Source organism: Carica papaya, chromosome 7 (genome assembly GCF_054855325.1).
Source record: "Carica papaya isolate Zhongbai chromosome 7, ASM5485532v1, whole genome shotgun sequence".
Lineage (NCBI taxonomy): Eukaryota > Viridiplantae > Streptophyta > Magnoliopsida > Brassicales > Caricaceae > Carica > Carica papaya.
Window position 1 is genome coordinate 17,112,408 of NC_142315.1, and position 72,089 is coordinate 17,184,496.

At 36.5% G+C, this 72,089-nt stretch overlaps 1 protein-coding gene, 2 long non-coding RNA genes and 1 other non-coding gene across 13 annotated transcripts; 3 read left to right on the forward strand and 1 right to left on the reverse strand.

The window, feature by feature from the left end:
- Nucleotides 1-7,566: 7,566 nt before the first annotated feature.
- On the forward strand, nt 7,567-9,475 carry LOC110826367 (uncharacterized). Its single transcript, XR_002542038.2, has 2 exons — nt 7,567-8,165; nt 8,829-9,475. It is a non-coding gene; the product is annotated as an uncharacterized LOC110826367 (long non-coding RNA).
- A 14,731-nt stretch (nt 9,476-24,206) lies between these two features.
- LOC148253017 (small nucleolar RNA R71) lies at nt 24,207-24,313 on the forward strand. Its single transcript, XR_015813764.1, has one exon. It is a non-coding gene; the product is annotated as a small nucleolar RNA R71 (small nucleolar RNA).
- Nucleotides 24,314-28,333: 4,020 nt separating this feature from the next.
- Nucleotides 28,334-31,131, forward strand: LOC148253018 (uncharacterized). Its single transcript, XR_015813626.1, has 2 exons — nt 28,334-29,324; nt 30,952-31,131. It is a non-coding gene; the product is annotated as an uncharacterized LOC148253018 (long non-coding RNA).
- A 1,176-nt stretch (nt 31,132-32,307) lies between these two features.
- LOC110826368 (2-oxoglutarate (2OG) and Fe(II)-dependent oxygenase superfamily protein) lies at nt 32,308-36,214 on the reverse strand. 10 transcript variants are annotated; one of them, XM_088207902.1, is made up of 11 exons: nt 35,946-36,214; nt 35,613-35,808; nt 35,369-35,470; nt 35,222-35,273; nt 34,814-34,935; nt 34,618-34,718; nt 34,459-34,517; nt 34,084-34,140; nt 33,728-33,773; nt 33,026-33,105; nt 32,308-32,868 (listed from the first exon to the last, which is right to left on the reverse strand). In XM_088207902.1, the coding sequence occupies exons 1-11, from the start codon at nt 36,114-36,116 to the stop codon at nt 32,793-32,795; spliced, it is 1,062 nt and encodes a 353-aa protein (XP_088064028.1). In that variant the 5' UTR covers nt 36,117-36,214; the 3' UTR covers nt 32,308-32,792. The 10 variants fall into 10 exon arrangements, 9 of the variants coding, with proteins under 9 accessions (XP_088064028.1, XP_021912684.1, XP_021912683.1 ...); XM_022056992.2 differs by having other exon boundaries at nt 32,308-32,857; nt 35,369-35,467; nt 35,946-36,213; XM_022056991.2 differs by having other exon boundaries at nt 32,308-32,857; nt 35,946-36,213.
- Nucleotides 36,215-72,089: the final 35,875 nt, after the last annotated feature.

The following is a 72,089-nucleotide window of genomic DNA, read 5'->3' on the forward strand; positions in this document are numbered from 1 at the left end:
GGTAGAGTTTTCTCGAGGAAAAACTCCCAAATTCTCTCAAATTCCCTCACTTTTCTTAGGTAGGCACCCTTTTCTCTCTTTTTCTTTTATTCTCTCTCTCTCTTCTTTCTCTCTCTAACTTTGTTCTCCTTTAATACATAATGCATTTTCCATCTCCCCACCCCTATTTATACGGGAAAGAAGTCCAAAGGGTAAGCCAAGAGGGGTTTAGGTGATAAATTGTGAGGTTGCCACCTCAATTCCTCAAGCATATCTATTTTTCTCTCTTTTTCCTTTTCCTTCACCCTTAATTGATTTTAGAGTTTTCCATCCTTATCCAAATGCCAAAAACATTCTTATCTTCCTTTTTAGGAGCTTTCGTACCAATTTTGGGCTCTATTAAAGTTATTTTGGACCGCCTTAGGCCAACCTAAACCCATAAGGCTTACAAGCTAAACATGTAAAAATGGGCCTTCGGGTCGGTCAGATAAGTTATAGAATCTAGATGGATTCAGAAATGGTTGCATTGAGCATGTATTATATAGATGAACATGATATGAAATTTGTTGTGAGCATGAAATAATTAAGTGAAAAGAATAAAAAAAATATATTTGACTGTTATCTCTGAGGGATTTCTATTTCTTCCTCCTTTAAAAAAGTGTTGGTGAATCGCTTCTTGTGATGACCGGCGGTCCCTCTGCCAATAGAAGATATACATTAGATACATATAGGGCCATAGTGGTGAAGTACGATGTGGTTATAGTTTATATGAGAAATGAACATGGCCTTAAAATGAGTTAGTGATTTCAATGGTAACCGGGGATCTCTTTTGCCCTCATTGGATATATATTGTAACAGCTTTGTGTAAAGGTTAATAAAAGACATAATAAAACCTAAATATGGTGTAAAATACTAATCATGATTTGTATGATGGTTCTTCTATTTGTAAAGTGTCGTGCTTATGTTACTGATATCTTTGTGGTGATTTGTATGATTGATTCTTCTGTTTATTGAGTATGCCATTAGTCTAATTATATGTGACATAACATGCCTGCATAAATGTTGAGTAATGGTGTTCTTAGCATGGTTGTATAATTGTTTCACTGGATTTCTAAATAAAGACAAGGGTTTTCTAATTGATTAAATGACTCCATCCCGCGACAATTCTCCAAGGTAAGAGGTATAAACAGTATTGTTCGTGTTGTTTACTTTTTAAACTTTTCTCATGTGATTTTAAATACTGTTTCCCTTACTAAGTTTACATAGAACTCACCCCTAATCCATGCCTTCTAGGTGTTAAGAGAGTTGAGGGTTTGCTCCCTAAGTCACCCTTTAGAGTTTGACTAGATCCATTCACAGATCCTTGGTAATTTTTAGGATATAACTTGAGTGTAATAGTTATTCTGCACTTTGACGTAAAATCCCTCGAGGACTCTACTTTGTATTTTATACTTATGGTTACCACCTTATGGCCTTGTTGTAAGAATTAAACCTTAGATTGTTTTGTAAAAGGTTTTCTATTTTCACTTTAATGTCAAATTTTTGTTTAACACTCGTAATTTCTTAAGTAGTTGGCTCCCTTCTACCCATTAAGTATTTGTGATGTCACACTCATCGAAAGAATTACCAAAAACTGTCAAGTTATCCATGAATACCTCTATAATGCTCTCCACAAAATCAAAAAATATGTTTACCATACATCTTTAGAATGTTGTCGAGCCGTTTCAAAGACCGAAGGCATCCTCTTTTAGGTGAAAGTTGTCTCCTCTTGGTCTTTGAGCGAAAGTAGGATTTGATAAAAACTTGAATAGCCATAAAGACAGAAATAGTGAGTTTAACCAGCTAAACGTTCAAGTGTTTGATCAATAAATTAAAGAACAAAATGATCTTATCTAGTTAATACATTTAATTTCTTGTAATCTATACAAACCTGCCATCAATTTTGAACTCTAGTGGACACCAATTCATCGTCATAATTCTCAATCAGTGTTATACTTATTTTTTTAGTATCGCCTATACCAGGCTTACCCACTTACTTTCTGAAATTGAAAAAAATGACAGGAGCATCAAGGAGTTTTAAAATTTCCTTCTTCAGTACTTCCATCATGGGTGGGTTCAAACGTTGTTGTGCTTGTCTACTAGGCTTGTTGTCCTCCACCATCAATATTATGTGCATGCACATGGATGGTAATATTCCTTTAATGTCAGTTGTAGTCCAACCAAGAGCTTCCTTATGCTCTCTAAGAACCAACAAGTCTTTTTCTATTCTGTTTAATTTTTTAAAATTAACACTAAAAAGGTTTTTTCTTCCCCGAAGAATACATACTTCAAATATTTACGTAATGGCTTCAGCTCCAATTTTGGTGCCGACAAAAGAAAAAGTGGAAGTTTCATGTGAGAAATAGAAAGACTAACATATGGTGCATTGCTCATTTAGGGTTTAAGTGCCTTCAATTCAAACACCATTTCTTGTAGGTTATCTTCAACAATAAAATCCTTTTTTAAAGTTGTTAAGCTATCTATATTAAAATTGTTACAAAGCACAATATTTAGCTTATCACCATAGCATAAATCAAAATATTTTTGACTTAGAGAATCTACAATATCCACACCATAAACATGAGACACATCACTATGATATTTCAAAGTATCATAAACATTAAATTTTATAATTTCTCCATCAAACTCCACAGTGAGTGTACCATCTTACTCATCTATCTTTGTCTTAGTTGTACTAAGGAAAGCCCATCCTAGCAAAGATCAGAGGAATTAGATGATTTATCATCTTCTATATCTAACACATAAAAATTAGTAGGGAAAATGAGATTATCAAGTTGGACTAACACATCCTTGAAAACTCCTTTAAGATAAACTATTGATCTATTGACTAACTGAATTACGACACCTTTTTCTTTTAAGGGAGTAGTATTCAATTTTGAATAAATAGATAAAGGCATGACATTTATTAATGCTCCTAAATCACACATGGCTTTCTTTATACCTAAAGTACCTATTTTGCAAGAAATAACAAACATACCTTGGTCTTTGCATTTAGGAGAAAGTTTTCTATGAATTATAGCTTAAAAATTTTCTCTCCACATTTACCTTTTCATTGCAGCTCAGCTTTTTCTGGTAAGGTACGGGTGGGGGAAAAAATTTCAGCTATAATTCAGAGGAAACTATCCCTCAAGTGCAAAAGCCAAGGTATGTTTTCTATTTCTTGCAAAATAGGCACTTTATACATAAAAAAATCCATGTGTTATTCATGAGTATCAACAAATGTCATGCCATTGTCTATTTATTCAAATTGGTGTTATAATTCAGCTAGCTGATAGGTCGATCGTTTATCCTGAATGATTCCTAGAGAATATGTTAGTCCAAGTTGATAGTCTCCTTTTCCTTACTGAGTTTTATGTGCTTGACATGTAAGATGATAAATCATCTAATTCCTCTGATATTTTGTTAGGAAGACCTTTCCTTAGCATGGCCAAGATAAAGATAGATGTGCAAGACAATACACTCACTATGGAGTTCGATGGAGAAATTATAAAATTTAATATTAATGATGATATGAAGTATCCTAATGATGTGTCATGTGTGTATGGTGTTCATACTGTAGATTCTCTAAGTCAAAAATAATTTGATTTAAGCCATGATAATAAGCTGAACATTGTGCTTTGTAATAATTTTAATGTGGATAACTTAAAGACTTTAGAAGAGGATTTTGTTGCTAAAGATAATCTACAAGATATGGTGTTCGAATTGGAGACACTTGAACATCAATGGAGTAATGCATTGTGTGTTAGTCTTCCCATTTCTCACACAAAACTTTTACCTTCTATTTTGCAAGCACAAAAAGTGGAGGTCAAACCACTGCCTGGACATTTGGAATATGTGCTCTTGGGAGAAGCAAAAACCCCTCGAGGATGATGTCTAACAAACTAAATAGACTAAAAGAACTCATACTGGTTAGAGTTTTTAAAAATTGACAATGTCTAGCCTAGGACAGTAAATAAGGGCATTAAATGGGAGACAACCTATTCCTTATTTTGTGCTCTTATCTTAGTTTTATTTTATTTTATTTATTTATTTTATTGCCTTCTTCCTTTTTATTTTGATTAGATTTTTTTTTTGATAACTTGTAGTTCATTAATGGAGTAATGCATGTAAGTTTTTATTAGGTTTTAATTTGGGACATCTGGATAAACCTTACTCAAGGCTTATGCCACAGGTCTCTTAATAACCGCATAATCATCAGCTACTAACCATAATAATCCACCATATCTTTGGTAATAACATTGCACAAATTCACAAGAGGGAGGAATGATTAACTAGCCTAGAGACTTTAGGACTTTACCTGACAAAGAAACTGAACAAAATAGAGGACTTGACCCAAACAGTAGGGAGAGCTTTGGGAGTTACTTCTCAACCTAAGAAAAAATTATGACTTTTGATTTTGCCCCATCTCTAAGACAAGTAACTAGCGGAGTTCACCTATCCCTTCACTTTTTATTGCTCATTATTAATAACACATTATGGACAATATATGATTTAAGTGTGGGGGGAGGGACACTCTGTATTTTTGGGTAGTTCTTTTAGCATTTTGTTTTGTTATTTCTCTTGAATTCCTCTTTCTCTATGATACTTGTCATTGTTTATTTTTACTTTGCCTAGTTTTTATCAAACCATGAACATGCTTTCAAAAAGTTTTAGCTCCAACTTTCACAACTATCTCAATTTTTTTAAAACAATCCAAATGTGAGATTTTGAAAATTGAATTGCAATTACAACCATCTTCTATGAATTGTAGATTGACTGATCGAATGGTCTAAGACACAAACGGGAGAGAAATACAAGACACCCTAAATAAGCCAGATCGGATGACCTTTGTTGTGTCATATGGATCCGAACGAATAGCCCAGATTAAAGGAAGAGAAGTATTTAACCCTCCTTTTAGCCAACCTCCCAAACCCTAGCTATAAGGTCGACCAGAGAAGAAAAAGAGCAAAGGGCGCTAACGGGAGCTTAGACGCCGGAGAGCGACAATGCTGATGTGTCGGAAGTTGAAACTAACACTTGTAAGCACAATTTTCTTCCTATTTCTTCATCCCCAAGCCTTTTTAAGTAATTTGACCTTAGATCAACCCAAGAACACTATAAGCTAATGAGGAGTGATTCACGCCTACGATCGAAAGCTGAACCTGATTTTGGTAAGCCGTCTGCCTTCCTTTGCTCCTATTCCTTCCATAGCCATTAATATCGTGTTATTTTCTTTGTTTAGCAAAGAAATGAGAGAAAAGAAGAGAAAATAGGCGTAGGTCGAGTGAAGGTCGTTGCAACCGGTGGTTACAGGGAATAGTGCCGCCACCGTCCGATTGGGGTAAGGATGCCCAAAACCCTTCTCTCTGTAACAATGAACCGAAGGTCAACAAAAGAAAAATAATAATAATAAATAAATAAATATAATAAATATATAATAATAATAATAATAGTATTAATAAAATAATAAAAATAGTTGGGATAGTAATAAAAATATGGTGGTATATATATAGGTGTATGTACAGATACACTTGACTATGTCGTGTGTTGTTAAATTAAATCTTCAAGGTTACCAATGGAGCTAACAAAATACGGATTGTCATTCTAATTTATTTTTTCCTTTTCTTGCGAAAATATTGACCTATTTTTTATTTGTTTTGTCTTGGTTTATATAATTTTACTTTACTATAAGATGTTGCATATTCTATTTCATTTTACACACTCTACTTCATTTTGTGTCACCTGAGGCTAATTGAATTTACCTTATTTTGTCGTGTTGTATTTTAAGATGTTTTATTTCCATTATATATGTTTTAACCTATCCAATAATTATCTCTCCTTCGATGCACACGCAATTATGGGTTATGTATTCTGGCATTAATATTTTTGTTTATGCATGCATTGCATCTCAATAATTAAAAATGAAAGTTGGTATGGTTTTGTTTTGGAATATGCATAAGGCGGAACAGGTTGTTGATGAAAATAAAATCGAGCAATGAGGTAAATAAAATCGTCACTAGATATTAGGAGGGGGAGTATATAGGGTAATCCCTATCATGGATATGATCCTCAGTCGTACAGGATTAAGAAGTCCCATACTTGATGGGTTAGGAGGTTGTGAATGGCGCTCATACCGAACGGGGTATGAGATGGCCAATATAAGCGGCACTCATATCAAACAGGATATGGAGTGGTCGGTTCAAATGGCACCCATTCCCAGACGAGATGTGGGATGACCGATAGTTGTGAAAGAAATGCAGGTATCCACGAGTAAAAGGAACCCCTATGGGGTCCATAGATATCGATGGACGAAAATAATACTAAAAGATAGGTAAGGGAATGGTAAACAATTAATGGCATTTTATTATATTCCTAAACATATCTAAATATTGTGCATGAAAGTTGTCTAACGAGAAAGTATGTGATAAATTATTTTTCATAAAAAAAGAAAGGGTGAGACTACACCAGTATGATTTTTAATACAAAGTAACTGTTCTATTCATCGTTTTATATTTTCTATATCTCTTTGGTTACTGTGTCGACGGTAAAGTTTTTGACTTTCTTATTGAGTTAGTGTTGTTCACCCCCATTCTTATTACAATTACAAATCAGGACGATCAAGACCAGATCCAGAACAGTGACTGAATAGATTAGAACATCATCCTTATCCGCCCTATTGTATTCGAATTGACGTTAATCATTATTGCAGTAGTTATATTTCGTTTTAAGTTCTAAACATTTCAGTAACCTCTATTTGAGTATTCTAAGTAAACGTGTAAGAAATGTAACTTTTAAACATTTAATTCTTCTGTTAAATGAAAATTTTTAGTATTATTTATATTACAATTACTAGATTAACGCTCAAAATTTCTGATAGAGATTTAAGCTTTTATACTATTTATTTAATTTATAATTTTTTCAACTACGTAAATTTATAAATTAATTTTTAAACAATTTAATAGTAAAACTATTAATTTAGAAAAATTATGTAGTATTACGAAAATAGTGGGTGAGATGGGTTAGGTAAGAGGTGAGTTATATGTCTCTTCTATACTTCCCTCACTACCTGATTAGGTGAAATTTTCCTGCACACTTGATATATCACTTGAGATGAGGGTTTTTCACCCGACTTTCATCCCTGATTATCACAAGTAAGGTGATAGAGAACAACAAATATTCATCTTATACTTTTGGAACTGGTTGTCCATACTAATTTTTTAACTTTAAAAATAAATTATTTATTTATTAAAAGTAATGTAGTTGGTCTGAAATGAATCCCTATCATCAGCCAACAATTTCTTCGAAAGTAGAACTCTGTATCAAAATATTCTCATCCCGTGATTACTTCACCCAACATCTTAAAAAAAATTCAATAAATCTGCTAAACATTTCTGAACTTAATAAGATAATAACTATTTTTAATATTGAACTACTATAAAACCATTTAACATGTCAGTATTGAGGACTAACAAAATTGACTAGTTTATCTATTTATTGTTATATTCATAGCTATTAGAATAATAGATAGTTTTGTAATTAATACAAATGTTGGCGGTTATTTTTGTAATTATGTTCTCTGTATGAATACTGCAACATTTCTCATCAATATACAGAATCATTTTCACTCCCAAATTTCTTCTGCGCAACTTCTCTCTCCAGAACGCTCCTTGTGCGTTCTGCAATTTTTCCACCAAAGCTCATCAAATTCGTTTCATTTATCTTCAACTCTGAGTTTTAAACTCTAATATGGTATCAGAGCTTCAACATTTCGTTGATTGGGTTGGTTTTGTCTTCAACAAAATAAGCCCTAGATTCTCATGTCTTGTTTCAACTTTCGATTATTCGAGAGTCAATTGTGGATGCAGTTTCAAGCAATCTAAGTGTGCTGAAGTTGAAGGAGTTGCTTGCGAATCCATTCTTTATTCATCCGATAGTGAGTTCTTTTCTGCTCACTTAATCGCGATTAACAGATTCTCATTATGTTGATTCTTCAGTAAGGTTTAACAAACGGTGTAATGATTCGGAAGCATTACATCTGTCATTTACCAAAGATCAGCAACAACAACCGATAGTCTTAACTATTAATACAGCCGTAGTTTCAGCCCCATACATTAATACCTTGTCAACCAAATTTCAATCTGAACCAGGTAACATCTTTCATTACTGTTCTCGTGCAGCGATGTGAGAGTTGGATAGTTGGATTATTGATTCTGGGGCGACTGACCATATCGTTAATAATCTTGAAATGTTCTCCTCATATCAACCAGCACATAATTTGTTCATAAAGCTGCCTAATTCACAAACTGTTACACTTACACATATAGGAAATGTGTATGTTTGTCGATCACTTACTCTAGAAAATGCTTTTGTTTGTGCCAAATTTTGCTTTCAATCTCATATCAGTTAGTCGTTTACTTCAAAATCCAAATTACTACTTGACTTTCTAAAATAATTGTTGCCTTATTCAGGACACACAAAGGATGATTGATTTAGTTAGAAAGCGACATGAATTATATTATCTTGATGCTAAAAAGACCAAAAAAATTTGACCTGTTGATTCTGCTGTAAAATTTGTAAAATCAGTTTCCTTTACTTGTTCTTGTGTTGTTAATAATTTAAATTTGTGGCATTTTTATCTTGGTCATCCTTCTACGCAAGACTACAAATACTCCGTCAAATTGACAATTTTATTACTCCTTGTTCAAATCTTGTGTGTGATGTTTGTCATTATGCAAGACAACGAAACCATTTTTTCCCATAAGTAATCTGTAAGTGTAAACTGCTTTGATCTAATTCATGTTGATATTTAGGTTCCCTTTTCAGTTGCTTCCATCTATGGTCATCATTACTTCCTTACTATTGTTGATGACAAAAGTAGATACGTGTGGGTTTTTCCGATGAAGATTAAAGCAGAAGCAGGGAAAATTGTGTCCAACTTTTTCTCTTATGTTGAGCCACAGTTTCACACAAGAATATAAAATGCATAAGGACATATAACGGCCAAGAATTTAAGATGCCTGAATTCTATGCAGAAAAAGGTGTTATGCATCAAAAATCTTGTCCAGACACTCCTCAACAAAATAACATGGTGAAAAGCAAACACCAACATATCATGAGTGTGGCAAGATCGTTAAGATTTTCTACCTATGAATTCTGGGTAGATTGTGTGGTACATGCTGTGTACTTGATCATTCGCATACCCTCTCCAGTCATCAATAATAGTACTCCATTTGAGCTTTTAATTAATGTTACTCCTACATTCAAACACTTAAAGTGTTTGGATATCTTTGTTATGTATCGACCATTGATAATCGGAGATCAAAGTTTGCTCATTGAGCCACCAAGTGCCTCTTTCTCCATTATCTTGATGATATGAAAGGGTTTCAAGTATATGAACTTGAAACACATAAAATATTTATTTCAAGGGATGTCCATTTGTTGAAACTATTTTTCCTTTCTCATGTGTATATTTACAATTTATTTTCTTTAGTCTGCAATGATCGAACTATTTTAATATATTTTTGATTTTTTTTTCAGTATTTTCTCAATCTATCAATTAACAACTACTAATTTTTTATAACAATTATTAATTTGATTCAATTAAACATGTGATAATTCAATTTATCTACGTTAATTTGACTATATTATTTATATTCATGTCTCTATTAACGCATAATAATATATATCTAATTAATTGAATTTTATTCTTATTATTTTAAAATCATTAATCACAAATAACATTATGAACTGGTCAATTTTCATAACATAATTAAGTTCAATACTGTTAAATTGTAACCATAAGAGAGCTAAAAATTAAATTATAAATTTACTTTTAATTTAAGTTACGATAATTATTCTAGTGAAGAAAAATTAGCCAAACATAGTGGATTAAGCAAGAAAAATTAGCCAAACACGGTGAATTAAGCAATAATAATTATAATTGAGAGAAATCTAATCATACAATAATAAAGAATAAATTTATAAAAAATTTCAAAAACTAGCGTTCAAGATCTAAAAATTTTTAAAACTTTTATCCCCAAAAATATATAGAAATATTTATATATATATTACTTGATCAGTTTCTCTCCCTTTCAACCTCTCTGTTTTACTTGTCTTTCCACTCTCCAATCAGCTCGTTTGCCTTCTACTCGCACTCAGGTTCTCCACCAATCTGTCACCCAGCTTTACTCTCGCTTCTGCAAGTTTCTAGTTTTTGTCGCTAGTTGCTTGCTTCGAGTTTTGCTTTCTCTCTCTAACTCCCATCTCTCTATCTCTCTACAGATCTCTAATAAAGCTTCCACTCTGTCTCTCTGTCTTTTCCCTTTCTATCGCTGCTCTTCTTCTTTTTTGTAGGCAACAAAAGTTAGGTCTTTTCCTTTCGCATGCCTCCAACTTTCCTTTTCCAGCCTCTTCCTTCCGTTTATGTATTGTTTTCATCCTTCTAATCTAATTTTGTTTTAGGTGTCTGATTCCTAGCCTCAAAACAACATCGTTTTGAGCATTGGTTGGCGGGGTTGCTGCTACAAGTCTGGACCTGGTCTTCTTTCTCCTTTCTTCTTCTCTTTTGAGCCTTTTTTTAGTCTTTTCTTCAACATACAAGTTGCATCAAAAATTCAATTCATAAATTGATTTTTAACCAAAATTCATTCAAACCTTCTTCCAAATTTAAGTATAAAGGGTATAAAAATATAATAAAAATCTAACACATCCAATACTTCCAAACTTAAATTTTTGCTTGTACTCAGCAAAAGACTGAAAAGGAATAGTTAAGAGCATGTTTTTCCACCACGTTCATCTGTTCAACTTGATAGTATTAAAATTCTATTTCTTTCTTGCAATTGTTAGTTCGTTGAAAATTCAAATTGAATGTTGTAAAATATAAATAGATTATTAGCTATCATACCCCTTTACAAAATTTGTATAATTCTAAATATAAGTTCTTTCTCTAAATCTCTACCCTTGATTCATAAATTATACTTTTCTTTATTACTTCAACTATGGTAATAAACTTAATACTATTTACTATTCTTTTTCTTACAAATTCTTTCCTTGCGAGTGTGTTTTATGCTCCATCTCACATATTTATCTCAAACATATTACCGGTTAGTGCATTTTATACTCCATCTCACTCTTTCGCTTAAGGTGTGTATTTATTTATTAATTTATTTTTTTTCAAGTGAGTATGTTTCATGCTTCATCTCACGTTACATGTTACCTAATTTATCTTATTGACTTGTAACCATAGTTTAGGACTAGATCAAAGGAAAAAATTAAAACTCGCATTATTTATGTCCCAAGTGTAATGCCATAGATTAGGTTCATATTCCATTATCCTTACACCTATAAGTTAAAGGAAATATTCACTAAGTAATCTAATTATTATTTATAAATATCTCCAATTTTATTTTCATAATAACCACAATCTTAATCAGGATAAAATCTCAATTCCATCATACTTCACTGATTACTTATGAAGAAATCTTAGCCCTTTAATGTATATAAAAGAGAAAAGATAAATTAAAAAAAATATGGCAATTTAAAGCTCTAAGGACCCAATACCCCCAAACTTATTTCAAATAGTATCCTCACCATTTATGAACACATTATACATAAGAAAATAAAATGAGAACAGTGAAGAAACGAAACACTCTCCTTGCGTGATGCCCATGTAGCCTACTCTAAAAGTAGTGACTAGAATTTTGTACTAAAAATTGTTCTACAACAAAGCATATATCATTATTATCGAAAAACATATTCAGTAGACCTCAATTAAGAATACACAAGCATTAGCAATACAATTATAAAGTAAGAGGAAGATGCGGAAAGAAAATGAATAAAAAAAATGTAGGATTCCATAAAATAAAAAAATATAAAATATTGTACTTATTTGTCTAATACCATCTATATTGGGTTGCCCCCCAATCAGCGTTTTGTTTATACTCATTAGCGTGACTTTGCAGCAGATGGCTTAAGTGGGGCTAGGGTGGATATCGACATATCAAAATTTCCTCCCAAAATGTGCGTACCTTTTTTCGATTTTTCCTGTATTGCCCCATCCTCTTTTTGATCATCCTTTTCAATTGACTTGGTCATTTTCTATCTTGGTGAGACTTTTGTACACACTTATCAATTATATTAATTTTAAAGCACTCATCAGTGTCTAAAAGAAATTTTGAGAAAAATGTTAAAATTTACATGTTCGTCCCCAACTCATAAAGTTAACTTACCATCCTGCACATTGATTAATGTTCTGCCTATCGCGAGAAAAGGTCTCCCAAGTATGAGTGAAACTTCTCTATCAACCTCCATGTCAAAAACCACAAAATCAACCAGAATATGAAGTTTTCCATCTTTACCAGCATATCCTCTACTATTCCTCAGGGGTATCTCGTCGATTTATCTACCAATTGCAATGACATTATTGTAGTCCATCTCACCAATACCTAGTGTTTTGAATATAGAGTAAGGCATTACATTAATACTAACACCAAGATCAGAAAGAGCTTTATTAAAATCAAAGTTGCTAATATTGCATGGTATAGTAAAACTCCCTTGATCTTTCACTTTAGGAAGTAGTTTATTCTGAATGATAACATCACATTGCTTAGTGAGCATAACTGTGTCATGGCCTTCCAAGGTACCTTGAGCTCTTCATTAATCATACTTACTAATTGACCCATACAAATTTCCAAGTTCTTGATCGACATTTGCTGGTTTTGCAACATTAGTTGTTTATTTTGAATGGCTGCTTCAGTCTTTGTTGTAAACTCTGTTGTGTTCTTATGAATGGCTGCAATCATATCTTCAAGTGAGGGCTTCTTTTCTTGAGGCTAAAATCCTAGAGGAGGCCTGGCTATTTCTGTTGATTCCTCCATAAAAAAAAAATTAGATGATCTCTTATCCCAAGATTATACATGTTAGCGTATGGATTGTATAGTGGTCTGCTCTGTCTAGCTAAAGTTCACTTATTTGATCTGATGACCTTGAAAAGGTTCTTCAAATAAACCCTGCACATGAGAATTAACAACATTAACACTCTTTTGATCAATTTTCTTAAATAAACAATCAATTTTTGTATTAAGAGTAGTTAAAGCATCAATCTCATATAATCCAACATTTTTCTTGGGTTGCAATATTTGTAATATCCCAAATGCTAATTAAGACAAATGGATATCAGATACAGATTCATAATAACGAGTGTATGATAACATTTATGGAGCAGAACAATTAATACAAATTTCTTACAAATATATATATAAGTTCTAATTACATACATATAATTGAAGCCTAAAGTGATAAAATACAATAAACAAAACATAAAGGAATTCCGCTTCTTTCACTATGTTATTGAATTCATCAAAGTGCGAAAACAATCATGCACTCAAATTCTGTGAATCCACGGGATCCTCATAGACTTCCAAGGGTAGATCAGCCTGTAGTTCCTCATTTTCCTCTTTATCTCGTGGGGGCAAGGAAAGAGTGAGTTCTATATGTTCAGCAAGGAAAACAATATTAAATTAACATTGTAAGGTTTTAAAGGTAAATTATTTTAACTTAAAAACTTAACATTTGGCCACTTCATAGACCAATCTTACATCATCAAAATAATTTATTTATTAAGAAAACAGTACATTAATATGAATAAATCAAACATACATCATGCCAAATAATAGAAAAAATCAAATAAATCATGAAATGCTCATATTTTTATGTCATGCTTTGCGAAATTGTTACAATTCCATCTCTGAAGGTAGATACAGATTTTCAACTATCTAAGTGGAATGACCAAATCATATACAGATACGGCAATTTGCTCAGACCTATTTCTACCTGGCCAAACTATGGTAAGATCTACGACCACAGCCATACCAACCATAGTGGCCCTATCAGATATCTACAGTTATGATAGTATTTAGCCAAGGGTGACACCTAACAGATATTCATGTTACCACTCTCGTCAGAAGGTATGCCATCATTCACTAAGAGCAGTCTTCTTACATCTTTGCGGACCAGATGGGGGAAGGGGAAATAAATACCCCAAAGGGCTAGGGGAACAGATACCCTCAGAGATAAAAAGCTAACGAGACACTTGGTGCAATATGCATGCCAATACAGATATATATTTTGGACCATTCATACTTCATTCCACTTTTCTCTTTTCTTTTTCTTTTTATTCTTTATTTTTACCAGGCAATAATACTGACTTCATATTATATTTTATTACATACAAATCATAAAGTGTTTATAATTCACATAGCATGCTTGAAAATAAGAATAATCTGACTTATCTGAACTATAAATGCAAAGGCATACAAGCGGACAAAATCACAATCATCATGTTTAATAATTTTATTTTATCTAAAAATACCTCTTAAGACTTCGAAAGAAATACTAAATTCCTTATTGAAATCTTGATGTTTTCTCCTTCATCGATCCTCTTTTCTTTTCCTCCTTCTCTCACTAGCTTACTCTCTCTCTCATTTTCTCTCTCTAAGTCTAGAAAAATAGAAGAATGGAAGTATGGGAAAGAATGGGATGGGAAGACCTATTTATAGAATTTTTAAATTGTTGAATTCGTGTCAAATGGCAACATTCGGTGAAGAGAAAGGAGAAAAAGATGTTCGACACGAAAAATGAGGGAGGAAGGCTTCCTCCATCGGCAGTATGCTACCCAAGGCAACAATGGTGCACTGCCTAAGGCGGCAGTGCCCCAGTTGGCATGTTGCAGACTAGCCTGTAGGCGCACAGGCCTCTTACTGCGTGCACAAGCCTACTATGCGGCCCCAAGCACACAGGGCTTATTCGCGTAGGCCTGCTACGTAAACAGCATGTGCACAGTGTGCGACGCCTGTCCGCGCACAAGGTGACGCATGGACAGCCCGCCTGCATGCGACAATATACGCATAGGACCTATCCCCGTATCGTGCGTGCGTGCGTGCAGATGGGACGTGCACGTTTTGCACACGTCTCGTCTATTGGGCACGCGTGCGCATGCTCACAATGCGCGTGCTCACAGTGCGCAACATCCATGCGGGCGGTTCTGATTCCCTGCAGGATTTCTTCCTGTTTCGCCGTTTTTCTAATTTTTTCTACTTTTCTAAAATTAAATGAAATAAATTAAACTCAAATTAAATAATAAAAATTAAATAAAAGAAAAATAATTAAAAATCAACTAGATTTACGAATTATGATAAATAATACGAGATGTAATTTAAACAAATTTAATGCGGTCAAAAGCTCGAACAAGTAAGATTTTTTAAATTAATTAAGCACGACGATGGGCGAAATGTTACATCGCCCCTACCTTAAAAATCCTTGGTCCCAAAATTTGTCTCAAACAGGCCGGATACTTCTCCTTTATCTCGCCAACTACCACATGGCTTCCTTCGGGGTATGATGCTACCATCGCACCTTCACCATGGGTATCATCTTGTTACGTAAGACCTTATCTGTAACACCCCATCCATTACTATGCTAAAGTAATTTAGAAATCCTATTTATTTAGACCTTTGGCCACATTAAACTTAATTAATTTACGCTGCTTAATAATTATCGTAATTTGTAATTTTGATTGATTTTTATTTATTTATTTATTATTTAATTTTATTTAATTTTATTTTATCCTAACTCATTTAATTTAAATATAAAAATTAAAAAAAATCAAAAAATGGTGAATCAAGAAGAAAATCTTGCAGGAAAAATCCTGTGACGAGTCTGGTTGCCTATGCGAGTACTGGGTGCTGTGCGCTCGCGCATTCACACACAATTGCAGTGGGAAGTGCACACAGTGCGCACGTCCCATCCGCATGCGCGCGCACACGGAACATGCATATAGCACGCACGTCCCCTCCACAGGCACGCACGGGATATACACACATCTCGTTCGCACGCACAGTGCCGGGTTAGGACCTGCGTGCATCCTATTGCGCTCAAATGAGCCATCCCCAAATCACTTCGCATACAAACAAGCGCCGCACACTGTGCGTATGCTGTCTGCCCAACAAGCCTGGGCCCATGGCGCTTAGCGCGCCAAGGCCCTACGCGTGTGGTAGGAGGCCCTTTTCCCTCGTTTTTCATACCAAGCATCTTTTTCTCCTCTCTCTTCATTGAATTTCGCTACTTGACGCGAATCCAACGGTTTTAAAATTATATAAATTGCCCTCCCCCTTCCCTTCCTCTCCACAGTTCCGTTCTTCTATTTTTTAAAGGTTTAAAGAGAAAGAGAGAGAGATACTACTCTAGTGAGAGAAGAAGATAAAGAAAGGAGAACAGTGAAGGAGAAAATATCGAGATTTATATGTTGCCCGTTTTGTATGTCTCTGTCTTTAGATGAGTCAAATTGTTCTTGTTTTTAAGCATGCTATGTGAATTGTAGACCCTAGATGAATTTGTATGTAATAAATATAATATGTAATCGATGAAAGTAAAAGGTATAAAAGAAAAAAAAATAAAAAAGTGGAATGAACCCTATATGGTCCGAAGATATCCGTATTGACATGCATATTGTATCAAGTGTCTCATTAGGCTTTTTATCTCTGCGGGGTATCTATTCCCCTTACCCTTCAAGGTATCTGTTTCCTCCTCTCCTATCTGGTCTGGGAAGATGTAAGATGACCACTCCCAGTGGATAATGGCATACCTTCTGATGAGAGTGGTGTCGCACTATCTGTAGTGGTTACTTATAGCTAAATAATATCATGACTATAGATATTTATTAGGGCCACTATGGCTGGTACAGTTGTGGCTATAAATCGTAGTTTGGCCAGCCAGAAATGGCCATGAGCAAATTGTCGTATCTGTATCTGATCTGGTCATTCCACTTGAATAGTTAAAAAAATTTATCTGCCCTCAAAGATGGAAGTTGTAACGACTTCATGAAGCATGACATGAAAATCTAAGCATTTCATAATTTATTTGATTTTCTCTATTATTTGGCATGATATATGTTTGATTTTCTGTATTAACGTATTATTTTCTTAACAGATAAATAGTTTTCCATAATGTGAGATAGGTAAATGAGGAAGTTAAATAGTAAGATAAAATAATTAACTTTCAAAATCTTACAATGTTAATTTAATATTATTTTTCTTATTGAGTATATAGAATTCACTTTTTCCATACCCCCACATGAGGAAGAAAGTGAGGAACCGTAGACTGACCTACCCTTGGAAATCTATGAGGATCCCGTGGATCCACAAGTATGAGTGCATGACTGTTCTCGCACTCTGATGAGTCTAATAGCATAGTGAAAGAAGTGACTTTAATGTTTTGTTTTGTTTTTTTGGTATTTTGTAGTCATTTCTGGCCTTAGTATATGTATGTATTAGAACTCATATATTTTGTAAGGAATTTGTAATGATTTTATTCCGCTGCATAAATTTTATCATGAACTTGTTATTTTGAATCTGTATCTGGCACCTATTCGCCTTAATTAGCACTTGGGATGTCACATTATCGGTCCACCCAAGAATCTCCACGGAAACCTCCTCATAAGTCATGTCGGCTTGTACCTGCACCTCATCACGAGGAATAATATGAGAAGAATCAGGGTGGTACCTCTTAAACATCGAGACGTGAAAGACGTCATGTAGACCTATAAATTCTCAGGATAGAGCGAGGCAGTATGCAACGAGTTTAATGCACTTGATGATCTAAAAAGGTCTCACATAACAAGAGCTCAACTTCCCTACATTCCCGAACAGCATCTTTCCCTTATAGGGAAAAACCTTGAGGAAGACCTAATCTCCCATGGTAAACTCCAAAGGTTGCCTACGATTGTCGACATAACTCTTCTGATAGCTCTGAGCAGTTGCAAGTTCTTGCAGATGATTGCGACCTTCTCAATGGTCTCTTAAATGAAGTATGGTTCTAAATGGCGCTCGTTTCCGACTTCACTCCAACAAGTAGAAAAACAACAAAGCCTTCCATACAGTATTTCATACATGGCCATATCAATACTGGAATGATAATTGTTATTGTCAAAAAATTCACAAAGGGGAAGATATTCATACCAATTATCACCAAAGTTGAAGGCACAAGGACACAATATGTCTTCTAATTTCTGGATCGTACGTTCTGACTGGCCATCTGTTTAGGGATGATAAGCGGTACTGAAATATAACCCAGACCTTAGAGCTTCCTAGAAGCTATCCCAGAAGTAGGAGGTAAACCGTGGATTGCGGTCAAACACAATGGATGAGGGCACACCATGAAATCGAACAATCTCATAAACATATAGGCGAACTAACTTGTTAGTGAAGTCACTAGTTCTTATGGGCAGAAAATAGGCAGTCTTGGTCAGTCTGTCCATGATAACCCAGATAGTGTTTCGACCAGAACAGGTCCTGGGTAACCTTGTAATGAAATCCAATGTTACATGCTTCTATTTCTATTTAGGAATTGAAAGACCTTGTAATAAATCACCGGGTCTCTGATGTTCTGTCTTAATTCGCTGACAAGGTATCGGGAGACATAGTCAACTATATCATTCTTCATTCTTGGCCACCAGTACTGACGCTTCAAGTCCTAGTACATTTTGGTACTCGCGGGATGGATGGATAGCTTGGAAGTGTGGGCAGTCTTGAAAACATCCGCCCTTACAACAATGGGGACCCAAATTCAATTCCAGAATCTGAACAGTCCATCATCGAAAATTTTAAATTAGGAGATTCTTCATAATTGAATTTACTTAAATTCTTGGTGAGTTCTGGGTCCGTGGATTAAGCTTTCCATATTTTCATAAAGAGATCCAGCAGGGCTCGGATCTGGGTAAGATAGGTGTCTTTGCCATAATAGCTAAGGTGAAGAAACTGCATAGCGTCCATCAATTTCCAACTGGAGGCCATGGTTTGAGCTTATATAACAGACTCCTTTCAGCCTAGTGCATCAGGAACCACATTTCCTCTACCGGGGTGATAGATGATTTTGCAATCACAGTCCTTCAGAAGATCCATCCAATATCTCTGTCTCATGTTTAACTTCTTCTGTGAAAAGATGTACTTTAAACTCTTATGGTCAGTATAAATTTCAAAGGTCTGACCATACAGGTAATGACGGCATATTTTCAGGACAAAGATAATGACTGCTAGCTCCAAGTCGTGGGTAGAGTAGTTCTACTCATGAGGTTTCAATTGTCGGAACCTATAATCGACTACTCTACCATGCTGTGTCAAGACACACCCCAGGCTAATACGAGATGCATCACAGTACATCTGAAATCTTTTCATATTATCGGGGAGGATCAACACTAGAGCAGAGGTGAGACGATACTTCAATTCCATGAAGCTTTCACTGCACTCATAATTCCATATGAGTGGTACCCCTTTTTGGGTAAGTCAGGTCAGTGGGGTGGCAATCTTAGCGAATCCATAAATGAACCGTCGGTAATACCTGCCAAGCCAAGGAAACTACGTACTTCGGCTACATTGGTGGGCAAATTCCAATTGACTACCATTTCCACCTTAAACACGTCTATGAAAATTTCTTCACTCGAAATTACATAACCAAGAAAGGAAACTCGATCCAATCAAAAAGAGCATTTGCTTAGTTTAATGAACAGTTGGTTCCAATAAAGAGTCTACAACACTTCAATAAAATGCACTATATGTTCTTCAAGGCTCTTGGAATACACTAGGATGTCATCAATAAAAACAATGATGTATTAATTTAGTGCGTGCTGAAAAACTCTGTTCATTAGGTCCATGAAGGCTACAAGGGCATTTGTTAATCTGAACGACATTATCCTGAACACATACAAACCGTACCTATACCGGAAGGTGGTTTTTGGAATATCTTCTTCTTTGACTCTCAACTGGTGGTATCCCATCCTAAAATCAATCTTAGAGAAGATCATGACTCCTTGCAGTTGATCAAAGAGGTCATCGATCCGAGGTAAGGGGTACTTACTTTTAATAGTCACTCGGTTGAGTTTTCGGTAGTCCACATAGAGTCTAAGGGAACCATTTTAATTCTTCATGAACAACACTGGAGTGCCCCAAAGAGAATGGCTAGGGCGAATAAACTTTCAGGTAATAAGGTCAGAAAGTTGATGTTCTAGCTTTGTTAGCTCAGCACGCCTCATACGATAGGCAAGTTTCGAGATTGGCTGGGTTCTGGGCAGCAATTCAATTGAGAACTCTACTTCTCACGAGGGAGGTAGACCATGAAGTTTGATGGGAAAGACATCCGAAAAGTTGCAAACAATTGGTATGGCACACACAAAAGGATCAACACCCATATTTTTGTTCATTCAATAGTAAGGAAAAATAATAACAAAAATTTTATTCTTTTTTCGAGGACTGTAAAGTTACAATTTTACTTTTACAATCAATTATAGCTTTATACTTTTCTAACCAGTCCATTCTCAATATCATATCAAATCCTATAAAATCTAATAGTATCATATTTATAAATACCTCAATTCCTGAAGCTTTGATCCTACAGTCTTTATATACACAATGAGGCTCTAGTAGTCCCCTAGAGGAAGTTTCTACCATTAATGTTTCTACTAAAAGTTCTGGTCTAAAATCAAGATTATAAGCAAATGAAGGGGAAATAAAAGAGTGAGTAGCACCTATATCAATCAGAGCCTTGACAGAAGTGTCATGAATAGAAAGTATACCCTGAATAAGAACAGGAGTAGGAAGAGCACCTGGTTCATCCAAATGGTACACGCGACCTTGTGCTATAGGTCGGGCGACCCTTTGGTCGCTGAGGGTAGTCCTTAATAAGGTGTTGGGTGCTTTCGCACCGATAACAGGCATTATGATACGTCAACAGGGTAGGTCACCATACAAGCGACCACAATGATGACAAGGTTGGTTAGGTCAGGCAGATTAAGCTGTAGGTGGAGGCAAAGCAGGGGAAAGGGCAGCTTTAGTTCATTTATTAGAGTGGCTACTTACTGGATCAAGTAATCTCCTCCTAAACTAGTGAGATTGTTGTTGAGTACAAACTCGGGCAATGTATTGGTGTTTGACCGAGATGAGATCTTCAACCAACTAGGCATGTTCGAACACCTCCACATACGAGCTGGGTCTCAGCATCACGACTCAGTCATAGATATCGACACGAAGACCCTTGAGAAACTTCTTAGCTTTTCGACTCTCGGGGGTGACCATTAGAGGGACAAACCTAAACAGTAGAACAAAACAGGCTACATACCGAGCAACCGTCACACTCCCTTGGCGAAGATCCTGAAATTTCTCGTCCTTCTTTTCTCGAACATAGGCAAGGAAGAAGTTATCAAAGAATGCATATGTGAAAACTTCCCAGGTGGTAGGGGTAGGCAGGACTTCCTTTTTAAGTCGCCACTAGTGTTCTATTTCATTGTTTAACATGAAGGCTGCAAGGGAAACTTTCTATTCCTCGATCAAGTCTAGTATAGAGAAGAGCTTCTCTATCTGTAAGATCCAAGTTTCGACTACTAAGGGATCAGGGCCAACTCCAAAGTATGGGGGGGTTAAGTTTCCTAAACGCTACTATGTTTTGGGAAATGGTTCTCTCAGTGTTTCAAAATTTGGGGGTACGATGTGGACAAGGGTTGGCTTGATTTTGTCCTATGGCTGTAGTTAATCCTTAGATAACTCAGAAGAGTTTGGTAAATTCAGCTCTGATAAGATAATGTGGGGCTTCAGGTCGCTCAGTATACTCTATGGATGGTCTTCCTCGTGTCATTCCTACAAAAGAAAGGAAGACACGAATTTGTGGTCTAGTTTTGAAAAAATAACATATTTTTCCTAGGTAATCTAAAGGGTTTTTTCTACCTAAGGACTAAGTGTAAGGGATTTGATCTGCAATTATTATACTCTGATACCATCTGTGACATCCTAGATGCTAATTAAGACAAATGGGTGTCAGATACAGATTTAGAATAATGAGTACATGATAAAATTTTATGCAGCAGAACAATTAATAAAAATTTCTTACAAATATATATATGAGTGTCCAATTACATACATATAACTGAGGCTTGAAGTGGCTATAAAATACAAAAAACAAAACACAAAAGAATGTCACTTCTTTTCTATGTAATTGGACTCATCAGAGTGCAGAAACAATAATGCACTCAAATTTTGTGGATCCACGGGATCCTCATAGACTTCTAAGGGTATATCAACCTGCGATTCCTCATTTTCTTCCTCATCTGGGTGAGGGCATGGAAAGAGTGAGTTCCATATATTCAGTAAGAAAAATGGTATTAAAGTAACATTGTAAGGTTTTAAAGCTGAATTACTTTAACTTAAAAGCTTATCATTTGGCCACCTTGTAGACCGATCTTGCATTATGAAAATAATTTATTTATTAAAAAATAATATATTAATATGAATAAATCAAACATACATCATACGAGATAATAGAGAAAATTAAATAAATCATGAAATGCTCATATTTTCGTGTTATATTTCGCGAAGTTATTACAACTTCCATATCTAAAGGCAGATACAAATTTCCAACTATCTAAGTGGAATGACAATATCATATACAGATATGGCAATTTACTCAGGCCCATTTCTGGCTGGACAAACCATGGTATGATCTACGACTACGACCATACCAACCATAGTGGCCATATCAGATATCTACAATTACGACAGTACTTAGCAAAGAGTGACTCCTAACATATATTCGCGTTACCACTCTCTTTAGAGGGTACGATATCATCCACTGGGAACGGTCTCTTTACATCTTTGCAAACCAAATAGGGGAGAGGGAAACAGATACCCTGAAGGGCTAGGGGAACAAATACCCCTTAGAGATGAAAAACATAACAAGACACTTGATGCAATATGCATGTCAATACAGATATATATTTCTGACTACTCATGCTTCATTCCACTTTTCTCTCTTTTTTTTCTTTTTTTTCTTTATTTTTACCAAGCAATAATACCGACTTCATATTATATTTTATTACATTAAAATCATCAAGTGTCTATAATTCACATAGCATACTTGAAAACAAGCACAATTCGACTTATCTGAACTATAAATGTAAAGGCATACAAACAGGCAAAATTACAATCATCATGTTTAATAATTTTATTTTATCTAAAAATACCCCTTAAGACGTCGAAAGAAATGCTAAATTCCTTACCGAAACCTTGATGTTTTCTCCTTCACTATTCCTCTTTCTTTTCCTCCTTCTCTCATTAGATTACACTCTCTCTCGTTTTCTCTCTTTAAGTCTATTAAAATAGAAGAATGGAAGTGTGGGGAAAAATGGGATGGGAAGACCTATTTATAGAATTTTGGAATAGTTGGATTCGCGCTAAGTGACAAAATCCAGTGAAGAGAGATGAAAAAAAAAATTTCGGCACAAAAAAGTGGGAGGAGGGCCTCCTCCACCGACCGCAGTAGTGCGCTGCTAGAGGCGACGATGATGCACTACTGCAAGGTGGTCGTGCCATAGCCGACGCGTTGCAGGCTAGCCTGTAGGCGCACAAGGCTCCTGTCGCTCGCGCAGGGTTTAGCCTGTGTGTACACTGGGCCTAGGCGCGCTGCGCGCGGAGGCTTACTGTGTGCAGGCCCCAGGCGCATAGGGCCTCTCCGAGCAGGCTTGTTGTGCAGACGGCACGAGTACAGTGTGCGGCACCTATCCGCGCACGAGGTGACGCACAGACGGCCCACCTGCACTCGACAAGACGCGCGCAGGACCTGTCCCCGTACCATGCGCTTAGATGGGACGTGCGCGCTGTGCGCAGGTCTCATGTCTACTGTGCGCACATGTGCGCTCGCACAGTGTGCAGCATCCGTGCGAGTGACTCTGCTTACTCGCGAGATTTCTTCCCATTTTGCTATTTTTCCAATTTTTTTCAATTTTCTAAAATTAAATTAAATTAAATTAAATGCAAATTGAATGATAAAAATTAAAATTAAATAAAAGCAAAATAATTAAAAATTAACTAGATGTACGAATTATGATAAATACTATGTTGTGTAATTTAAATGAGTTTAATGCAGCTAAAGGCCCGAACAAATAGGGTTTTTCAAATTAATTAACCACAATGATGGGCGGGGTGTTACAGTATTTCTGTTGGCTATTGATAGTTGTTCATGGCCATATTTTCTAGTAGTTCATAATCATCATCTTTGGACTTCCCTATTAAAGCACCTCCAGTAATTGCATCGATTGTGATCCTGGTTTATTTGCTCAATCCGTTGTAAAAGTTTAGACCAACAACCACTTAGGCAATCCACGGTGAGGACATCTTTTAATCAACTCTTTGAATCGTTCCCATGCCACATACAAGGTCTCTCCATCTATTTGATAAAAAATTATGATATCGTTTCTCATCCTCGCCGTCTTGACTGGTGGGAAAAACTTTACCAAAATTTTTTTAGCTAAATCTTCTCTTGCAGTAACTGTACCTGTAAGAAGAGAATGCAACCAATTCTTAGCTTTATCTTTTAAAGAAAAAAGAAAAACCTAAGTCTAATTGCATCATTAGAAACACTATTTTGTTTAAAAGTATCACAAATTTTTAAAAGATTAAAGAGATGCGCATTTGGGTCATTGTTTGGTAAAACCCTCGAACTGAATTAAGGTTTACATCATCTTAATGGTGACAGGTTTGATCTCGAAGTTGTTAGCAGTCGATCAATGCTGGATAAAGCTCTAAAATCCTTCAAGGTTCTCCTGTTATTCTCGTTCAAAACATCTCCTACTCGTCCAATTTCTTCTTGTTCGACCATCTCAACTCTTATTTGTCTTTCTGCTGCTAAGTGTTCCCTTCTCTCCCAATTTAATTGTCTATAAATATTTTCAATATCTGATTTATAGGAAGCAGTTCTACATTGTTCGATTGACTCATATACCAACAGAAAATAAAAAAAGAAACGACATAATCTGCTCATAAAAAAATAATAAATAAAAAATAAATAAATAAATAATTTACAATTAAATTAAAATAATAAATAAATAAAAATAAAATAAAAAAATAAAAACTAAAATGCAAGTAAAAAAAGGAAATAAACTCTATACTAATAATAGAACCTTTAGTATTAATATTGATATTAACAATTCCTGGCAATAGTGTCAAAAACTTGATAGCAAATTCGCATGTACACGAAATCGTTCAAATAATAGAATGATGAATAGAATATCGTCCAATAGGAATTACGTATCAAGTACCAAATTTGTATAAATTCTATTATTATCTAGAAATTGAAGTTAAATTTATGCAGGGAAAAATTTTAAAATAATTTAATTAAAGCATAATAATTAAATTGAGGAAAATTTATCAATGAAAACGCACAAAAGTAATTAATTTCACCTAAATCTTGGGTATATTAACATTTTGATTTGGCAATCAATTTAATCTAATATGAAATGATTGGATTATCCTAATGTACTTTTGATTTTCTTTCTAAGAATTTTTTAGATCATCAATTAACAACTACCAATGTTTTATAATAATTATTAATTTGATTCAATTAAGTATGTGATAATTCGATTAATCTATGTTAATTAAATTATATTACTCTCGTTCAAGTGTCTATTAAAGCTTAATAATATATGTTTAATTGATGAAATTTTTGTAACACCCAAAATAATTTTTTCTATTTTATTTTATTTTATTTTTATGTAATTTAATTTAAATTAATTTTTGTGAATATAAAAATATTAATAATGATAAAATTGAGTAAAAATATTATTTGGATTTAATTGAAATTGATTTTGAAAAAAAAAAGGGTGAAAATTTGGATTATGGGGGTATTTTTGAAAAGAAATTCGGAAACCAGGGGTCAAAACGTAATTTAAAAAAATTATGCCCCATCAGCGCCACGTCAGCAGCCACGTCAGCGGCCCAGTCAGCAGCCCTGGCCAACCAGGACCTGCCGCGTGGCAAGGCCATGTCGACCCGGGAACGAGCCACGTGGGCGATCCGCGTGCGCGCGATCGGACGGCCCAGATGCGTCCCCGCGCGCACGGACGGCCCAGCACGGACAGCCCAGATGCACGCGCACGGACGGTCCAGATTCAATCAAGGATGGACGGCCCAGATTTAATCCAAATTAAATCGCGATCGAACGGTCCAGATTAAATCAAGATGGACGGCTGTGATTAAAAGGCAAATGGTATAAATAAACCCCCCACACCTGACCACAAAAACCCTAGCCACCAGCCCTCGCCGGAGAAGACGAACCAGACGCCGGAGGAGCCGGCCGCCGCCACCCGCCGCCGCACCGGGGAGTTTTCCGACAGCCGATCGAGGTAAATTTCATACCCCCAACTCGTTTTTCAATGCTGAGTTCCCCTGTGGCCAAATCGGAGCCAAACTCCCGGCCAAACGGCCAAAAAACACGGCCAAAACCCTGCGGCGCTGCCACGCCTCTCCTCGATTTTTATCTCCGATGAGGTCCTTCCCGGCCTCCGTTTGATACAATTTTTATATCACCGTGATCACCATTCTTTTCTCTACAGGTTGATCGGAGCCAAATCACCAAAACACGAACCACGCTGGAGAGCCGCCGCACCCGAGAGCACCGCCGCCGGTAAGCTTCGGTTTTTCGTAATTTTTTGGCCCCCCGAGGGCCCTAGGGTTGTTTTATCGCAGGGACCGATGCAAGTGTGGCCGAATTCGGCCGAAAACAGCCAACCCGAGGCGAATCACCGCTGCAAGCGGCGGTGCCGTCGCCGAAGCCTATTTCGGGTCGCTGCGATAAAACAATTGCGATATTGGTCGAAAGGGGCCCTAGGTCTGATTCTGAGATTTTTGGGACACGTGCAGGTACCGGTAGCGTGTTTCAGTTTTTCGGAAAAAAATTCAGGAAATTTAAGGATAACCCGCAGGCGCTCGGAAAAGCCTATTTCGGGTCCCGAAAACAAGTAAGGATTCCTCACCCTATTTCCTATCACGGTATTAAAGTGCAATAAATGATAAAATGGTATTTCATGAATCAATAGTTGTGTGAAATTGTTTAAGGTCGCTAATGGAGCCCGAGTCTAGTGTATTTGTCGGTCAGTTGTTGTTTGTTCTATTTTACAGTTTTAAATGCAATATGATGTCTGATGTTTTTATTTCATAGTTTCGTGTACATGTATCACTGTTTCATTGATTATAGACTGAATGACTGAGAACCCGATGTTGTGTGTTATCTTGTTGGCATGAACTACTGGTTTGCATGTTTGTATGTGACTTGATAACGGTGACTAAAGAAAAAGGGATAAAAGGTTATGTAAATTGACAAACGGATAATGTGGACAGCCTGACTAGGTATCCTGGGAGATAGTGGACGGACCGGGTCCGTAGGGAACCCTACCGGGAACGTGGTCTCTCATACCGGACAGGGTATGGAGACCTTATGTGTTTTGGCGCCCATACCGGACAGGGTATGGGAACGACCTGTTTCATCCTCATACCGGACGGGATATTGAGGTTCATGGTTTTGGCGCCCATACCGGACGGGGTATGGGGACGGCCCTGGAATCAGGTTATAAATGTTAAGGCTTCATGGGTAGCGGGACCCCTATGGATCCCCATGGATACTAGTAGGCTGGTAAAGAGGAATTATGCTGTTTAAAGATTGAAATGCAAATGCGTGATAAATGTTGTATTATAAAGTCTATGTGATAACGTGATGATGATAATGTATTGCTTGTGTATTGTTTTATGGATCTCACCTAGGTAAATGGAAAGTAAACGTTTTTTTATGAACAAATGGGTTTATTACAAATTATGCTCCATTGGTCGTTTTTGTTTTCTACCCACTCTTACTCCTGTGGCAGTGAGGTAGAGTGATATTTTTACTGGGGTAGCGTAGCTCACTCCTTACTTAACCATTTCAGATCAGGAAGACGTGGTTTCCGAGCTCATTCCGCAGGAAGACGGCGAAAGGAACGCCTAAAGATCCCATAGTTATAATTGTAGTTCTTACTTTCGAGTATTTATTTTAATTAGTTTATTCCCTCATTTGTTGAACACGTTTTGGTAAAGCGTAAGGGATGTTAATTGTAATGTTTAATACGTTTCCGCAAATTTAGATTATTTATCTATATATATGCCTTTCCAATATTAAACTTTTCCGGGGCCGTTATAATTTTACTCTTGTTACTTTAAAACCATCAATTACAAATAACACTATGAGCTGGTCAATTTTTATAACCTAATTAAGTTTAACAATGTTAAATTACAATCATAAGAAATTTAAAAATTGAATCATAAATTTATTTTTTATTTAAGCTACGTTGACTATTCTATCAAAAAAATATTAGCCAAACATGACGAATTAAGCACCAATAATTATAATTGAGAGAAATCAAATCATATAATAATTAAGAATAAATTTATAAAAAATTTCAAATATTAGCATTCAAGATCCAAAAATTCTTAAAACTTTTATCCCAAAAAATATATGGAAATATATATATATATACATATATATATATATATATATTACTTATCAGTTTCTCTCCCTTTCAAACTCTCTGCTTTGCTCGTCTTTTCGCTCTCCAATCAGCTCGTCTGCCTTCTACTCGTGCTCGGGTTCTCCACCAATCTGTCACCCAGCTCTACTCTCTCTTCTATAAGTTTCTGGTTTTCGTCGCTAACTGTTTGCTTTGAGTTATGCTTTCTCTCTCTAACTCCCATCTCTCTATCTCTCTATAGATCTCTAAGGAAGCTCCCACTCTGTCTCTTTGTCTCTTCCCTTTCTGTCTCTGCTCTTCTTCCTTTTTGTAAGCGACGAAAGTTGGGTCTTTTCCTTTGGCATGTCTCCAGCTTTCCTTTTTCAGCCTCTTCTTTCCATTTCTATAATTTTTTTTCATCCTGCTAATCCGATGTTGTTTTGAGCGTCTAGTTCCCAACCTCAAAACAACGTCGTTTTGAGTGTTTTTGGTTGGGTTGCTGCTATGGTTCTAGACCTAGTCTTCTTCCTCCTTTCTTCTCCTATTTTGAGCTTTTTTTTTTTTCTCTTTTCTTCAACATACAATTGGCAACAAGAATTTAATTCATAAATTGATTTTTAACTAAAAATTCATTCAAAAGGTCTTTCAAATTTAAGTGAAAAATGTATAAAAATATAATAAAAATCTAACACATCAAGTCATATAAGCTTTTTATCCTTGCCATTTCTCAAGACCAAGAGCCTAAAACCTATAACCAAACCATTAAGTTCCCATGTAGGCAAGAAGCAATGCTTGATGAAATTAGTGCACTAGATGAGAACCAAACTTGGGGATTAACCACTTTACCTCCCAATAAGAATTCAATTGGGTATAAATGGGTATAGAAGATAAATGAAAGGCGAATGGTTCTATTGAAAGGTATAAGGGCAGACTAGTTGCTAAAGGTTCACTCAGCAATCAGGTATTGATTATTTGGATACGTTTGCTCCTATTGCTAATTTGACTACTATACGGACATTGTTAGCAATTGATGATGTCAAGGGTTAGTTTTTACACATGAAATTAATAATGCATTTCTGCATGGTGATTTACATAAGGAAGTTTATATGAAACTTCCGACTGGTTTTTCTTCTCCTCATGAGAATCAGGTATGAAAATTAAAAAAAGGTCTTTATGGTTTGAAACAAGCAGGCAATGGCATTTCAAGCTCACTGATGCATTGAAAAAGAAAGGCTCTGTATAGGCACATTCAGATCCTTCACTGTTTCTTAAAGTCTACTGCATCCTCATTCATTACAGTTATTCTATATATTCATTATTTTATCATTGCTAGCAATAATATGGATGAGATTCTGATTGTCAAAGCCTATCTACATGATGTTTTTAAAATAAATGATCTTGGAGATGTAAAGTTTTTTTTAGGCTTTGAAATCACGAGGTCTAGAAGTGGTATTAACATTTTCCAACGAAAGTATACAATGGCTTTGTTGCGAGATATTGGATTCTTGGGTTGTAAACTAGCATCGATACCCATGGTGCCTTAACATAAGTTATCTCGTAATGATGGTTCTCCTTCTGTTGACAACACTTCTTACAAACGTCTTGTTGGCAAGCTACTTTATCTCATTAATATATGATCAGATATGTTATTTTATGCAATAATTATCTCAGTTCTCACATGCACCTACATAATTACACTTGTAAGGTACTCATAGAGTCTTATGGTACCCAAGAGTACGCCCAATCAAGGCTTGTTTTATCCTTCACATAACTCTTTGCTTATCAAGGCGTTTAGTGATTCTGTTTGGGCTTCTTGCATTGACTCTCGTAGGTCTTAGTTTTTGTATTTTTTTTGTGATGATCTTATTTCTTGGAAGACGAAAAAATAACAAATTGTCTCTCAGTCATCTTTAGAAGTCGAGTATAGGGCACTTGCAGCAGTAACATGAATTCAATGGTTATAGTATTTGTTACATGACTTACATATTTCTTATCTGAGAATAACTTTATACTATGATAATCTGTCAACTATTCAGATAGTGAAGAATCCAAGTTTTCATAAATGAACGAAGCACATCGAAATTTATTGTTGTATTATTCGTTAAAAGATTTCTGATAGGCTGATACACATACTTTCAGTTTCTTCATCTTATCAGTTGGTAGATTGTTTCACAAAATCTCTTGAGGGGAACTATTAGAATAATATATAGTTTTATAATTAATATAAATGTTGGGGGTTAATTTTGTAATTATATTCTCTATTTAAATACTGCAACATTTCTTATTAATATATAGAAAATCATTTTCACTCCAAAATTTCTTCTGCTAAACTTCTCTCTCGAAAATGCTCCTTATGCGTTCTGCAATTGTCCCACCAAAGTTCATCAAATTCATTTCATTTATCTTCAACGCTGAGTTGTAAACTCTAATAATAGCCTCTAGAACCATTTGCTTTCCTTTTTATTTCTGCTGAAAATCTTATAATTTATCTCTTTTAAGTCATGTATGCTATATCTATATAGCATCATATTTTAACATAATTCTATCCTGGTGATTCTATATCTAACATTTCTTTTTCTTATTTACAGGCTTCAATATGGAGGGATTATTATTAGAAAGCCATTAGATACCCATTGATTGTTATTTATTTTGCAAGTTGAGAACCTAAAATTTTTACAGCATAATACGTGTGAAATTTACACTAGTATTGATATGTTTAAAATAATACAATATGAAATTTACATTTAAAATCACTAATCATCAATGAATGCTGAGTGTAACTCCAATAATAATGGATTTGAAATTATACTCTAACTTTGATAACTCTATATTTTAATTTACAAATCTTTGCTAATAGTAATAATATCTAATGAGAGACAAACTTTTATCTATCAAGTAAAATGGTATAAAATTTTATTAGTAAAGAGAATGAATTTATTAATAAAGTAGCATAACTTTACCACTAAAGACAAACGAATATGATATTTGATTTTTTAGATAATAAAAAAGAATAAGACATGATATTTAGAGATTGCTAATAACAAACCCAAATTACTTTTATAGAAGTTTTGATAAGGAAACAAAGTTGAGACCAAGAGAAAGGAGAAGGAAAAGAAGATTGTTACTTTCCCGACTTTTTGAATTTTAGAACACGGATAATTTGTCAATAGAAGGTTTATTTTTCTACTCTGAACTTCAACAAGTTACGAGTGAAGATTCATTTTTCATTTTTTTTAAGAGAATGAAGAGGAAATAGAATATAAAGACAACTGCAAATATCACTGCAGAGAAGAAATTATTGCCTTATCTTGAAATGAGAATATTTTTTTGTGTTTATTTATATTCTGAGTAAATTACTAAATTGATTTTTTATGTTATCATTTGTTACAATTATCTAATATTATTTTGTTACAATCTGATCTTTAATATTTTTTATTTATTTTAAAAATCTAATTTTCTTTAATTACTAATGCAAAAAACTAAGTTGGTTAGAATAAATTTTGAATGTTTTTAAAAAAAGAATTTAAAAAATTAACTTCAAATAATTAATTGAATTAATTAATCAAAAATAATAAAAAGAGACTAATATTGTTATCAATTTACTAATCTATTAATTGAATTAATTAATTAAATTCATCTTTTTGAGTTGTTTTTAAAAGTATTCAAATATGATTTAATTGTTTTATTTTTATTTTTTAGAAAATTAAAGAAAACTAAACATTTGAAATAAATAAAAAATATTAAAGACTAAATTATAATTAAAAAAATATTAAAAATTAATTCTAATAAATCTCAAATGTCAAAAACTAAATTACTAATTTTCCTCATTTTTTCAACCAAAACAGGGAGAAAAAGGAAGACTCATCCAAAGTTACATACAAAAGCGACAATCACAAGAGAAGTTACAGGCTGTAGCCCATATGACAAGAAACTTCTCTCTCTACTTGAAATGGAAAGTCCTTTCGTTCTACTCCATAAAAAACAAATTATGGAAAATCCAAATTAGTACAACCAATTTTTATTTATATATCAACAAAAAAACAATTCATTCTCCACCATGCCTCCTGCCTACGTGCCTTCTACCTACATGTGGATAGTATGTAAAGACTCCAAAAATATTCCCCATATACAAGCCCATCAAAATCCAACCACAAATTAATTGTAACATATTGGCCTCCAAATACTCTCGCCCCGTTTTATTTCTGCTCACCGAGGCAACCTGATTCTTGCATTAACTTTATTAGCTTGGAGGAGAAGAATGATTTGCCAACTACATAAAAGAAAAGGCAATCATGGACAATATTAATTTATTGTGGACGAAACAGAGTTGCAGACCCTGTAACAGGACCTCTAGGCTTCAGTATGCTAAAATTGATATCATATGATCTGCATGTATGGCTGCAACTTCAATTATTTTGGTTGTATACGCTCAGGTCGGTATGGGTGTCCTTGTACCGTTGGCTGAGGTATGTTGCACATTTGATTGGGGAAAACCTAAAGGAAAACTTTTGGATATGAGATTATTCAGTAAAAGTTGGAAAGACGAATGAGATTACGTGAGGATTTAGTTATAGAGCAGAATTTAATCCATGCTCAAATTCCCACATACAAGAAACAGACAAGGGAAATAGTACCAAAAATGTCATGAGAAGACAAACATACTTGGGAGGATTGTTTTCTGATTTGCATGTCGGCAAGCACTCAACAAGACAATCATGACTAGGCTCCACAAAGTACGCGATCTGTCCCCAAAAGAAAGGAATGAGATAAAATGAGGAAAATTATCTATCTTAATAAATGATGTTAAGTTGAGATATAGCAGCAACGAGAAACTTTCTGAAAGTGTTGATCAACTTCACCAATAAGCAAAAGATGAAGCCCACAAAGAACAATATATCCACACAGAGAAAATACCCTAAAATTGTCAGCTCACAAAATTGACAGGCCTAGACTCAGCCATCAGGCAAGTAAAACAGCTTACAAACTTTAATTGAAAACTTCCTTCCAATTGACTTTTTTGGAACTTAAATTGGCTCATTTTAAATAAATAATGTATCAATTTCATAGATCCAGGATTATTTATGAAACTCACAACAAAGAAAACAACAATTATCGCTAAATATGAAAGTGCAAAATTGATCAGTGGAAAATTGAAATAGACATGTAAATAGCTTCATTTGTGAAGATAAAGGAGCAAGAAGCACAATCAGCAATGAGAATCCATATGCCAGAAGGATGACAACTGGAGAAATAAACACAGAAGACAAGTACCTAAAATATGAAAAATATAGATATTTTTAACATTAAATTTGCAGTAGTATTTCATCTAAAATTTTTTGAAAGATAGGAAGAAGGGGATCTCACAGAGTATCTTTCTTGACCATTTCCTAAAACTCGGTGCAATGTGGACCTAAGCATAAACGCAGAAAAACATATCAGCTAAATATTAAGTTCAAAGCAAAATACTGTAGCAAAGTTACCAGAGTACACAAAAAGCCATCATTTGAAAAATGAGTTAGATCTGTAATTCAATAGACACGCCTGGTAAGAAAACAATCACATCTATATGTAGAAATTCATAGACGGTGCATAAAACAAAATTCTGGGGAGCCAAATGTCTTGATAGGCTTCTTAGAAACTAACTAAGAATTGGTCTATTATGTTCCCGTAGCAATGAGAATGCAACTCCAGACATAGTTGTCACCGATAATTCTACTTACTTGAAAACACAGTTGCTCCAGCGTTCCAGCATGTCACCCAGATTAACTATAAAAGCTCTGCAAGTTAGAACACAGAGGAAGTATGTCAACATCCCAGAATTAAGTTTTCCTCTTTTAAGATCACAACCCAAAAAAAAAACAAGCTATATTAGGCAATGAAGGAGAAATACATTAATGTGGATCAGAGCCTTAACATTGAATTGATTACAATGTAAAGAAACACACAGTATCAGTATCAACCAACTTAAGGCAGTACTCAAGTACCGATCACCAAATGTAAATGAATATGTCTCCTAGTGTGAGGTGGTGCATGACTCAAACAAAATTAGTTAGGATGAAACTTAAAAAATATGTTGATACACCTTAGAGATTTACCCCTTCAGTGGTGCTATGTATTCCCACTTCTGAGGCTTCGCATCCTTATCCTTGCATATCTGCGTGCATAATTTTTTTTTTTAAATATGCATACATAATATTTCAGTCTTGCTCAAATTCCACGGTGCTACATGGCAATATCGAAAAAAGAATGTTCACCTGGAGACCTGTGATATCATCTGTTGCCAAGAGAGTGATCAGTCCATAATCTGAATGTGCCCCGCATCCATATATTCCCTTATTGGGATCAGAAATTTTACCTGCAGAATTTGAGCACCAAAATACAAGTTATACCTATTGCCACGTGATCCAACCGTCTGTAGTTTTGTTCTACAACCACCTATCAAAACTCCACCTTCATAATGTAGTAAGCGCAAGACTGCAATAGGCTTGCCAAGCATTTCAGGCTTATCAAAGAAATCAACCTCCAAATCAAGTGCAAGTGCTATGATCCTTGCAACTGCTCTTGCAACTTCTCTGAATACACAAAAAGAACATTAGAAGGACCTTCAAAAGAAAAGTAAGCATGAAATAGCCTCATGTATTCAGCACATGAATCCATGCCATTTTGATTAGAACTTACAGTATTTATAACACAGAATATCTTCTAGAAAAACAGACACCTTACTTCCACTTTCAACAGAGTAACTCCAGTTATGGAAATGGAACCCATGTATAACCCAAGCTAATTCTGAACTGAAAAACAGCATAGCAAAGTCATCTAATTCTGCCAAACAAATCACGCAACAGCTATATGACTTACAATGCTTCTCGGTGAAATTTCTCCATTGTCTCCCTCCATCCAGGTAAAACACCTAAAACAATAAGAAAGAGATCACACAATATTAACGTTACGAATTATCTAACCTCTTCCAAATTTCCACAGGCAGCCCTTATACAAATTAATTACCATTTTCAGGCCAGACATTTGGACCGTAAAATGGCTTCTCTGTTTCAAGATCATCTTCAGGCACCTCGACACCAGTATAATACCCTTCCTTGTAATCTCCTACTATCAAGTAAAAAAAAAAAAACGACCAATTTCAGTCTCCTACAGAAGTTGGGACGACCACCAAGAAATCAAAGCAAATGCAAACACAGATTCCATACGACGAGGAGCACTGCATCAATCACAAACGCAATAAGTCACTGACCATGAACTTGATTATCAGGATCAAGAAGCTCATCGAGAACAGGAGTATAGCCTCGGTGCTTCTCGTTCCTTAAAAGCTTCATTTTCTCGTCCAACGGCAAATTGAAAAGCCTCTTGCTTTGGGCAAACACCTCGCCCATGAACTCCTCGCTTATTCCATGGTTCACAACGTAGAAGAATCCACAGTCCAAACATGCCTAATCCAATTATAGAAAGAATTCAGAAATCAGCTGTGCATCGAATTACAAGACGCATAATCAACAATAATTTCTTCTCATCATGATCTCTCACAACTAAAGATAAATCAAATCCTGCAGAATTAAAAGATGTATACTTCTGCATGCCTATCTGTATAGATCAATGTTTGATCCAAGCTAAAGAGGACCTGCTTGAGAAGAGAAACAGATTGCTGAATATCGGAGCTCGAGAGATCGATACAATTGAGAACTGAGACTTTAGTAGGCGCTGGACATGAGTCGAAGCCATTTGTGCAATGATTCTCCATTTTTACCGGCTTGTTATCTCTCTCCTTTATCTCTTTCCAACTTTTCTGTTCTTAACAATAGCAAGTGCGAGGAGCAGGTCCGATTTTTCTGCAATCAAAGGGGCACCTGAATTTTGTACGATGCGTACTGTTCGCCAATGGTATTGGAACGTCGTCGTTTTTCCTACAATCAAACAGGGACCATTCGTGCTGTTCGCTTGTCGTATTGAAACGTTGTCGTTTCTTTCCTGCAATCAAACAGGAACCCCTGAATTTTTTATGGTTAGTAATATCTGTAGTTAATATAGTTTACTAGAATTTAATGGTTTCTACTAAATAAAACTATCTTGAGTTATATAAATCTTAAAACGTATGTCACATATTTGAAAAAATAACAAATTTCATATCTGTTTTTTTTTCCGAAATAATTTTGAAAATGTCATCTCTATTTTTTAAATTATTTCTGAACTTAAAAATATAAAATAAAACATAATTTAAATAAACATTTATATGATTTCAATAATAATTTTATTAATAAAATTATAGTTTACATTAATAATTTAATAAAAATATTATACAGCAGAGTTTATATTACCACGTGTGAAAAGTGCTTACTGTCATTAATTGACTTAATAATGTGTAATAAGTGTTTATATACACATCACCAAAGCTAACGATGTATGTAAAAGTAATCAACAGAATATTAATAGAATGTTACAACTTAATCTTTTCTTGCATCAGACCTACTGCAAAATTATATTCAATGATAATACAGTTTATATACCTATAACCATGTTGGAAAAATGTTTATTGTCATCAATTGACTTAATTATGTATAATAAGTGTTTATATACATATCACCAAAACTAATGATGTAGGTAAAAATAAACAAAATATTAAAAGAATCTTACAGATTAATTTTTTCTTGCACCTGGCCTACCGCAAAATTATATCCAATTATTTCTTTACTATATAATGTAATAAAAATTCCAATATTTGATAAGGGAGCAAAAATTTTATTAGTTATTCATAAAATTAATAGCCTCCTAATTACATAAAATAAGTCATTAACCTATTTAGATGTAAGTGACCATGGAATTCTATTGTAAATATTTATAACATGTTATTTTTAATTTGGATGTGGATTAGAGAATTATTTTATTCAATGAATTTATTTAGAAATCTCTTATTTGGAGTTATCAAGCTTTTTTTTTCCTTAAATATTCGGGATATTATTTGCTAAAGAATCAAGGGACATACTTATAATTAAAGAGCTTAAAATATGTTTTAGAGTAGAATACAGGAGATACAAGATAATTAAATTTATTAAAAGATTTTCATTAGAATATTAGTTCATATTTATGAAAGGCGAACTTAGGAGTTGATCTTTAAAGAAAAAAAAAAAAAATTCTAACAAATTCTATAATATTAATTATATGTCAAAAGGAATGTTGGGCAAGTGATGGTCGTTCTTGTACTTTGCTTTAGATTTTGAGTATAATTATTTAATTTGAGACTATTGATTGCAAAGAAATGAGTAAGCAACAGTGAATGAAAATATGAATGTAGACTTCTTATTTGAAAAAAATTGGTATGTGTTTGGATAATATATATTAAACAATATGATTTAGGAAAAAAAATATTTAGAGAAAAAATTGTGATACTAGTACTAAATGCTTGGAGATTTATAATTTAAAGTTACGGATCATTTTCTTATTTTGAAAATCTTGGAGACATTGTTTACTAAATAATCATGTGACATATTCATGGACAAAGTTATATTTGGAAGTTGAATATAGGAGACAGAAGATGAATGAAGTTATTAAAGGGTTTCAATGAGAATATTAGTTGGTGCTAAGATCAAATATTAGCATTAAGCGTTATATTTAAGGAAAAAAATTATTGCAAATTTTAGAAATTCAATTATATGTCAAAAATAATATTGGAAGATTTGCAAGTAACGACTATGAGATATTGTGACTAAAATATGAGGTATAATCATTTGATCATGGATGCCAACAAATGCTTGAAGAATTGACATAATTTGGAACTTCGCTTATTGATTATGAAAGAATGAATAAACAAGAGTGAAGAGTTGTATTAAATGCTTAGAGTTATATAATTTATAGTTATTGATCATTTTCTTGTTTTGAAAGTCTTGAAGGTATTATTTTCTATAAAATCACGCAATATACTCATTGGTTAAATATAATATATGGACCTAAAAACTATTCAAATTCATTGTGTAATAAAGGATGAACTTTATTTGTTTATTTGGTAATTTAAAAGTGTGTGAATGAGTTAAATTCATGTCAAATTCATCAAAAATGAGAAAAAAAGTCGAAATAATTAATTTGGACCTTTTTGAAATAAAATATCAAAATCAGGATCCTTTTCAAATAAAAAATGGACTAAATTGAAAGAATTTTAGGTGACTAGGGCCGCTCTACAATTTTAAAAAATAGACCACATAGGACTGCTGACTTAACCACGTGACCACTAGGATTGCGCCATGTGGATGCCATGCTAGCAGGTGACACGACGCGGACAACACGTTGACAATCCACGTGCTCACGATCGGGCAGCTCTCCTTTTGCCATGTAGATAGGGATAGACAGTCGGATCTGTTTGAGGGAGAGAATTTGAGCCTCACCCTTGTCGGCTCCAAAACCCTTAGCCGATAGGGGCAGATGTCGGAGGAGGTAGCAGACAGCGGAGCGCGTCGGTGCTGCCATGTTGGAACCCCAAACTGACCCCCGGTAAGTGATTTTTCCCTTTTTTTCTCCATTATCATTTTTAACATTCATCCCCGATTTCAGCTAGAAGTTTTGAGCTCGAGAACGAAGCAGTCCACGCCAGTGGCTAGGAGCCAAGCACGACTCCAGTAAGCTGCCTTTCCTCCTATTTTTGCCTTTTATTTTTTCGATTAGAATTTTAAAAAGTCTTGTTATACAGTAATAAAAAAAAACACAAAGTAGGGAATGGAGGCTAAACTGCGATCGACAACTGGAAATTACAGCGCTTCAAGCCTCCAATTCCGGTAAGGCTTCGAACCCATTCTTGTACTTATTTATTGAGGTTCAAATCAAAGATCTAATCTGTTCATTCTTTTTGAAGAAAATAATAAATAAGTGAAATAGTAACAGGTGCCGACGAAGCTGTTTGACTTGTCCTGTGATTTCGTTACACATATTTTCCCGTTGTGTGAATTATTTCATGATATTCATTTTTTGGACTATGTTGTTATAATATATTGATGACTGGATGAGTTTATACATGTATATATTGATGTATAATAATTTTTATGTATGTTGAGTGTACGTGTGTAAGTGTGTCCATTGGTTTACGGTGTTAGGCTTCGATGTTGATGCATATGTAAACAAATTTAATTGCAAGTGATGTTTAACAAGGTTGTGTGCGTGCGTATGTATGTTGAATAAGGAATGTTGAATTGTTCGACTATGGGGTTTGGATTGGAAATATTGAGATGTCTTAGTTTTCTAATTTACGAGGTTATTGGCATGTGAAAATACTAGTATCGAAATAGTAAATGTAGTAAAAGAATAATAAACTCAGTGTTATAAAAAAAAATAGAGATTTAAAAGAATTAATTGAATAATTGAATCAGTTGAAATTAATACATAGGATGTTTTTAAATATTTTGTGATGATTGGATAAGTGTGCTTTGATTATATGATGATTGTGTTTTGGTTATGCAGTGCAAACCCTACTGTGGATACAAAATAACAGCGATGCCCATACAGGTTGGAGTACAGTGGCTGCCGATTGGTTATGACACTCATACGAGTTGGGATATGAGGATGACTGGTGTTTATGGCGCCCGCATAGGTTGGGGTGTGGGAGCAGCCGATGATCGTAGCACTTATATGGGTTGGGATATGAGGATGACCAACGATTACTATTTGTTATGGAAATGTTTGAGTATCCACATGTAGAGGAGATCCCTATGTACTGAATGATTGTAACATCCCGCCCATCATTGTGCTTAATTAATTAAAAAAATCCTATTTATTCTAAGCCGCATTGGACTCATTAAATTTACTCGTAAATCATTATCGTAATTCGTGAATTATTCTGATTTTTATTTATTTTGATTTTATTTAATTTTAATTGATTCTATTTACTTTTATTTTAGTTGAATTTAGTTTATTTTATTTTATTTTATTTTAATTAAAAATGAATTTAAAAAAAACAGAAAACAGGAGAAATTCGGTAGGAAAATCCCGGAGGGAAGAGGAGCTGCCCATGCGGGCACCTACTCATTGTGCGTGCACATAGCAAGCGCGGGATGTGTGCACAACGCGTACGTCCTATCCACACGCGCAGCACGGGTCAACCTAGCGCGCGTCTGTCGTGCGCAGGCAGACCGTCCGCGCGTCACCTCGTGCGAGTACAGGCGCCCCACATTGTGTGCATGCCGTCCACACAGCAGGCCTGCGTAGACAGGCGCCACACACTGTGCGTGCGCCATCAACGAAGCAGGCCTACGCGGATAGGCCCATGTACACCTAAGGCCTGTGCGCATGGCACTAAGTGCGCTTAGCCCTGCATGCGCGCAGGCTAGCCCCTACGCGCATGGCATGAAGGACCGTGCGCTTGCAAGCTAGCCTGCAGCACGCTAGGTGGGCCACTGCCAATTTGGGTGGCACACCGCCGCCATCAGAGGATGAGATATTTCTCCTTCATTTTTTGTGCCAAGCATCTTTTCTCTCTTTTCACCGGATTTTACCACGTGGCTCAAATCCAACGGCTCCCAATTTCTATAAATTGGGGCCCTTCCTTCCCATTTTATCCACACTTCCATTCTTCCACTATTCAAGAATTATAGAAAGAGAGAGAGAGAGAGAGAGAGAGTGACATAGAGAGAAGGAGAGGAAGAAAAGAAGAACAGTGTAGAAGAAATTATCAAGATTTCGGTAAAGAATTTAGTATTTCTTTCAACATCTTAAGGGGTATTGTTAGACAAAAAAAAAAGAGATCAAATTGATAATTTGTGATTTTATCTGTTTTGCATGCTTTTATGTTTGTAGGTTTAATAAGTTAAATTGTTCTTGATTTCAAGCATACTATGTGATTTAGAGACATTTGATGATTTGCATGTAATTAAAATAATAAGAAAACAGTAAGGTTACTTGGAAAATAAAAGAAACAAAAAAAGAAGAAGAAGAGAAATATGGAATGAAGCATGAATGGTCCGAGTATGTATCTGTATTGATGTGTACGATTTCGCGAAGCATAACACGAAAATTTGAGTATTTCATGATTTTTTTATTTTATTTATTATCTGATATGATGTGTGTTGATTTTGTTTATATTAACGTGATGTTTTTCTCTAATAAATAAATTATTTTTATAATGTAAGATAGGTCTATGAAGTACCCAAATAGTAAGTATTTATGTTAGAATAATTCACCTTTAAAACTTTATGATGTTATTTAAATATTATTTTCATTACTGAGCATATGGAACTCACTCTTTCCATACCCCAGATGAGGAAGAAAATGAGGAACTGCTAGTTGACCTACCTATTGAAGTTTATGAGGATCCTGTGGATCCACAAAACTTAAGTGCATGATCGTTCTCACACTCTGATGAGTCAAATAACATAGTGAAAGAAGTGGCCCTCTTTTGTATTTTGACTTTATATTTTGTAGCCACTTCTGGCCTTTAGTTACATGTATGTAATTGGAGCTCATATATATGTGAGGGATTTGTATTAATTTATTCCACTACGTATAAATTTTATCATGCACTCATTATTTTATTTCTGTATCTGACATCCACATACGTTAATTAGCATTTGGGATGTCACAGATGGTATCAGAGTAGAATTAAGCGGATCAAATCCCTTACACTGAGGCCTTAGGTATAAAGACCCTTAGAGTACCTAGGAAGAATAAGTCCTCTTTTCAAAAATTAGACCACCAACTTGTGTCTTCCTTTCTTTTGTAAGAATGATGCAAGGAAGACCATCCATAAAGAATACTGAGCGACCTGAAGCCTTGGATTACCTGACAAGGGCTAAATTTATCGAACTCTTCCGAGCCATCCAAGGATTGACTGCAGTTGTAGGACAAAATCAAGCCAACCCTTGTCCACCTCCTGTCCCAGAATACTAAACGATCGAAAGGTCTATTTTCCACAATATAGTGGAGTTTAAGAAGCTTAACCCACCACATTTCGAAGGTGGCCCTAACCCCTTAGTAGTCGAAGTCTGGAGCTTACAGATAGAGAAGCTTTTTACTGTCCTATACTTGAATGAGGAACAGAAGGTTCCCCTAGCAGCCTTTATGTTAAACGATGAAGTTGAACACTGGTGGCGATTTAAAAAGGAAGTCCTATCTACCCCTACCACTTAAAAAGTTTTCATGGATGTCTTATTTGATAATTTTTTCCCTGCCTATGTCTGAGAAAAGGAGTAAGAATTTTCAAGATCTCCGCCAAAGAAACCTAAGGGTTACCTAGTATGCAGCCTGTTTTGTCCAACTATTTAGATTCACCCCTCTAATAGTCACTCCCGAAAATCGAAAAGTTAGGAAGTTTTTAAAGGGCCTTCGTGCCGACATCTATGATCAGGTTGCCATGCTAAGACCCAGCTCGTACGCGGAGGTGCTAGAACATGTTCAGTTGACCAAAGAACTCATCTTGGCCAAACACCAATGCATTACCCGAGTCCGTACCCAACAACAACAATCCCAACAGCTTAGAAGGAGATTACCTGACCTAGTAAGTAGCCACCCCTATAAATGAACCAGAGTTGCCCTTCTCTTGTCTTGCCTCCACCTATGGGTCAGCCTGCCCAACCTACCCAACCCTGTCAGCATTGTGATCACTCGCATAGTGACTTACCTTGTCAGCGTATCAATCACGCTTATTATCACTGTGGAAGCATTCATCATCTTATAAAAGATTGGCCTAATGACCAAAGGATGTGGCCAAACATGTAGCTCAGGGTCATGTGTACCACCTAGATGAACCTGGTACTCTCCTCACTCCTATTCTCGTCCAGGCTATGCTTTCTATCCATGATACTTCTGCCAAGGCTTTGATCGATATAGATGCTACTCACTCTTTTATTTCCTGTGTATTTATTTGTAAACTTGAAATTAGGCTAGAACCTTTAGCAGAAATATTAATGGTAGAAACTACCTCTATGAGAATATTAGAAGCTCATGTGTGTATAAAGATTGTAAGATAAAGACTTCAGAGATAAAAGTGTTTATGAATCTAATATTATTAGATTTCTTAGTATTTAATGTGATATTAAGAATGGACTGGTTAAAAAGGTATAGAGTAATAATTAATTGTGAAAGTAAAATTATAACTTTACGGTCCCCGAAAAAGGAATAAAATTTATGGTTATTATTTTTCCTAACAATTGAATAAATAGGAATATGGGCGTTGATCGTGCTGTGTGTTCCACACGGATTGTTTGTAACTTTCTAGATGTCTTTCCCATCGAACTTCCTAGTCTGCCTCCCCCACGAGAAATAGAGTTCTTAATTGAATTGCTACCCGGAATCCAGCCAATCTTGAAGCCCACCTATCGTATGAGTTGTGCTGAGCTTGCAAAACTAGAAAATCAGCTTTTTGAACTAATTACCTGGAAGTTTATCCACTTTAGTCATTCTCCTTGGGGCACTCCTGTATTATTAGTGAAAATGACGGATGGTTCCCTCAAACTCTATATGAATTACCGAAAACTTAACTGAGTAATAGTTAAAAGTAAGTGCCCCTTACCTCGGATCGACGACCTCTTTGATCAATTACAAGAAATCACGGTCTTCTCTAAGATTGACCTCAGGATGGGATACCACAAGTTGAGAGTTAGAGAAAAAGATATTTCGAAGACCACTTTCCTGTGTAGGTACAGTTTGTACAAGTTCAGGGTAATGTTATTCGAGTTAATCAATGCTCATATAGCCTTCATGGACCTCATGAATAGAGTTTTTCGGTACGCACTAGATCAGTACGTCATCGTATTTATTGATGACATCTTAGTGTACTGTAAGAGCCTAGAGGAACATGCAGTACACTTGACTGAAGTATTGGAGACCCTTCGCCGGAACCAACTATATGTTAAACTTAGCAAATGCTCCTTCTGGTTGGATCGAGTTGCCTTTTTCAGTTATGTAATTTCGAGTGAAGGAGTTTCTATGAATCCATCCAAGGTTGAAATAGTAGTCAACTAGAATCTGCCACTAATGTGGGTGAGGTATGTAGTTTCCTTAATTTAGTAGGTTACTACTGGTGATTCATCAACGGATTTATTAAGATTGTTGTTCCATTAACCTGACTCACCCAAAAGGGCGTACCATTTATCAAGAATTACGAGTGTAATGAAAGCTTAATGGAATTGAAGCGTCGTCTTACCTCTATTCCTGTGTTGATCCTCCTTGATAATATTAGAAGATTTCAGGTCTACTATGATGCATCTCATATTGGCTTAGTGTGTGTCTTGATGCAGTATGATAGAGTGGTCACTTATGGGTCTTTATAATTGAAATTTCATGAACAAAACTATCCTACCCAGTTGTGCCATCCCAGGTGACAATTAAAGCAAATGGGTGTCACATACAAATTCAAAATAACAAGTGCATGATAATATTTATACAGCGAAATCAAACTTTAACAAACCCCTTATAGATATATATATATAATGTTCTAAATACATACATCACTGAGGCCAGAAGGGCCTAAAAAATATAAAACATAAGGGTAACTTCTTTCACTAGGCTATTGGAATTCATCAGAATGCGGAAACATATATGCACTTAGACTTGTGGATCCACAAGATCCTCATACACTTTCAAGGGTAGGTCTACCGATGGTTCCTCATTTTCTTCCTCATCTTGAGGGGGAGGGGATGGAAAGAGTGAGTTCTATATGCTCAGTAAGGAAAATAGTATTAAATTAACATCGTAAGATTTCAAAAGTTTATTATTTTTCTTACCGTTCAGCTTCCTCATTTACCTAACTCATCATTAGAAAAAATATTTATTTGAATATCAAAATAGTACGTTAGCATAAAAAATTAAATATACATATATCATACCAAATAATAGAGAAAATCAAATAAATCATGAAATGCACAGATTTTTCATATCATGCTTCGTGAAGTCGTTACAAACTTCCATCTCTGAGGGTAGATACAGATACAGATTTTTAATTACTCAAGTGGAATGACCAGATCAGATACAGATACGGTAATTTGCTCAGGCCCACTTTCAGCTGGCCCAACCATGATACTATCTATGACAACGGCCGTACCAACCATAGTGGTCCTAACAGATAGTTTATAGTCACAACATTACTTAGCCACAAGTGACCCCTACAGATAGTGCGATACCACTCTCGTTAGAGGGCACGCCGTCATCCACTTAGAGTGGTCCTCTTACGTCTTTCCAGACTAGATAGGGGATGGAGAAATAGATACCCCGATGGGCAAGGGGAACAGATACTCCTTAGAGATAAAAAGCCTAATGAGACACTTGTGCAATATGCATGTCAATATAGATACACTTCGGACCATGCATGCTTCATTCCATTTTTCTCTTTTTTGTTCTTTTATTTTACTTTTATTATCATGGACTACATATTACATTTATTGCATACAAATTCATTAAGTGTCAATAAATCATACAACATGCTTGAAAATTAAAACAATTCGACTCATTTGATACCAAGACACGCAAAACAGGTAAAATAACTATCATATTAAATTTGCATATCTAAAAATACTCCTTAAGAAATCGAAAGTAATATTAAATTACTTACCGTCCTTGATGTCTTCTTCTTTACTATTTTTTCTTTCTTTCTCTTGTTTTTTCACGAGTTTACTATCCCTCTCTCTCTCTCTCTAAACTTTTTAAAAATAGAAGAAACAGAAGTGTGGAGAGGAAGGGAAGGGGGAGGGTAATTTATAGGACTTTAGAACTGTTGGATTCGCGCTAACTGGAAAAATTCGATGAAGAGAGAGAACAAAAAGATTCTTTGCATGAACGAGGGAGGAAATTTTCTTCCACCAATGGCGGCAGCGCACTGCCCATGGTAGCAGCAGAGCACTACCCGAGGTGGTTGAGCCCAACCAATGCCCTGCAGACTAGCTTACAGGTGCACAGGCTTGCTGCTGTGCGTGCAGGGCCTAGGCGCACTAGGCGTCGTGTGCACACAGTGTGTGGCAATAGTCTGTGTGCAAAATGACGTGCGGACAGCCCACCTACACACGATAGGACGCACATGCAAGTCCTGACCCTGCGCCGTACACGTGGAGGGGACGTGCTTGTTATGCGCACGTCCTGTGTGTGCGTGCATGCAGAGGGGACGTGCGCATTGTGCGCACGTCCCTTGCGTGCTGGCGTGCAAATGGGATGTGCACACTGTGCGCACACCCAACAGTTACTGTGCGTGCGCACAGTGCTGAGCACCCGTGCGGGCAACTATCTTCTCGCGGGAAAAAGTTTTCTCTCGTTTCTCCTTTTTCTTGTTTTTCTCTAAATTTTTCTTTTGAAATAAAATAAAATAAAATAAAATAAAATAAAATAAATAAAATATTTAAAATAAAAATAGATTAAAATCACAGATATTAAGAATAGAGTAAATTAATCTAAATTTAAGGCGGCCAAAGGCCCGAAGGAATAGAGTTTCCAGATCATTTTAGCACAGTGATAGGCAGGATGTTACATTCCTCCTACCTAAAAAAATTTTGTCTCCAAATTTGTCTCGAATAGGTCTGGATACTTTTTTTGTATTTCGTCCTCCAACTCCCATGTCGAATTCTTTCGGGGTGTGATGCTGCCGATGTACCTTCACCATGGGAATCATCTTATTACATAAGGCCTTATCAGTCCACCCGAGAATTTCCACAAGAACCTCCTCATAGGTCATATCGACCTGTACTTGTACCTCATCACGAGGAATAACATGAGAAGAATCAAGGTGGTACTTCTTAAGTATCGAGACATGAAAGATATCATGTAAACTCGCAAACTCCCGAGATAGAGTGACGCCGTAAGCCACAGGTTCAATATGCTCGATAATTGGAAAAGGTCTCACATATCAAGGGCTCAACTTCCCTCTCTTTTCAAATCGCATCTTGCCTTTGTAGGGATAGACTTTTACGAAAACTTAATCTCCTACGACAAACTCCAAGGGTCACAAACGATTATCGACGTAGCTCTTTTGGCCGCTCTAGGCAGTGCCAAATTCTTACGAATGATTGTGACTTTCTCAATGGTCTCCTGAATGAGGTCTGGTCCTCAGTGGCGCAGGTTCCCGACTTCATTCCAGCAAGTAGGGGAACGACAAGACCTTCAATACAAAGTTTTATATGGGTCCATACCGATGCTGAAATGATAATTGTTATTATAAACAAATTCACAAAAAGGAAGATACTAATACCAATTATCATCGAAGTTGAGAACGCAAGCACGTAACATGTCTTTCAATGTCTGAATCATACGCTCAAATTGACCATCTATATGAGGATATTAAGTGGTGCTGAAGTACAACCCATACCCCAAGGCTTCTTGGAAGCTGTCCCAAAAGTGAGAGGTGAACCATGGGTTGCAGTCGGATACACTGGATGAGGGAACTCCATGGAGTCGAACAATCTCATCCACATATAGGCGGGCTAATTTACTGGTGGAGTCTGTGGTTCGAATAGGCAGGAAGTGAGTAGTCTTGGTCAGCCTATCCACAAAATGACCCAAATGACATTTCGACCAGAATAGATCCTGGGCAATCTGGTGACAAAATTCATAGTTACATGCTCCCATTTCTATTTGGGAATCGGAAGACCTTGTAGCAAGCCACCGAGTCTTTGATGTTCTACCTTTATTCGTTGATAAGTAAGACATCAGGAGACGTAGTCAACTATATCATTCTTCATTTCTAGCCACCAATATTGTTGTTTTAAGTCCCGGTACATCTTGGTACTTTCGAGATTGATGGATAACTTGGAAGCATGGGCGGTCTTGAGTACATGTGCGTGTACTGCATCGGGGACCCAAATTCAGTTCTGGAATCTAAATAATCCATCATCAAAGATCCTGAAATCAGGAGATTCATCCGAAGTAAAGTTACCTAGGCTCTTGATGAGTTCTTGGTCCGTGGTCTATGCTTCCCAAATCTTCATAAAGAGATCTAGTAGGGCTTGAATCTAGGCGAGGTAGGTACCTTTGCCATAATAGCTAAGGCATAGTGATTGCACGATGTCCATCATCTTCTAACTGGAGGCCATCGTTTAGGCTAGTACAACAGGCTCTCGTCAACTTAGGGCATCGATGACTACATTCCCTCTTCCGGGGTGATAAATGATCTAACAATCATAATCCTTCAGAAGATCCATCCAACGTCTTTACCTCATGTTCAACTCCAGTTGCGAAAAGATATGTTTGAGACTTTTATTATCAGTGTAGATTTTGAAGGTCTGTCCATATAGGTAATTGTGCCATAACTTCAGGACAAAGATAATGGTTATCAACTCCAAGTCATGGGTAGGGTAGTTCTGCTCATGAACTTTGAGCTGTCGGGATCTAAAGGCAACTACTATATCATGCTTCATCAAGATACGCCCCAAACCAATATGAGATGCATCATAGTAAACTTGGAATCTTCCCTCATTGTTCAGGAGGATCAAAACAGAGGCAAAGGTGAGACGGCGCTTAAGCTCCATAAAGTTTCACTGTATGCATAATTCCAAATAATGGATACACCCTTTCTACTGAGTCGAGTCATGGGGGCAACAATCTTGGTGAATCCGTCAATGAATTATCAGTAGTAGCCTGCCAAACCAAGGAAACTATGTACTTCAACCAAATTGGTGGGTGGACTCCAGCTGGTCACTGATTCCACCTTATACGGGTCTACAAAAACTCATTCACTTGAGATTACATGACCGAGAAAAGAAACTTGATCCAATCAAAAAGGGCATTTACTTAGTTTCACATATAGTTAGTTTTGGTAGAGAGTCTCTAGTACTTCAGCCAAATGCACAATATGTTCCCCGTGGCTTTTGAAATACACTAGAATGTCATCAATAAAGACGATGACGTATCGATCCAGTGCATGCCAGAAAACTTGGTTCATTAGGTCAATGAAAGCTGCTGGGGCATTGGTCAATCTGAATGGCATCACCCTGAACTTGTACAATCCGTATCTACACCGAAAGGTAGTTTTTAGAATATCTTCTTCCTTTACTCTCAATTGGTGGTACCTAGTTCTTAGACTGATCTTAGAGAAGACCGTGACTCCTTGTAATTGATTGAAGAGATCGTTGATCCAAGGTAAGGGGTGCTTGCTTTTAACGGTCACTCGGTTGAGTTCTCTATAGTCCACGTAAAGTCAAAGGGTACCATCCTTTTTCTTTATGAACAACATCAGAGCGCCTCAAGGAGAATGACTAGGACGAATGAATTTCCGAGTGACAAGATCAAAATGTCGATGTTCCAGCTCTGTTAGCTCAGTATGACTCATGTGATATGCGGACTTCGAGATCGGTTTGGTTTCAGGCAATAAACTAGGGAGTTCGATGGGAAAGACATAAAAAAAATTACAAACAATGGGTATAGAACTCACAATAAGTAGGGTTAGTGTCCATATTCCTATTCATTCAATTCTAAAAAAAAAGATTACAACTTTTATTTCTTTTTTAGAGATTGTAAAGTTACAATTTTACTTTCACAGTCTATTATAGCTCTACACTTTTTCAACTAATCCATTTTTAATATTACATCAAATCCTACAAAATCTAATAGTATCAAGTTTGCACATACTTCTATCTCTGAATTTTTCTCCTACAGTCCTTATATACGTAATGAGCCTCTAGTAGTCCTTTAGAGGGAGTTTCCATTACTAGCGTTTTTCCTAAAATTTCTAGTCTCAATTCTAGGTTCCAGCAAATACATAGGAAATAAAAGAATGAGTTACACCAGTATCGATCAAAGCCTTGGCAGGAATATTATAAATAGATAACATACACTTGACGAGAACAGGAGCAGGAAAGACTTCTGTTTCATCTAAATGGTACATTCAACCTTGTGCTATGGGTCGAGCTACATCCTTCGATCGCTGAGGGCAGTCTTTTATAAGGTGCTGGGTGCTTCTGCATCGATAGTACACGTGATTGATTCACCAACATGGTAGGTCACCATAAGAGCGACCATAATGTTGACAAGGTTGGTTAGTTCGGACAGGTGGGGCTGTAGGTGGGGGCAAGGTAGGAGGAAAAACAATTCTAGTTCGTTTGTCTGGGGGTTACTTACTGGGTCAAATAATTTCTTTCTAAGCTATTGGGGCTGTTGTTGGGCTCGAACTTGAGCAAAGAGTTGGTGCTTAGCTGAGATAAGATCTTCGACTAACTGGGCATGTTCAAGCACCTCTGCATATGAGCTGGGTCTCAGCATCACGACCTGGTCATAAATGTTGACACGAAGGCCCTTGAGAAACTTCCTACCTTTTCAACTTTTGGGGTTGACCATTAAAGGGACAAACTTAGACAGTTGAACAAATTGGGCTATATATTGGGCTACAGAAAAGCTTCCTTAGTGGAGGTCCTACAAAAGAAAGAAAACACGAGTTTGAGGTTTTATCTTTGAAATGAGGACATTTATCTATCCTAGTCCTCAGTGTAAGGGTTTCGCGATATTCTGCTCTGATACCACCTGTGATATCCCAGGTGCGAATTAAGGAAATTTAGTGTCAGATACATATGCAAAATAACGAGTGAATAATGATATTTATACAGTAGAATCAAACCTTAACAAATTCCTTACAAATATATATATGTATATATATAATGTTCCAAATACATATATCACTGAGGCCAGAAGGGGCTAAAAAATACAAATCATAAGGGCCACTTCTTTCACTAGGTTACTGGAATTCATCAGAGTGCGGAAGCAGACATGCACTCAGACTTATGGATCCACAGAATCCTCATAGACTTCCAAGGGTAGGTCTGCCTGTGTTTCCTCATTTTCTTCCTCATCTGGGGGGGAGGTGGAAGGAAAGAGTGAGTTCCATATGCTCAGTAAGGAAAATAGTATTAAATTAACATCGTAAGATTTCAAAAGTTTATTATTTTTCTTACCGTTCAGTTTTCTCGTTTACCTAACTCATCATTAGGAAAAATATTTATTTGAATATCAAAATAGTACATTACCACAGAAAATTAAATATACATATATCATGCTAAATAATAGAGAAAGTCAAATAAATTATGAAATACATAGATTTTTCGTACCATGTTTCACGAAATCGTTACAAACTTCTATCTCTGAGGGTAGATACAGATACAGATTTCCAACTGCCAAAGTGAAATGACCAAATCAGATACAAATATGGCAATTTGGTCAGGCCCACTTCCGGCTGGTCAAAGCATGGTACGATCTATGACAGCGACCATACCAACCATAGTTGTCCTAACAGATAGTCTATAGTTACGACATTACTTAGCCACGGGTGACCCCTACAGATAGTGCGATACCACTCTCGTTAAAAGGCACACCGTCATCCATTGGGAGCAATCCTCTTACGTCTGTCCAAACCAGATTGGGAAGGGGGAAACAAATACCCCGAAGGGCAAAGGGAATAGATACCTCTTAGAGATAAAATGTCTAACGAGACACTTGATACAATATGCATGTCAATACAGATACACTTCGGATCATACAGTCTTCATTCCACTTTTTTTTTCTTTTATTTTACTTTTATTATCATGGGCTATATATTATATTTATTACATGCAAATTTATCAAGTGTCAGTAAATCACACAGCATACTTGAAAATCAGAACAATTCGACTCATTTGAATACAGAGGCACACAAAACAGGCAAAATAAATATCATATCAAATTTCCTTATCTGAAAATACTCCTTAAAATGTCAACAATAATACTAAATTTCTTACTAAAACCTCAATATTTTCTTCTTCACTGTTTTCCCTTTCTTTCTCTTCTTTTACTAATTTAATATCCCTCTCTCTCTCTCTAAACCTTTGAAAAATGGAAGAAATAGAAGTGTGGAGAGGAAGGGAAGGGGGAGGTCAATTTATAGAACTCCATAACCATTGGATTCATGCAAAGTGATTTTTGGCACAAAAAACGAGAGAGAAAATTTTTCTTTACTGGTGGTGACGACACGCCGTCGAAGGCAGCGGCAGAGCACTGCTCGAGGTGACAGAGCCCGGCTAGCGCGCGTAGGGCCTGGGAGCATTGGGCGCCGCGCGCGCAGACCTACTGCGCGCAGGCCCTAGGTGCACAGGGCTTGTCTGTGCAGGCCTGCTGCGTAGAGGACACGCACTGTGTGCAATGCCAGTCCATGCACGAAGTGACGTGCAGACGGCCCGCCTGCACATGATAGGACGAGTGCGCAGGTCCTGACCTTGCGCCCTTCGCACGGAGGGGATATGCGCGCAGTGCGCACTTCTGGTGCGTGTGTGCGTGCAGAGGGGACGTGCGCGCTGGCATGCGGATGGGCCATGCGCGTTTTGCGCACGCCCAGCGGCCACTGTGCGTGCATGTGCACGCTCACAGTGCCCAACACCCGCGCGGGCAACCGTTTTATCGTGGGATTTTTCCCGCGAGTATGTTTTCTCCTCTTTCGCCATTTTTCAATTTTTTCTAAATTTTTCTTTTGAAATAAAATAAAGTAATTTAAAATAAAATAAAAATAAAAATAAAAATAATAAAATAAATAAAATATTAAAAATAAAAATATATTAAAATCACGGATCTCGAGAACATAGTAAATTGATTTTAAATTTAAGGCAGTCAAAGACTCTAATGAATAGAATTTCCATATCATTTTAGCATAGTGAATGACGGGGTGTCATATTAGCCTTGATCAAGGCTTAGTTGAGTAAAAGTTGGGTGCTATCTTGCTGCCTTGGTTGCAAGCTAAGCCTAAAGGTTATTTGTGTTTATCCCTTCATGCTGAGATGAAAGCCTTGGGCCAGGGTTGTGTACGTGGGCTGAAGTATGCTGTTGCTGCGGGGTATAAGCCTTGCCCAAGGCTAAGACCATGACAGATGGTTGTTTTGCAATTCTTGTTCTTATTTTATGTTGTTCTTACAGATTTTAAACTCCTTCTGTCCTGCATCAAAATGGATAAAATAACTTGATTAGGTAGCAAAAAAATCATTTTAAACACATAAAAGTAGATGACAAAGGTGTTGTTTTGTAGCCTATTAAATTACCCCACATTTATCTTGTGTTTGTCCTTAAGCACTACATCTTCATCAATCCTCATCTCTTCATCTTTGACTCACCTATCGTAATCATTCTATCATACCTTGCATGTTACACCTCAATCCCCAAGTTGTAAACATAACAATCAACTAGTAATTTACAAGTTTGAGTTTCAGGGAACCACACCATTTAACAACTACCTTGACTAGTATCCAAACATGATATCAGTTAAAATTATAAATTTTATCACACAAAATTTTTCATTAAGATGAACAATCAATATCTAGTAGAACAGCCACCAAACCAGTCCCTTGTTTCCAAAAAGAAGAGACACATGTAATTAGTTCATGCTAGAAATAAAAATTGTCACTAACCATTTAATGCGAGGATTAACATTTGCAATGAATGTACCTAGTTAATCAGTTAATAGTGATCTCAAATATTGTTAATGTGTTTTACGCTCCATCTCATCCATCATAAGCTAGTTGATTTGTTTAATGCATTCAAAATTTAGTTTTTTTAAATAACCTAGACATGAACCATATGATTCTAGGCACACAAATCTGGACAAATTTTAGTAGTGTTCATTTTAAGTATTAACATTCACTCGTAAATGAGAGGAAATTAAATTTTTGAATTGGTAATTCCACACAAGTCGTGTATTAAAATACATAATCAAAAATAGTTATTCAAGGTGTAAAAAGATGAAAAACAAGTTGCGGTTCCTAAGAGATGGTGATAAGTGCAATTTGGTATTTTGAAACTTCCCATTTGAGTTGTTTAAAAATGATATAGATAGATGTGAGGGTAGGAGTCAAAAATTATTGAAGGTGTATATATAGTGCAGCAAACCTTAGACAAGGTCAGTGTACCTAGAATGAAATGGCTGACAAGAAAACTAGCTATTCAGGATTCATAATCCAAAATGCAGGATGCTGCTCCACCATACATTCACATTGTCCACAATGTGATGCAAGCTAAGGAAAAGGTCATGAATAAATAGAAAATAGAAATAAAGAACACAATAACAATAAAAAAAAGCAGAAGTAAAGTAAAGAGAATGGATATGAGACTGCCCTGGTGTTTATCTACAGCGGGGACGTGTGGTTGAGTGCCCAGTTTGGGTGATCAACTGTGTCAAGGCCTCAACTTTCTCATTCAGTTCAAGCAAGGAACGCTCCATGGAGTGTAAGGTGCCATCAATCATGCGTATGTGCAGTAGGGTGTGGTCCATGAATTTTTAGAAATTACATGATGGAGGAGCCGAGGTGGCTTTTGTTTAGTGCTCATGCTGCTTGCTGTAAATTATTTTGTCTCGAGGTACCAATGGCTTAGGTGGGCCAAAGTAGGGGAGGCCATCTTTTAGTTTTAGGAGGTCCCATGTCATATAAGGACCAAAGGTCCAAAGGTGCTTGAGGGCAGGCAATGCACAGGTCTGTCTCATCAACGTCAAATTGGGTGGTGAAAATGGCAATTCTGTTGATGATCAAGCCTAGGATTAACAATCGTTGAAAGGAGAGAAAATTGACAAATTATGATGCAAACCAGTAACCCAAGTCCACCCACCGTCACTATAACATGCACCACAAGAAGTATAGTTCTATTTTGGAGATGATCCTCAGTGCGTCTATGCTGCACAAAAAAGTATAAGCCAAAAACCTGTGAATAGATTTCATGCAAGGGTCACGCAGACAGAGGTCCTTGGACTTGCTGGGGTCGTATGCAGTTGAGTGGTTGACACAAAGTTCATCATAAATAGTGGCTAGGTTGAAGTCTTCATAGAAATCACAATATGAGTGTTCGACTTGCCGTTAGGAGAATCCCAAGGCATCATTAAATTATGTAATGGAGAGATGAAAATACTGGCCTTGGAGATGGTAGGAGATGAGATTTGGGGTGTTAAGGTTGAACTTAACGGGTTTGTAAAACTAGAAGGTGTAAAACTCCCAAAATTTTTCCACGTAAGTGGGCACATCAACAGCAAAGATATTTGCCCAACTGATGGCATAAATCAGATTCATAAGACCTTTTCTGATGTTGAGAGTATCTGTGACATCCCAAGTGCTAATTAAGGCAAATGGGTGTTAGATACAGATTCAAAATAATGAATGCATGATAAAATTTATGCAGCGGAACAAAATCATTACAGATTCCTTACAAATATATATGAGTTCCAATACATACATATACTGAGGCCAAAGTGGCTATAAACTATAAAATGTAAGGGCCACTTCTTTCATTATACTACTAGACTCATCAAAGTGCGGGAACGATCATGCATTCAGACCTGTGGATCCACAGGATCCTCGTAGACTTCCAAGGGTAGGTCAGTATGAAGTTCCTCACTTTCTTCCTCATCTGGGGGGGGGGCATGGAAAAAGTGAGTTCCATATACTCAGTAAGAAAAATAGTATTAAATTAACATCATAAGATTTCAAAAGTTAATTACTTTATCTGACCTTTTAACTTCCTCGTTTACCTATCTCACATTATGGAAATCCATTTATTTGTTAAGAAAATAATATGTTAACACAGAACATCAAACATACATCATGCCAGATAATAGAGAAAACCAAATAAATCATGAAATACTCAGATTTTTGTGTTATGCTTCGCGAAGTCGTCATAAGTTCCATCTCTGAGGACAGATATAGATTTCCAACTACCTAAGTGGAATGACTAGATCAGATGCAGATACGACAATTTGCTCAGGCTCATTTCCAGTTGGCCAAACTATGGTACAATCTATAACCACGACCGTACCAGCCATAGTTGCCTTAACAGATATCTACAGTCGTAACACTACTTGGCCACAAGTGACCCCTACAGATAATGCGATACCACTCTCGTCAGAGGGTACACCGTCATCCACTGGAAGCGGTCCTCTTATGTCTTTCCAGACTAGATAGGGGAGGGAGAAACATATATCCCGAAGGGCAAGGAAAACAGATATCACTCAGAGATAAAAAGCCTAACGAGATACTTGATGCAGTATGCATATAAATACATATACACTTTGGACCATACTGGCTTCATTCCACTTTTTTTTTCCTTTTCTTTTATGCTTTTTACTGTTACCAATTATATATTATATTTATTACATGCAAATTCATCAAGTGTCTCCAATTCACATAGCATGCTTTAAAATTAGAACAATTTGACTCATCTAAACACTTATGCATACAAAACAGGCAAATTAACAATCATATTAAATTAGTTTATCTAAAAATACTCCTTAAGACGTCGAAAGAAATATTAGATTCCTTATTGAAATCTTGATGTTTTCTCCCTCACTGTTCTCCTTTCTTTCTCTTCTTCTCTCACTAGACTACTATCTTTCTCTCTTTCTCTCTCTTTCTCTAAACCTTTGAAAAATAGAAGTATGGAGAGGAAGGGAAGGGGGATGGCAATTATAAAATTTCAGAATTGTGGATTCTCGCCAAAGGGTAAAATCCGGTGAAGAGTGGAAAAAAAATGCTCGGCACAAAAAAATGAGGGAGGAGGGCCTCCTCCGCCAGCAGAGAGGCATGACACCTAAGGTACCAATGGCGCACTGCTCGTGGTGGCAGAACCCTAATCGGCACGTTGCAGGCTAGCCTGCAAGCACATAGGCCTCCTGCCTCGCAAGGTGTGTGCACATCCTGTGCGTGCGTGTGTGTGTATGGAGGGGACATGTGCGCTGTGTGCACATCCTTCGGCCATCGTACGCGTATAGTGCCTAGCACTCGGTTGGGTGACCAGCCTTCTCACAGGATTTTTCCTACGGGAATTTTTTTTTTCTCGTTTCGTTGTTTTCTGATTTTTTTCTAAATTTTTATTTTTAATTTAATTTAGTTAAATTAAAATCATTTAAAATAAAATAAAATAAAATTATTTAAAATAAAATTTAAAGAAAAATTAAATAAATAAAAATCAACTAAAATCATGAATCACGATAAATGTTAAATAACATAAATTAATTAAGTTCAAAGTGGCCAAAGGCTTGAATAAATAGAGTTTCCAAATCATTTTAGCATAGTGATGGGCGGTGTGTTACATCTCTCCCACTTTAAAAAAATTTGGTCCCCAAATTTGTCTTGAATAAGTCTTGATACGTTTTTCTCATTTCGTCCTCCAACTCCTACATCGCTTCTTTTGGGGTATGATGCTGTCATCGTAGCTTCACCATGAGAATCATCTTGTTACGTATGGCTTTATCGGTCCATTTAAGAATTTCCACAGGAACCTCCTCATAGGTCATATAAGCCTGTACCTGCACCTCATCGTAAGGAATAATATGAGAAGGATCAGGGTGGTACCCCTTGAGCATCTAGATATGAAAGACATCATGCAGACCCATGAACTCTCGAAATAGAGTGAGGTGGTATGCCATGGGTCTAATGCACTCGATGATCGAAAAAAGTCCCGCATAATGAGAGCTCAACTTCCTTCTCTTTTTAAACCACATCTTGTCTTTTTAGGGGTAGACTTTTAGGAAACTTGATTTCCCATGACAAACTCCAAAGGTCGCCTATGATTATTGGCGTAGCTCTTTTGGTGGCTTTAGGCAGTTGTCAAACTTGCAGATGATTGTGACCTTCTCAATGGTCTCCTGAATGAAATCTGGTCCTAAGTGGCACTGGTTCCTGAAATCACTCCAACAAGTAGGAGAACGACAAGGCCTTCCATATAATGCTTCATACGGGGCCATACCAATGCTGGAATGATAACTGTTATTATAAGCGAATTCACAAAGAGGGAGATAGTCATAGCAGTTATCACTAAATTCGAGAATGTAAGCATGTAACATATCTTCTAATGTCTCGATCCTACGTTCTAATTGACCATCTGTATGGGAATGATGAACAGTGCTGAATTACAACCCATACCCTAAAGCTTCTTGAAAGTTGTCCTAAAAGTGAGAAGTGAACTGAGGATCGCGGTCGGACACAATGGATGAGGGAACTCTATAAAGTTGCACAATCTCATCAACATATAGGAGGGCTAACTTACTGATGGAGTTTGTGGTTCGAATAGGCAGGAAATGAGCAGTCTTCGTAAGCCTATCCATGATGAACCAAATGGCATTTCGACCAGAACAGGTCTTAGGTAATCCAGTGATAAAATCCATAGTCATGTGCTCTCATTTTCATTCGGGAATTGGAAGATCTTGTAGTAAGCCACCAGGTCTCTGATGTTCTACCTTTATCTATTTATAAGTGAGGCATCGTGAGATGTAGTCAACTATATCCTTCTTCATTCCTGGCCACCAATATTATCATTTCAAGTCCTGATACATTTTTGTACTCTTAAGATGAATGGATAACTTGAAAGCATGGGCAATCTTAACTACATTTATATGTACAGTAATGGGGACCCAAATTCGATTCTAGAATTTGAACAGTCCGTCCTCAGAGATCCTAAAATCAGTAGAATCGTTAAAAGTGAACTTATCCAGATTCTTGATGAGTTCGGGGTCTGTGGCCTATACTTCCCAGATTTTTATAAAGAGATCCAGTATGGCTCAGATCTGGACGAGATAGGTGCCCTTACCATAATAGCTAAGGCATAGCAATTGTACGGTGTCCATTATCTTCAAACTAGAGGCCATGGTTTGAGCTAGCAAAGTGACTCATTTTGACTTAGGGCATTGGTGACTACATTTTCGCTCCCGGGGTTATAAATGATATGGCAATCATAATCCTTTAAGAGATCCATCCAGCTTCTTTGTCTCATATTTAACTCCCTTTGAGAAAAGATGTACTTGAGACTCTTATGGTTAGTGTAGATTTTAAAATTCTAACCATACAAGTAATGCTGCCATATCTTTAGGGCAAAGATAATGGCTGCTAACTCTAGGTCGTGGATAGAGTAGTTTTACTCATAAACTTTGAGCTGTTGGGATCCAAAGATGACTACTCTACCATGCTGCATCAAGACACACCCCAAACCAATATGAGATGTATCGCAATAAACTTAGAATCTCCCAACATCGTCAGGGAGGATTAACACAGGAGCAGAGGTGAGACAACACTTTAGTTCCATGAAGCTTTCACTGCACTCATAATTCCAAACAAAAGGTACTCCCTTTCTGGTGAGTCGAGTCATAGGGGTAATAATCTTGGCTAATCCGTCAATGAATCATCAATAGTAGCCTGCTAAACCAAGGAAACTACATACCTCAACCACATTGGTGGCGGACTCCAGTTGATCACCGATTACACCTTGGACGAGTCTACAAAAACTCCTTCACTTAAGATTACATGACCAAGAAAAATTCTCAATTCAACCAAAAGGAGCACTTAGTTTCGTATACAGTTGATTTTGGCAGAGAGTCTCCAACACTTCAGCTAAATGCATAATGTGTTCCTCACAACTTTTGAAATACACCAGAATGTCATCAATAAAAATGATGATGTATCAATCTAGTGCATGTTGGAAAACTCGGTTCATTTGGTCCATGAAGGCTGCTGGGGCATTGGTCAATTTGAAAACATCACCCTAAACTCGTACAACTATATATGCACCGGAAGGCGGTTTTTGCAATATCTTCTTCTTTAACTCTTCAACTAGTGATACCCAGTTCTGAGACTAATCTTACAGAAGACCATGGCTCCTTGTAGCTGATCGAAGAAATCGTTGATCCAAGGTAGGGGTACTTACATTTAACAGTCAGTTGGTTGAGTTCCCTATAGTCCATGCAGATTCAGAGGGTACCATCCTTCTTCTTCACGAACAACACTAGAGCGCCCCAAGGGGAATGGCTAGGGCGAATGAATTTCTGAGTGATAAGATTAGAAAGCTAACATTCTAACTCTGTTAGCTCAGTGCGACTCATGTGATATGTGGGCTTGGAGATCGGTTAGGTTTCAGACAATAATTCAATCAGGAACTCTATCTCACATGGGGGAGGTAGACCAGGGAGTTCGATGGGAAAGACATCCAAAAAATCACAAATAATTGGTATGGAACACAAAGCAGGATTAGTGTCCATATTCCTGTTTATTCAATTTTTAGGAAAATGGTAATAACAACTTTTATTTCTTTTTCAGGAATCATAAGGTTACAATTTTACTTTCACAGTCTATTATAGCTCTATACTTTTCCAACTAATCCATTCCTTATATTACATCAAATCTTACAAAATCTAATAGTATCAAGTTTACACATACCTCTATCCCTGAAGTTTTTATCCTACACTCCTTATATACACAATGAGCTTCTAGTAGTCCATTGGAGGGAGTTTCCACCACTAGCATTTTTCCTAAAGCTTCTGGTCTAAATTCTAGGTTACAAGCAAATGCATAAGAAATAAAAGAGTGAGTTGCACAAGTATCGATTAAATCCTTGGCAGAAGTATTATGAATAGAAAGCATATCCTGGATGAGGACAGGAGCAGGAAAGACATTAGATTCATCTAAGTGGTACACTCAACCTTGTGTTATGGGTCGGGCTACATCCTTTGGTCATTGAGGTCAGTCTTTTACAAGGTGTTAGGTGCTTCTGCACCAATAATAGGCATTATTGATATGCCGATGGGGTAGGTCACTATGCAAGCGACCAAAATGTTGACAGGGTTGGTTAGCTTGGTAGGTAGAGCTGTCGGTTGGGGCCAAGCAGGAGGAAAAGCAATTTTGGTTCGTTTATCTGAAGGGTTACTTACTAGGTTGGGTAATCTGTTTCTAAGCTATTGGGATTGTTGTTGGGCACAAACTTGGGCAAAGCATTGGTGCTTAGCCGAGATAAGATCTTCAGCCAACTAGGCATATTTAAGCACCTCTGCATATGAGCTGGGCCTCAGCATCGTGACCCAGTCATAAATATCGGCACGAAGGCCTTTGAAAAATTTCATCGCTTTTCAAATTTTAGGGGTGACCATCAAAAGAGCAAACCTAGACAGTTGAACAAAATGGGCTGCATATTGGGCTACATATAAGTTTTCTTGGCAGAGGTCCTAGAATTCCTCCTCTTTCTTTTCTCGAACATAAGCAAGGAAGAAGTTATTAAAGAAAGCATCCATGAAAACTTCTTAGGTAGTAGGGGTAGGTAGGACTTTTTTCTTAAGTCGCCACCAGTATGGAATTCATCGTTTAACATGAAAACTGCAAGAGGGACCTTCTGTTCTTCGGTCAAGTCTAGGACAGAGAAGAGTTTCTTTGTTTGTAGGATCCAAGTTTTGGCTACTGAAGGATCAAGGCCACATTCAAAGTGGGGGGAAGGGGGGGGGTTAAGTTTCTTAAACTCTGCTATATTATGGGAGATAGACCTATTTGTGTTTTAGAATTTAGGGATAGGGGGTGGACAAGGGTTGGCTCTGTTCTGTCCTAGGGTTGTAGTTAATCCTTGAATGGCTCTGAAAAGCTATGTAAATTTAACCTTGGTCAGATGATCCAGGGCTTCAAGTCATTCAGTACACTCTACGAATGGTCTTCCTCACGTTATTCCTACAAAAGAAAGGAAGACACAAGTTAGAGGTTTAATCTTCGAAAAGAGAACATATTTCTTCCATAGGTACTCTAAAAGGTTTATCTACCCTAGGCCTCAGTGCAAAGGATTTGTTCTGCGAAATTCTGCTATGATACCATCTGTGATATCTCAAGTACTAATTAAAGTAAATGGGTGCCAGATACAGATTCAGAATAACGAGTGCATGATAAAATTTTTGAAGAGGAATAAAATCATTACAAATATATATGAGTTCCAATACATACATATACTGAGGGAAAAAGTGGCTACAAAATAAAAAATATAAGGGCCACTTCTTTCACTATGTTACTGGACTCATCAGAATGCGGGAATGGTCATGCACTTAGACTTGTGGATCCACGGGATCCTCGTAGACTTCCAAGGGTAGGTCAGCCTGAAGTTCTTCACTTTCTTCCTCATCTGTTGGGGGGGGGGGAGCATGAAAAGAGTGAGTTACATATGTTCAGTAAGAAAAATAGTATTAAATTAACATCGTAAGATTTCAAAAATTAATTATTTTATCTTACCTTTTAACTTCCTCATTTACCTATCTCACATTATGGAAACTATTTATTTGTTAAGAAAACGATACGTTAACACAGAACATCAAACATACATCCTACCAACTAATAGAGAAAATCAAGTAAATCATGAAATGCTTAGATTTTTGTGTTATGCTTCGCAAAGTCATTACAACTTCCATCTTTGAGGGCAGATACAGATTTTTAACTACCCAAGTGGAATGACTAAATCAGATACAGATACGACAATTTGCTCAGATCGAATTTCGACTGGCCAAACTGTGGTACGATCTATGACCACGGTCGTACCAACCATAGTGGCCCTAATAGATATCTATAATCATAATATTACTTGGCCACGGGTGACCCCTACAGATAGTGCGATACCACTCTCATCAGAGGGTACACCGTCAGACACTTGGAGCAATTCTCTTACATCTTTCCAAACCAGATAGGAGAGGGGAAAACAGATACCTTGAAGGGCAAGAGGAACAGATACCCCTCAAAGATAAAAAGCTTAACAAGATATTTGATGTAATATGCATGTCAATACAGATACACTTCAGACAATACAGGCGTCATCTCACTTTCTCTTTTTTTCTTTATACTTTTTACTATTACTGATTACATATTATATTTATTACATGCAAATTCATCAAGTATCTACAATTCATATAACATGCTTTAAAATAAGAAAAATTCGACTTCTTTGAACACTGAGGCATACAAAATAGGAAAATTAACAATCATATTAAATTAGTTTATCTAAAAATACTCCTTAAGATGTCGAAAGAAATACTAAATTCCTTACTGAAATTTTGATGTTTTCTCCCTAATCATTCTCCTTTCTTTCTCTTCTTCTCTCATTAGACTACTATCTTTCTCTCTCTCTCTAAACCTTTTAAAAAAAGAAGAATGGAAGTGTAGAGAGGAAGGGAAGGGGGGATATTTATAGAATTTTAGAACCATTAGATTCGTGCCAAGTGGCAAAATTTGATGAAGAGAGATGAGAAAAAGATGTTTGGCATAAACAATAAGGGAGGAGGGCCTCCTTTGCTGGCAGTACCAGTGCGATGCCCAAGGTAGCGGCGACACGCTGTAGGCTAGCCTGCTAGCGCACAGGCCTCTTGCCGCGTGCGTAGGGCCTATCCACGCATGCCCGGAGACGCACGCACTGTGTGTAGCGCTTGTCCGCACGTGACGTGACGCACAGACGATTTGCTTACGCATGATAGTACACGCATGCAGCTCTTGACCCCCCATCGTGCGCACTGTGTGCATGTCCTACAATCATTGTGCGCACATGTGCAAGCACACAGTACTCAGCACCCATGCAGGCAACCAGCCTTCTTGTGGGATTTTTCTCGTGAACATTTTTTTTTTCTCGTTTAACCGTTTTTCAATTTTTTTCTAAATTTTCATTTTTAATTTAATTTAGTTAAATTAAAATCATTTAAAATAAAATAAAATAAAATTATTTAAAGTAAAATTTAAATAAAAATTAAATAAATAAAAACCAACCAAAATCATGAATCATGATAAATGTTAAACAACGTAAATTAATTAAGTTCAAAGCGGCCAAAGGCCTGAAAGTCTAAATCATTTTTAGTAGAGTGATTGTTGGGGTGTTATAGTATTGAGAGTGGGGTCATGAGAAGATTTACCTAAAATAGTGGGTAGCTTGCGGATCCCCTAATACCGTTCCCTTTCCAAATCATCGTCAAAGATGAGATGCCTGTAGAGGTCTATTTCGGTGGGTTAGTGAATGTGTTGGCCCCATCAGACTGAGGCCCTCTTTTTGCTCTTTTTGGTATTTCTTCTTCTTCAATAGTTTAACTGGTAATAGGTGGAGGAAGATCTTAGGTTTCGGTCGTCTAACCTGGTTCGGTATCTGGGGTGGTGGTGTGGTGTGGTGTGGTGTGGATGAGAGTAAAAAACATCTATCACGAGGCTTCAAGTTATGTAGCTGGGAGTAGTGGAGCTCCTGGAGTTAGTTGGTAGAGCAGAGGTGGCCGATGGGTCTAAGGTGCTGTCCTCGAAGCGTTGCAACACACGAAGGGTCGAATGCTAATGGTCTTTCTTGTGGTGCCTCATTGTCGTTGATGGTTGAGGGTTAGAGGTGCAGGATTTGTGGATTTAGTGCAGAAGGAGGGATAATAGAAGTTAGAGTTTGAAGAGAGAGGAGAATCAATAGTTGGAAGAAGAGAGGGGAGGTTCGAGTTTGGGTTTGAGTATTTATTTATTTTTAATTTCAAACTAGGCGCTAGGTGGTGATAGCTTAGGGCAAGAAAAGTTTAGGGTTTGCTGGTGGGTTTTAATTTTGTTTTTATAGCCTTGGGCAAGGCTTGTACAGCTTTCACCGATTAGAGAGTAAACCTAGGACAAGGGTAAGGAATAGACCATGGGCCTTGGGCGAGGCTTATGTGCGACCAAAAGGGGACCCTTAAACAAGGCTTGCTCAACACTGTCATGACTTCAGAAGCTTTCATAACCTTTGGGCAAGGGTAGTGTTTGTGGACTTACTTCAAGCTTTGGGCAAGGCTGGTTTAGTTGCTCTAGTGTTGTGTTATGCTAACTCTGTTGCTTGAATTCCTTGTTCATGTTCCACAATCATCAAAGAAACTCTTGTTATGTTAATTAAAGTATTGTATTTTTAATGAAAGTACTTAACATTTAGAAAAAGAAAAAAAAAAGGGAAGAGAGGAGAATGGATGAGTTGCCTCCTAACAAGTGCCCATATTTATTATCCAAGGCTTGATTGTCTTGCTTGCTATCAGGGGTGCGCCTTGGGCAAGTCCAAGATAATTTCTTTAATATTCTTTTGTTGAAAATCCCTTATAAAAAGTTTTAAGATGCTGTCTGTTTACTTTGAAAATTTTGTGTGTATTAAGACTCTTGATTTCAACAGCACCATGAGGAAAGATGTTGGTGACAACGACCAGACCTATCCATCTTGACCTTAGTTTCCTAGGGAACAGCTTAAGTCGAGAATCAAAGAGGAGGACCTTTTCCTCAATTGAGAATTGCTTCTTAGAAAGCATTTGGTCATGGAATGTTTTTGTCTTCTCTTTATAAATTCTTGAATTTTCATAGGCCTTATTTCGTATTTCTTCTAACTCTTGTAGCTACAACTTTCGATGCTTACTAGCTTTTTTCATCTTCATATTACAATTTTTGATAACCCAATATACTCTATATTCCAACTCAACGAGCAGGTGGCATGCTTTTCCAAAGACTAGTCAATATGGGTATATCTCAATTGGTGTCTTGAATGCTGTCTGATATGCCCATATAGCATCATATAGCCATAGACTCCAATCCTTTGTGTTTGGATCGATCATTTTTTTAAAATGGATTTGACTTCCTGATTAGAAACTTCTGTTTGTCCCCTAGTTTTTGGATGGTAGGCAGTGGATATGCGATGAGTAACATGGTATTTTCTAAAGAGAGCCTCCACCACGCACTTACAAAAATGGGTTCTCCCATCACTTATCATACCCTTGGGACTCCAAACTTCAAAAAATATGTGTTTTCAAGAACTTGATGACTATTTTAGCATCATCAATAGTAGCTTTTGCTTCGACCCATTTAGAGACATAGTCTACTACCAACAAGATTTAGGTACTTTTAAAAGAAGGTGAGAATGGTCCCATAAAGTCGATGCCCCACTCATCGAAGATTTTGCACACTAAAATGGGTGTAAGCGGCATTTGATCTTTTTAGTTGATGTTTTGGGTAGGTTGGTAGTTTTCATATGTCTTATAGTAGGTGTATGCATCATGGAATAAGAATGGCCAAAATAGACTGCACTCTAGCACTTTTTGGGCTATTCGCTTAGGTCTGAAGTGCCCCTCGCATGCATGTGAGTGGCAAAAATTAGGGATAGAAGCTACTTTGGTTTTTGGAATGCACATTCTGATTATTTGGTCTATATAAGACTTTCACAAGTACATGCCATCCCACACATACTGCCTTGTTTCTCTTTTTATCTTTTCCTTCCTAGCCCTTAGTAGATGGGCTAGTAGCACGTGGGTAACAAGATAGTTGGCGATGTCCGCATACCATAGGGCTTCTTGCTGAACTGAAAACAAATATTCATCTGAAAACTCATTACCCAACAGGAAAGACTCCCTATTAATTGGCAACCAGCTAAGGTGGTCTACTAACAAATTCTCCATTCCTTTTTTATCCATTATTTCGAGATTAATTTCTCACAGAAGAAGTATCCATTATATTAACCTCAGTTTTGCCTCTTTTTTCTTGAACAAGTATTTTAATGCAGCATGATCTGAGAATACGATCACCTTTGTTCCCAACAAGTATGACTGAAACTTTTTCAAAGCAAACACAATAACAAGCAGTTTTTTCTGTGGTAGAATAGTTCATTTGGGCACTGTCAAGGGTGCGAGAGGCATAGTAGATCACATGTGGATCTTTTCTAGTTCTTTGTCTAAGCATTGCAGCCACTGCTTAGTTGCCTGCGTCACACATTATTTCGAATGGTAGTTCCCAATTTGGCGGCAGCATGATGGGTGCTATCACTATCTTCTCTTTAATTGTTTCAAATGCTTCCTTGCAAGACTCATCAAAGGTGAACTCGACATCCTTTTGTAGTAATCGACATAAGGGTTGTGTGATCTTCAAAAACCTTGATGAACCTTCTACAAAAACTAGCATGCCTAAGGAAAGAGTGATCTCCCATACAATTTCTGGGTAAGGCAATGATTTGATGACATCTACCTCTGCGTTGGCAACTTCTATTCCTTTAGAAGATACCATGTGTCCCAAAATTAGTCCTTGATCCACCATGAAGTGACATTTTTCATAATTCAGAACATGATTGGAGTCAAAATAACGTTTAAACATCTTTATGAGGTTGTCAAGGCATTTATCAAAAGAATCTCTATAAACTATGAAGTCATCCATGATAGTCTCTATGCTTTTTTTTCACAAAGTTAGAAAAGAGGCTGACCATGCACCTCTAGAAGGTGGCTGGTGCATTGCAAAGGCCGAACAACATCTGTTAATAGGCGAAAGTCCCGAAGGGGCATTTAAAAGTGGCGTTTTCTTGATCTTTAGGGTTGATAGAAATTTGGTAAAATCCATAATAGTCATCTAGATAGCAATAATGGGTTTTATTAACTAATCTTTCCAACATTTGATCAATGAAGGGCAACGGAAAGTGGTTTTTTCTTGTAGAGGCATTTAGCTTGTGGTAATTAGTGCAAACTCTCTATCCATTTTGCACTCTTGTTGAAATTTTATATCCTTTATGACTTTCTATTACAGTGAGCCCTATTTTTTTTGGTACAACCTTAATTGGACTTACCCACTTGCTATCGAGACTGGGTAAATGACCTCAACATCTAGTAGCTTCAAAACTTCTTTCTTCACTACTTCCATCATTGGTGGTTCAAGTGCCTTTATGTTTGTCGATTGGGTTTACTACACTCTTCTAGTAGAATCCTATACATGCAAGTTGAAGGTGAAATTCTTTTGATATCAACAATCGTCTAGTCAATGGCTTCCTTATATTCACAGAGTACTCTCATAAATTTTTCTTCCTTGGCTTGGCTAAGTTTGTTGGAGGTTATCACTAGGAGGGTTTCTCTTTCACCTAAAAACACGTACTTGAGGTGTTCAGGCATCAACTTTAGTTCTAGCTTTGGAGCCTGCAAAATAGAGGGTGGAATTTTCATGTGAGCAATAGGGAGGTCAAAATGGGGAGCTATACCTTTTACCCACTTAAAGGATTCTAGCTCAAACACAGTTTCTTATAAATTTTGGTAAGTCACATAGTCTTCTTCTAGGATCCTTAAGTTGTTAGCATTTAAATCATTGCAAAGTGCAATACTTAATTCGTCTCCATGGCTTAAATCAAAGTAATTTTGGTTCAGGATATCCATGACATCAATACTTCACACACAAGATAAATAAGAAGAATATTTCATTGCATCATGCACATTAAACCTTACCACTTCATTGTCAAATTCCATAGTGAGCATGCTATCTTGCACATCTATTTTTGTTTTAGCAGTGCTGAGGAAGGGCCTGCCCAATAAGAGATTAGAGAAATTCATAGATTTATCATCCTCCATATCTAACACATAGAAGTCAGCTGGGAAGATAAGGTTGTTCACTTAAACTAACACATTTTCTAAGACTCCTTGAGGATAGACAATGGATTTGTCCACCAGTTGGATGATGACTCTAATTTCCTTCAGTTGTTCAGTGCTCAACTTGGAGTAGTTAGACATAGACATCACAGTGATAGAAGCTCCGATATTGTACATAGCCCTCCTTATGCCCATGGTGCCTATTTTGCATGAAATGGTGAACATACCTTGGTCCTTACATTTGGGAGGTAACTTTCTCTATATGATAGCCGAGACGTTCTCCTCCACACTTATTTTTTCATTGCTACTTAATTTCCTCTTGTTGGTGCACAATTCTTTCATAAACTTGGCATTTTTGGGTATCTGTTTGATAACATTAAGTAGGGGGAGATTGACTTCAACTTTATGGAATGTTTTCAAAATTTCTTTGTCCTACCTTTCTTTTTTTGTCTTAACAAATCTTTGAGGGAAAGGCAGTTTGATTAGAAACTAAATTGGTTTATCAGAATTTGTCCTATCTGAGAAAGTGTTGTTATCTGCTGTTGCCTTGATAGCCTTGCCCAAGGCTTCTGGTTCTATTTCCTTTTGCAAGCCTCGACCAAGGTAATGGCATTGATGTTTTGTTTCAAGTTCCCTTTTGTCTGGGAGGGTAATGTGCTATGGGGTTCCAACTTCCTCATAAATGTTGCTAGTTGGCTAATTTGAGTCTCCAAATTTTAAATATTAGCTCTTGTTTCCTATTGAAAGTGTTGAGTGTTAGTAACAAGTGACTTAACGATTTCTTTAAGAGACATACTTTGTTTAGGAAGTATTACTTATGGTGACAGTGGCAGCCTATTTGGGTATTATTGATAGTTTTATTGCCGCACTCTATAGCTAAAGTTTGGATGGTCTATCCATCCAAGATTGTGTGTGTTGGAAAAAGGGTCATACCTTATTTGCAGTTAAGTTGGAAAACCACCTACAACATTGACTTACTGCTGGTCATCTTCTTGAAGCGTAGGACACATGTCTATATGGTGTCTTGAATGTGCACAAATTCCACATCTTGCTTGCTCGATGCTTTCTGTAGCCATGTTATTCACATAATGAATTAATTCAGAAATTTGATACTCAAGGGAAGAGATATTTATCTCATTCACTCTCTCAAGGGCGTCACAAGTAGAACCAAACTACTGGGAAGTGGTTGCCATGATTGATATAAGCTCCCTTGCTTGTCTTAGAGTCTTGTTGATGATGACACCTTCGCTGACAACATCTAACATCCTTTTTCTGAGAGTAGCAGCCCTTCATAGAAGTAGTGTATCAAAGACTTGTATGATATATCATGTTTTGGGAAGTTTACGCATAATTGTTTAAACCTCTCCCAATAATCATGCAAACTCTCAGAGTCTCTTTGATATATTCCACATATCTCTCTTCTAATGCCAGCTGCCTAAGACACTGGGAATAAATGATCTAGAAAGCTTTTACCGTCTCTGCCTAAGTCATGATCGATCTAGGGGATAGGTAAAATAACCACTCTTTAGTCGCATCATCCAAGGAGAATGGGAATGCCCATAGCTTGATTTGTTCTATGGATACACCTTAGGTTTCATGCTAGAGAAAACTACATGGAATTCTTTAAGGTATTTATGTGGGTTCTCATTCTCCATACCTCATAACTTGGGGAGTAGGTGGATCAAACTAGATTTCAACTATAAAAGAACATCCAATTTTGGACAGGTGATACAAAGTGGCTACTGGTAGCCAACTCCCTCAATGTGCACTCTTGTTCTATATTTTTTTTTGGGTACAACAAATGATGTGTTGTCTTGATGGGTTTGCCTTCTTTTTCTAGTCTGTTTCTTAGATTTTTTACTGTCTTCTCAACCTTCAGATTGTAAAGAATTGGTTCACCATGATCAATCTTGATCATAAAAAGGAAAAATAATTAGTTAATCTCAACTCCCCGGCAATGATGCCAAAATTTGAAGGGTGTCGAATCCACTAAAAATAAATTTCTATTTAATCAATAAAACAAGATTGTATGAATGGTAAGCAGGGTCGAATCCATAAGGAATTAAAAACTAACTTTCTTCCTTGATTGGCGAGTGAACAGTAAACAAAAAGGGGATTTTATAGAATCTAAGATGTAAATAAAATATAAATTAAATCAATTCAATCTCACAAATACACCACTCGAGTTCACAAAATCTCAACTGGAAAAAGAAAGCAAGTTAGTCACTCATGGTGGTTTTAACACGAAAGAGTTTCTTGAATGGTTAAGAAAGGAAGACAGATTATGAAAAATAGGTGTGGAATGCTCCACAATGACTGTTAGTGGCGTTGGGAAGCAGAAGGATGTTGTTCGTCTTAGTAGTTGGTGTCTTTATAGCCGAAAGAGAGCTAGGGTTTTTTTTATTCAGATATTTTTCTTGATTTCAGCTTGTCCTTAGCTTTCTAAAATAATCTCCTCGTAATTTTCTGCCCTTAGATCTCAGTATGGGGAATATCTTTTTAGATTTTCAAAAAGCCCGTCTTTTCTTTAAATACTCTGTAGATTATGATACAAGCCTTGGGCAAGGCTTGTTCCTATTACGCGCGGGGCTTTTCAACTTAAGTGCCGCCTTGGCCTTGGTCAAGGCTTAGTTGAGTATAAGTTGGGTGTCATCTTGTTGCCTTGGTTGCAAGTTGTGCCCAAGGGTTAGTTGTGTTTACCCTTTCTTGCTAAGATGAAAGCCTTGGGCAAGGGTTGTGTACGTGAGCTGAAGTATGCTGCTGCTGTGGGGTTTAAGCCTTGCCTAAGGCTAGGACTGTGATAGATGGTTGTTCTGCAGTTAGATCTTAAACTCATTATTCTATCCTGCATCAAAATGGATAAAATAACTTAATTAAGTAGTAAGCAATTCATTTTAAATAAATAAAATTTGATGGAAAGGGTGTTGTTTTTGCACCCTATCAGCTAACAATAAATAAATTGGGTAAATTAAGTCACTAATATATCTAGATAGGAAAACTAGAATGGAATTTATATCGAGGGAATAAAATATTAATAGAGTAAAATGGAATTAAAATCACCTAGATAAGTTAAGAGTAAAGTAAAATGATATTTTGTATGCGCGTTACCTTTGTTATTTAATGCATACTATATTTATATTGTTTATTGATTAATTAAATTAAAATTGTTATAATTGTTAAAGGTTGAAATGAATCGTGATATATTACATGAATTGAAATGAAAAATGGAAAAAGGATAGGTGGTAAGCCCGGTGAGGGGCAAGTACATTATAGAAAGAACATGAGAAGGGAAATGGAGGAAGATATAGTAGGGTTATTAAGGATCAGGTTTAGAGTAGTTATGATGTTGTGTATAACAAGAAAAGAAGTAAAGAGTCTAATAAAACTTAACTCTACCAAACAGTCTGGTTAAATCTAGTTCGTTTAATTTCTAAGAGGGACTCCGATTGATTGTTTAATATTGATTGCCTTTGAGGACCCACTGTGCTATGGGTGCAGCGAGTTATTGGTTCCACTATGTGGAACGGTTCATTTTTTCTGGGAGGGAAAACTGGACTTGATTGGTATTTACGCTATGGGGCTTAAGGGCGTGGATCATAGCAACTAGAGTGATCGTGGGACGGTGCCCGGAGAAAAGGAGTGACTGCATGCTTTTACAGGTAATATATGTAAATTGTTATTGATTGCTATTGGCGCACCCAT

Excerpts from the sequence above, each read along its gene's own strand:
- LOC110826368 (XM_022056991.2), bottom strand. The coding sequence starts at position 36,116 with ATGGAGAATCATTGCACAAATGGCTTCGACTCATGTCCAGCGCCTACT. Across the intron at positions 34,936-35,221 it reads AAATTTCACCGAGAAGCATT|AGAAGTTGCAAGAGCAGTTG; the intron begins GTAAGTCATATA and ends TTGTGTATTCAG. Across the intron at positions 34,141-34,458 it reads TACATAGCACCACTGAAGGG|AGCTTTTATAGTTAATCTGG; the intron begins GTAAATCTCTAA and ends TCTAACTTGCAG.